This window comes from Calliopsis andreniformis, unplaced genomic scaffold (assembly GCF_051401765.1).
Source record: "Calliopsis andreniformis isolate RMS-2024a unplaced genomic scaffold, iyCalAndr_principal scaffold0014, whole genome shotgun sequence".
NCBI classification, from domain to species: Eukaryota; Metazoa; Arthropoda; class Insecta; order Hymenoptera; family Andrenidae; genus Calliopsis; species Calliopsis andreniformis.
This window is the reverse complement of record NW_027480427.1, coordinates 17,327,595-17,399,683: the sequence shown is the minus strand read 5'-3', so window position 1 is coordinate 17,399,683 and position 72,089 is coordinate 17,327,595.

Below are 72,089 nucleotides of genomic sequence, written 5' to 3'. Positions count from 1 at the left end.
GCCCTAGAGTGAAGCCTAGGTTGCCCGGAACGTGGATATGACCATAACCTTCACACAGGTTGCAATTACTCGTTTTATACGGTGTAAAGGCTGTTGTGTTTATTTTGTATTTTATTCTTCTGGTGTTGACTTCTTAGGCCCTAACTATTCGATCTCGTGGAACAACGCCCTAGAGTGAAGCCTAGGTTGCTCGGAATGTAGAAATGACCATAACGTTCACACTGGTTGCAATTATTCGTTTTATACGATGGAAAAACTGTTGCATCTTTATCGTATTTTATGCTTCTGGCGTTGACTTCTTAGGCCCTAACTATTCCATCTGGTGGAACAACGCCCTAGGGAGAAGCGTAGGTTGCCCGGAAAGTAGAAATGACCATTACTTTCACACTGTTTGCAATTATTCCTTTTATACGATGGAAAAGCTGTTGTATTCATGTTGTATTTTATCCTTCTGGCGTTGACTTCTTAGGCCCTAACATTTCGATCTGGTGGAGCAACGCCCTACTGTGAAGCCTAGGTTGCCCGGAACGTGGATATGACCATAACCTTCACACAGGTTGCAATTACTCGTTTTATACGATGGAAAAACTGTTATATTTATTATGTATTTTATGCTTCGGGCGTTGACTTCTAAGGCCCTAACTATTCGATCAGGTGGAGCAACGCCCTGGAGTGAAGCCTAGGTTGCCCGGTACGTAGAAATGACCATAACTTTCACACTGGCTGCTATTGTTCGTTTTATACGATGGAAAAACTGTTATATTTATATTGTATTTTATGCTTCTTGCGTTGACTTCTTAGGCCCTAACTATTCGATCTGGTGGAACAACGCCCTAGAGTGAAGCCTAGGTAGCCTGGAACGTAGAAATGACCATCACTTTCACACGGGTTGCCATTATTCCTGTTATAGGATGGAAAGACTGTTGTATTTGTATGGTATTTTATACTTCTGGCGTTGACTTCTTAGGCCGTAACTATTCGATCTGGTGGAACAACGCCGTAGAGTGAAGCCTAGGTTGCCCGGATCGTAGAAATGACCATTACTATCACACTGTTTGCAATTATTTCTTTTATACGATGGAAAAGCTGTTGTATTTATATCGTATTTTATGCTCCTGGCGTTGACTTCTACGGACCTAACTATTCGATCTGGTGGAACAACGCCCTAGAGTGAGGCCTAGGTAGCCCGGAACGTAGAAATGACCATCACTTCCATACTGGTTGCAATTATTCGTTTTATACGACGGAAAAGCAGTGGTATTTATATCGTATTTTATGTTTCTGGCGTAGACATCTTAGGCCCTAACTATTCGATCTGGTGGAGCAACGCACTAGAGTGAAACCTAGGTTGCCCGGTACGTAGAAATGACCATAACTTTCACACTGGCTGCTATTGTTCGTTTTATACGATGGAAAAACTGTTATATTTATATTGTATTTTATGCCTCTGGCGTTGACTTCTAAGGCCGTAGCTATTAGATGTGGTGGAGCAACGCCCTAGAGTGACGCCTACGGTGCTCGGAACGTAGAAATGACCATTACTTTCACACTGGTTGCAATTATTCGTTTTATACGATGGAAAAGCAGTTGTATTTATATCGTATTTTATGCTTCTGGAGTTGACTTCTTAGGCCGTAACAATTCGGTCTGGTGGAGCAACGCCCTGGAGTGAAACCTAGGGTGCCCGGAACGTAGAATTGGCCATCACTTTCAAACTGGATGCAATTATTCCTGTTATATGATGGAAACACTGTTGTATTTTTTTTGCATTTGATGGTTCGGGCGTTGACTTCTAAGGCCCTAACTATTAAACCTCTTGGAGCAACGCCCTAGGGTGAAGCCTAGGTTGCTCGGAAAGTAGAAATGACCATAAGTTTCAAACTGGTTGCAATTACTCGTTTTATACGATAGAAAAGCTGTTGTATTTATATTGTATTTTATGCTTCTGGCGTTGACTTCTAAGGCACTAACTATTCGATCTGGTGGAGCAACGCCCTGGAGTGAAACCTAGGTTGCCCGGAACGTAGAATTGGCCATCACTTTCAAACTAGTTGCAATTGTTCCTGTTATATGATGTAATCACTGTTGTATGTTTTTTGCATTTTATGGTTCGGGCGTTCACTTGTAAGGCCCTAACTATTCAATCTGTTGGAGCAACGCCCTAGGCTGAAGCCTAGGTTGCTCGGAAAGTAGAAATGACCATAAGTTTCATACTGGTTGCAATTATTCGTTTTATACGATGGAAAAACTGTTGTATTTATATTGTATTTTATGCTTCTGGCGTTGACTTCTAAGGCACTAAGTATTCGATCTAGTGGAGCAACGCCCTAGAGTGAAGCCTAGGTTGCCCGGAACGTAGAAATGACCATAACTTTTACACTGGTAGCAATTACTCGTTTTATACAATGGAAAAACTGTTCTATTTATTTTGTATTTAATGCTTCGGGCGTTGGCTTCTAAGGCCCTAACTGTTTGATCTGGTGGAGCAACGCCCTGGAGTGAAGCCTAGGTTGCCCGGAACGGAGAAATGACCATAACTTTCACACCGGTAGCAATTATTCGTTTTATACGATGGAAAAACTGTTCTATTTATTTTGTATTTTATGCTTCGGGCGTTGACTTCTAAGGCCCTAGCTATTCGATCTGGTCGAGCAACGCCCTAGAGTGAAGCCTAGGTAGCCCGGAACGTAGAAATGACCATAACTTTCATCCTGGTTGCAATTATTCGTTTTATATGATGGAAAAACTGTTGTCTTTATATAGTGTTTTATGCTTCTGGCGTTGACTTCTTAGGCCCTAACTGTTCGATCTGGTGGAAGAACGCCCTAGGGTGAGGCCTAGGGTGCCCGGAAAGTAGAAATGACGTTAACTTTCATACTGGTTGCAATTATTCGTTTTATACGATGGAAAAACTGTTTTATTTATTTTGTATTTTATGTTTCGGGCGTTGATTTCTAAGGCCCTAACTATTCGATCTGGTGCCGCAACGCCCTAGAGTGAAGCCGAGGCTGCCCGGAACGTAGAAATGACCATAACTTTCACACTGTTTGCAGTTATTCCTGTTATACGATGGAAAAACTTTTACATCTTTATAGTACTTTATGCTTCTGGCGTTGACTTCTAAGGCCCTAGCTATTCGATCTGGTGGCGCAACGCCCTAGAGTGAAGCCTAGGTTGTCCGGAACGTAGAAATGACCATAACTTACAGACTGGTTGCAATTTTGCGTTTTATACGATGGAAAAGCTGTGGCATCTTTATTGCATTTTATTCATCTGGGGTTGACTTCTAAGGCCGTAGATATTAGATGTGGTGGAGCAGCGCCCTGGGGTGACGCCTAAGTTGCCCGGAACGTAGAAATGACCATTACCTTCACACTGGTTGCAATTATTCGTTTTATACGATGGAAAAACTGTTCTATTTATTTTGTATTTTATGCTTCGGGCGTTGACTTCTAAGGCCCTAACTATTCAATCTGTTGGTGCAACGCCCAAGGGAGAAGCCTATGTTGACCGGAAAGTAGAAATGACGTTAACTTTCATACTGGTTGCAATTATTCGTTTTATTCGATGGAAAAACTGTTTTATTTATTTTGTGTTTTATGCTTCGGGCGTTGACTTCTAAGGCCCTAACTATTCGATCTGGTGGGGCAACGCCCTAGAGTGAAGCCTAGCTTGCCCGGAAAGTAGAAATGACCATAACTTTCATCCTGGTTGCAATTATTCGTTTTATATGATGGAAAAACTGTTGTCTTTATATAGTGTTTTATGCTTCTGGCGTTGACTTCTTAGGCCCTAACTATTCCATCTGGTGGAACAACGCCCTACAGTGGAGCCAAGGTTGCCCGGTACGTAGAAATGACCATTACTTTCACACTGTTTGCAAATATACATTATATACGATGGAAAATCTGTTGTATTTATGCTGTATTTTATGCTTGTGGCGTTGATTTCTAAGGCTCTAACTATTCGATCTGGTGGAGCAACGCCCTAGAGTGAAGGCTAGGTTGCTCGGAACGTAGAAATGACCATTACATTCACACTGCTTGCAATTATTCGTTTTATACGATGGAAAAACTGTTGTATTTTTATTGTATTCTATGCTTCTGGCGTTTAATTCTAAGTCGCTAGCTATTTGATCTGGTGGAGCAACGACCTAGAGTGAAGCCTAGGTTGGCCGGAACGCAGAAATGACCATTACTTTCACACTGATTGCTATTATTCATTTTGTACGATGGAAAAACTTTTGCATCTTTACTGTATTTTATGCTTCTGGCGTTGACTTCTAAGGCCCTAGCTATTCGATTTGGTGGAGCAACGCCCTAGAGTGGAGCCTAGGTTGCCCGGTACGTAGAAATGACCATTACATTCACACGGTTTGCAGTTATTCCTGTTATACGATGGAAAATCTTTTGCATCTTTATTGTATTTTATGCTTCTGGCGTTGACTTCTAAGGCCCTAGCTTTTCGATTTGGTGGAGCAACGCCCTACAGTGGAGCCAAGGTTGCCCGGTACGTAGAAATGACGATTACTTTCACACTGTTTGCAAATATACATTATATACGATGGAAAATCTGTTGTATTTATGTTGTATTTTATGCTTGTGGCGTTGATTTCTAAGGCTCTAACTATTCGATCTGGTGGAGCAACGCCCTAGAGTGAAGGCTAGGTTGCTCGGAACGTAGAAATGACCATTACATTCACACTGCTTGCAATTATTCGTTTTATACGATGGAAAAACTGTTGTATTTTTATTGTATTCTATGCTTCTGGCGTTTAATTCTAAGTCGCTAGCTATTTGATCTGGTGGAGCAACGACCTAGAGTGAAGCCTAGGTTGGCCGGAACGTAGAAATGACCATTACTTTCACACTGATTTCTATTATTCATTTTGTACGATGGAAAAACTTTTGCATCTTTACTGTATTTTATGCTTCTGGCGTTGACTTCTAAGGCCCTAACCATTCGATCTGGTGGAGCAACGCCCTAGGGTGAAGCCTAGGTTGGCCGGAATGTAGAAATGTCCATTACTTTCACACTGGTTGCAACTATTCCTGTTATACGATGGAAAGCTGTTGCACTTTAATCGTATTTTATGCTTTTAGCGATGAATTCTAAGTCCCTAGCTATTCGATGTGGTGGAGCAACGCCCTAGAGTGACGCCTAGGTTGCTCGGAACGTAGAAATGACCATTACTTTCACACTGGTTGCAATTATTTGTTTTATACGATGGAAAGGCTGTTGTATTTATATCGTATTTTATGCATCTGGCGTTGACTTCTTAGGAACTAACTATTCGATCTGGTGGAGGAGCGCCCTGGAGAGAAACCTAGGTTGCCGAAACGTAGAAATGACCATTACATTCACACTGGTTGCAATTATTCCTGTTACACGGTGGAAAAACTGTTGTATTTTTATTGTATTCTATGCTTCTGGCGTTTAATTCTAAGTCGCTAGCTATTGGATCTGGTGGAGCAACGACCTAAAGTGAAGCCTAGGTTGCGCGGAACGTAGAAATGACCATTACTTTCACACTGTTTGCTATTATTCATTTTGTACGATGGAAAAGCTGTTGTATTTATATTGTATTTTATCCTTCTGGCGATGAATTCTAAGTCCCTAGCTATTCGATCTGCTAGAGCAACGCCCTAGAGTGAAACCTAGGTTATCCGGAACGTAGAAATGACCAGTACATTCTCACTGGTTGCAGTTACTCCTCTAAACGATGGAAAAACTGTTGCATCTTTATTGTATTTTATGCTTCTGGCGTTGACTTCTAAGGTCCTAACTATTCGATCTGGTGGAGCAACGCCCTAGGGTGAAGCCTAGGTTGGCCGGAACGTAGAAATGACCATTACATTCACACCGGTTGCAATTATTCCTGTTATACGATGGAAAAACTGTTGTATTTTTATTGTATTCTATGCTTCTGGCGTTTAATTCTAAGACGCTAGCTATTTGATCTGGTAGAGCAACGACCTAGAGTGAAGCCTAGGTTGCCCGGACCGTAGAAATGACCATTACCTTCACACTGTTTGCAATTATTCATTTTGTACGATAGAAAAGCTGTTGTATTTATAATGTATTTTATGCCTCAGGCGTTGACTTCTTAGGCCCTAACTATTCGATCTGGTGGAACAACGCCCTAGAGTGAAGCCTAGGTTTCCCGGAACATGGAAATGACCAGTACATTCACACTGGTTGCAGTTATTCCTGTAAAACGATGGAAAAACTGTTGTATCTTTATTGTATTTTATGCTTCTGGCGTTGACTTCTAAGGCCCTAACTATTCGATCTGGTGGAGCAACGCCCTAGGGAGAAGCCTAGGTTGGCCGGAATGTAGAAATGTCCATAACTTTCACACTGGTTGCAATTATTCGTTTTATGCGATTGAAAAGCTGTTGTATTTATATTGTATTTTATGCTTCGGGCATTGACTTTTAAGGCCCTAACTATTCGATCTGTTGGAGCAACGCCCTAGGGTGATGCATAGGTTGCCCGGAACGTAGAAATGATACATAAATATCACACTGGCTGCAATTATTCGTCTTATACGGTGGAAAAGCTGCTGTATTTACATCGTATTTTATGATTCTGGCGTTGACTTCTTAGGCCCTAACTATTCCATCTGGTTGAAGAACGCCCTAGGGTGAAGCCTAGGTTGCCCGGAAAGTAGAAATGACCATAACTTTCACACTGGTAGCAATTATTCGTTTTATACGATGGAAAAACTGTTCTATTTATTTTGTATTTTATGCTTCGGGCGTTGACTTCTAAGGCCCTAACTATTCGATATGGTGGTGCAACACACTAGGGTGAAGACTAGGTTGCCCGGAACGTAGAAATGACCATAACTTCCACACTGCTTGCAATTATTCCTGTTCTACGATGGACAAACTGTTGTGTTTATATCGTATTTTATGCTTCTGGCGTTGACGACTAAGGACCTAACTATTCGATCTGGTGGAGCAACTCCCTAGAGTGAAGCCTAGGTTGCCCGGAACGTAGAAATGACCATAACTTTCATACTGGTTGATATTATTCGTTTTATACGATGGAAAAACTGTTACATATATATTGTATTTTATTCTTATGGCGTTGAATTCTAAGTCCCTAGCTACTCAATCTGGTGGAGCAACGCCCTAGAGTGAAACCTAGGTTACCCGGAACGTAGAAATGACCATAACTTTCACACTGGTAGCAATTTTTCGTTTTACACGATGGAAAAACTGTTCTATTTATTTTATATTTTATGCTTCTGGCGTTGACTTCTAAGGCCCTAACTATTCGATCTGGTGGAGCAACGCCCTAGGGTGAAGCCTAGGTTGGTAGGAATGTAGAAATGTCCATAACTGTCACACTGGTTGCAATTATTCGTTTTATACGATTGAAAAGCTGTTGTATTTATATTGTATTTTATGCTTCTGGCGTTGACTTCTTAGGCCCTAACTATTCCCTCTGGTGGATCGCCGCCCTAGAGTGAAACCTACGTTGCCCGGAACGTAGAAATGACCATTACTTTCACACTGGTTGCAATTATTCGTTTTATTCGATGGAAAAACTGTTGTATATATATTGTATTTTATGCTTCGGGCATTGACTTCTAAGGCCCTAACTGTTTGATCCGGTGGAGCAACGCCCTAGAGTGAAGCCTAGGTTATCCGGAACGTAGAAATGACCAGTACATTCACACTGGTTGCAGTTGTTCCTGTAAAACGATGGAAAAACTGTTGCATCTTTATTGTATTTTATGCTTCTGGCGTTGACTTCTAAGGCCCTAGCTATTCGATTTGGTGGAGCAACGCCCTAGAGTGGAGCCTAGGTTGCCCGGTACGTAGAAATGACCATTACTTTCACACTGTTTGCTATTATTCGTTTTATACGATGGAAAAACTGTTACATTTATATTGTATTTTATGCTTCTGGCGTTGACTTCTTAGGCCCTAACTATTCGATCTGGTGGAACAACGCCCCAGAGTGAAGCCTAGGTTGCCTGGACCGTAGAGATGACCATTACTTTCACACTGTTTGCAGTTATTCCTGTTACACGATGGAAAAACTTTTGCATCTTTACTGTATTTTATGCTTCTGGCGTTGACTTCTAAGGCCCTAACTATTCGATCTGGTGGAGCAACGCCCTAGGGTGAAGCCTAGGTTGGCCGGATTGTAGAAATGACCATTACATTCACACTGGTTGCAATTATTCCTGTTACACGATGGAAAAACTGTTGTATTTTTATTGTATTCTATGCTTCTGGCGTTTAATTCTAAGTCGCTAGCTATTGTATCTGGTGGAGCAACGACCTAAAGTGAAGCCTAGGTTGCCCGGAACGTAGAAATGACCATTACTTTCACACTGTTTGCTATTATTCATTTTGTACGATGGAAAAGCTGTTGTATTTATATTGTATTTTATGACTCTGGCGTTGACTTCTAAGGCCGTAGCTATTAGATGTGGCGGAGCAACGCCGTAGAGTGAGGCCTATGTTGCCCGGAACGTAGAAATGACCATTACTTTCACAATGTTTGCAACTACTCATTTTGTACGATGGAATAACTGTTGTACTTATATTGTATTTTATCCTTCTGGCGTTGAATTCTAAGTCCCTAGCTATTCGATCTGGTAGAGCAACGCCCTAGAGTGAAACCTAGCTTATCCGGAACGTAGAAATGACCAGTACATTCACACTGGTTGCAGTTACTCCTGTAGAACGATGGAAAAACTGTTGCATCTTTATTGTATATTATGCTTCTGGCGTAGACTTCTAAGGCCCTAAATATTCGATCTGGTGGAACAACGCCCTAGAGTGAAGCCTAGGTTGCCTGGACCGTAGAGATGACCATTACTTTCACACTGTTTGCAGTTATTCCTGTTACACGATGGAAAAACTTTTGCATCTTTACTGTATTTTATGCTTCTGGCGTTGACTTCTAAGGCCCTAACTATTCAATCTGTTGGAGCAACGCCCTAGGGTGAAGCCTAGGTTGCCCGGAAAGTAGAAATGACGTTAACTTTCAGACTGGTTGCAATTATTCGTTTTATTCGATGGAAAAACTGTTGTAATTATATTGTATTTTATGCTTCGGGCATTGACTTCTGAGGCCCTAACTGTTTGATCTGGTGGAGCAACGCCCTAGAGTGAAGCCTAGGTTGCCCGGAACGCAGAAATGACCATAACTTTCACACTGGTTGCAATTATTCCTGTTCTACGATGGACAGACTGTTTTATTTATATCGTATTTTATGCTTCTGGCGTTGACGTCTAAGGACCTAACTATTCGATCTTGTGGAGCAACGCTCTAGAGTGAAGCCTAGGTTGCTCGGAATGTAGAAATGACCATAAATTTCACCCTGGTTGCAATCATTCGTTTTATACGATGGAAAAACTATTGCATCTTTATCGTATTTTACGCTTCTGGCGTGGACTTCGAAGGCCCTAACTATTCGATCTGGTGGAGCAACGCCCTAGGGTGAAGCCTAGGTTGCCAGGAACGTAGAAATGACCATTACTTTCACAATATTTGCAACTACTCATTTTATACGATGGAATAACTGTTGTACTTATATTGTATTTTATCCTTCTGGCGTTGAATTCTTAGGCCCTAACTATTCCCTCTGGCGGATCAACGCCGTAGTGTGAAACCTACGTTGCCCGGAACGTAGAAATGACCATTACTTTCACATTGGTTGCAATATTCGTTTTATACGATGGAAAAGCTGTTGTATTTATATCGTATTTTATGCTTCTGGCGTTGACTTCTTAGGACCTAACTAATCGATCTGGTGGAGCAACGCCCTAGAGTGATGCCTAGGTTTCCCGGAACGTAGAAATGACCATTACATTCACACTGGTTGCAATCATTCGGTTGATACGATGGAAAAACTATTGCATCTTTATCGTATGTTACGCTTCTGGCGAGGACTTCGAAGGCCCTAACTATTCGATCTGGTGGAGCAACGCCCTAGGGTGAAGCCTAGGTTGCCAGGAACGTAGAAATGACCATTACTTTCACAATATTTGCAACTACTCATTTTATACGATGGAATAACTGTTGTACTTATATTGTATTTTATCCTTCTGGCGTTGAATTCTTGGGCCCTTACTATTCCCTCTGGTGGATCAACGCCGTAGTGTGAAACCTGCGTTGCCCGGAACGTAGAAATGACCATTACTTTCACACTGGTTGCAATTATTCGTTTTATACGGTGGAAAAGCTGCTTTATTTATATCGTATTTTATGATTCTGGCGTTGACTTATTAGGCCCTAACTATTCCATCTGGTTGAACAACGCCCTAGGGTGAAGCCTAGGTTGCCCGGAAAGTAGAAATGACCATAACTTTCACACTGGTAGGAATTATTCGTTTTATACGATGGAAAAACTGTTCTATTTATTTTGCATTTTATGCTTTGGGCGTCGACTTCTTAGGCCCTAACTATTCGATCTGGTGGTGCAACGCCCTAGAGTGAAGCCTAGATTGCCCGGAACGTTGAAATGACCACAACTTTCACACTGGTTGATATTATTCGTTTTATACGATGGAAAAACTGTTATATTTATATTGTATTTTATTCTTATGGCGTTGAATTCTAAGTCCCTAGCTACTCAATCTGGTGGAGCAGCGCCCTAGAGTGAAACCTAGGTTACCCGGAACGTAGAAATCACCAGTACTTTCACAATGTTTGCAGTTATTCCTGTTATACGATGGAAAAACTGTTGCATCTTTATTGCATTTTATGCTTCTGGCGTTGACTTCTAAGGCCCTAACTATTCGATCTGGTGGAGCAACGCCCTAGGGTGAAGCCTTGGTTGGCCGGAATGTAGAAATGTCCATAACTTTCACACTGGTTGCAATCACTCGTTTGATACGATGGAAAAACTATTGCATCTTTATCGTATTTTACGCTTCTGGCGAGGACTTCGAAGGCCCTAACCATTCGATCTGGTGGAGCAACGCCCTAGAGTGAAGCCTAGGTTGCCAGGAACGTAGAAATGACCATTACTTTCACAATATTTGCAACTACTCATTTTATACGATGGAATAACTGTTGTACTTATATTGTATTTTATCCTTCTGGCGTTGAATTCTTGGGCCCTTACTATTCCCTCTGGTGGATCAACGCCGTAGTGTGAAACCTACGTTGCCCGCAACGTAGAAATGACCATTACTTTCACACTGGTTGCAATTATTCGTTTTATACGGTGGAAAAGCTGCTGTATTTATATCGTATTTTATGATTCTGGCGTTGACTTCTTAGGACCTAACTATTCCATCTGGTTGAACAACGCCCTAGGGTGAAGCCTAGGTTTCCCGGAAAGTAGAAATGACCATAACTTTCACACTGGCAGCAATTATTCGTTTTATACGATGGAAAAACTGTTCTATTTATTTTGTATTTTATGCTTCGGGCGTTGACTTCTAAGGCCCTAACTATTCGATCTGGTGGTGCAACACACTAGGGTGAAGACTAGGTTGCCCGGTACGTAGAAATGACCATAACTTTCACACTGGTTGCAATTATTCCTGTTCTACGATGGACAAACTGTTTTATTTATATCGTATTTTATGCTTCTGGCGTTGACGTCTAAGGACCTACATATTCGATCTTGTGGAGCAACGCTCTAGAGTGAAGCCTAGGTTGCTCGGAATGTAGAAATGACCATAAATTTCACACTGGTTGCAATCATTCGTTTTACACGATGGAAAAACTGTTGTATTTATATTGTATTTTATGCCTCTGCCGTTGACTTCTAAGGCCGTAGCTATTAGATGTGGTGGAGCAACGCCGTAGAGTGAGGCCTAGGTTGCCCGGAACGTAGAAATGACCATTACTTTCACAATGTTTGCAACTACTCATTTTATACGATGGAATAACTGTTGTACTTATATTGTATTTTATCCTTCTGGCGTTGAATTCTAAGTCCCTAGCTATTCGATCTGGTAGAGCAACGCCCTAGAGTGAAACCTAGGTTATCCGGAACGTAGAAATGACCAGTACATTCACACTGGTTGCAGTTGTTCCTGTAAAACGATGGAAAAACTGTTGCATCTTTATTGTATTTTATGCTTCTGGCGTTGACTTCTAAGGCCCTAGCTATTCGATTTGGTGGAGCAACGCCCTAGAGTGGAGCCTAGGTTGCCCGGTACGTAGAAATGACCATTACTTTCACACTGTTTGCTATTATTCGTTTTATACGATGGAAAAACTGTTACATTTATATTGTATTTTATGCTTCTGGCGTTGACTTCTAAGGTCCTAACTATTGGATCTGGTGGAGCAACGCCCTAGGGTGAAGCCTAGGTTGGCCGGAATGTAGAAATGTCCATAACTTTCACACTGGTTGCAATTATTCGTTTTATACGATTGAAAAACTGTTGTATTTATATTGTATTTTATGCTTCGGGCATTGACTTTTAAGGCCCTAACTATTCGATCTGTTGGAGCAACGCCCTAGGGTGAAGCATTGGTTGCCCGGACCGTAGAAATGACCATTACCTTCACACTGTTTGCAATTATTCATTTTGTACGATGGAAAAGCTGTTGTATTTATAATGTATTTTATGCCTCAGGCGTTGACTTCTTAGGCCCTAACTATTCGATCTGGTGGAACAACGCCCTAGAGTGAAGCCTAGGTTTCCCGGAACATGGAAATGACCAGTACATTCACACTGGTTGCAGCTATTCCTGTAAAACGATGGAAAAACTGTTGTATCTTTATTGTATTTTATGCTTCTGGCGTTGACTTCTAAGGCCCTAACTATTCGATCTGGTGGAGCAACGCCCTAGGGAGAAGCCTAGGTTGGCCGGAATGTAGAAATGTCCATAACTTTCACACTGGTTGCAATTATTCGTTTTATACGATTGAAAAGCTGTTGTATTTATATTGTATTTTATGCTTCGGGCATTGACTTTTAAGGCCCTAACTATTCGATCTGTTGGAGCAACGCACTAGGGTGAAGCCTAGGTTGCCCGGAAAGTAGAAATGACCATAACTTTCACACTGGTAGCAATTATTCGTTTTATACGATGGAAAAACTGTTCTATTTATTTTGTATTTTATGCTTCGGGCGTTGACTTCTAAGGCCCTAACTATTCGATATGGTGGTGCAACACACTAGGGTGAAGACTAGGTTGCCCGGAACGTAGAAATGACCATAACTTCCACACTGGTTGCAATTATTCCTGTTCTACGATGGACAGACTGTTTTATTTATATCGTATTTTATGCTTCTGGCGTTGACGTCTAAGGACCTAACTATTCGATCTTGTGGAGCAACGCTCTAGAGTGAAGCCTAGGTTGCTCGGAATGTAGAAATGACCATAAATTTCACACTGGTTGCAATCATTCGTTTTATACGATGGAAAAACTATTGCATCTTTATCGTATTTTACGCTTCTGGCGTGGACTTCGAAGGCCCTAACTATTCGATCTGGTGGAGCAACGCCCTAGAGTGAAGCCTAGGTTGCCCGGAACGTAGAAATGACCATTACTTTCACAATATTTGCAACTACTCATTTTATACGATGGAATAACTGTTGTACTTATATTGTATTTTATCCTTCTGGCGTTGAATTCTTAGGCCCTAACTATTCCCTCTGGCGGATCAACGCCGTAGTGTGAAACCTACGTTGCCCGGAACGTAGAAATGGCCATTACTTTCACATTGGTTGCAATATTCGTTTTATACGATGGAAAAGCTGTTGTATTTATATCGTATTTTATGCTTCTGGCGTTGACTTCTTAGGACCTAACTAATCGATCTGGTGGAGCAACGCCCTAGAGTGATGCCTAGGTTTCCCGGAACGTAGAAATGACCATTACATTCACACTGGTTGCAATCATTCGGTTGATACGATGGAAAAACTATTGCATCTTTATCGTATGTTACGCTTCTGGCGAGGACTTCGAAGGCCCTAACTATTCGATCTGGTGGAGCAACGCCCTAGGGTGAAGCCTAGGTAGCCAGGAACGTAGAAATGACCATTACTTTCACAATATTTGCAACTACTCATTTTATACGATGGAATAACTGTTGTACTTATATTGTATTTTATCCTTCTGGCGTTGAATTCTTGGGCCCTTACTATTCCCTCTGGTGGATCAACGCCGTAGTGTGAAACCTACGTTGCCCGGAACGTAGAAATGACCATTACTTTCACACTGGTTGCAATTATTCGTTTTATACGGTGGAAAAGCTGCTTTATTTATATCGTATTTTATGATTCTGGCGTTGACTTATTAGGCCCTAACTATTCCATCTGGTTGAACAACGCCCTAGGGTGAAGCCTAGGTTGCCCGGAAAGTAGAAATGACCATAACTTTCACACTGGTAGGAATTATTCGTTTTATACGATGGAAAAACTGTTCTATTTATTTTGCATTTTATGCTTTGGGCGTCGACTTCTTAGGCCCTAACTATTCGATCTGGTGGTGCAACGCCCTAGAGTGAAGCCTAGATTGCCCGGAACGTTGAAATGACCACAACTTTCACACTGGTTGATATTATTCGTTTTATACGATGGAAAAACTGTTATATTTATATTGTATTTTATTCTTATGGCGTTGAATTCTAAGTCCCTAGCTACTCAATCTGGTGGAGCAGCGCCCTAGAGTGAAACCTAGGTTACCCGGAACGTAGAAATCACCAGTACTTTCACAATGTTTGCAGTTATTCCTGTTATACGATGGAAAAACTGTTGCATCTTTATTGCATTTTATGCTTCTGGCGTTGACTTCTAAGGCCCTAACTATTCGATCTGGTGGAGCAACGCCCTAGGGTGAAGCCTTGGTTGGCCGGAATGTAGAAATGTCCATAACTTTCACACTGGTTGCAATCACTCGTTTGATACGATGGAAAAACTATTGCATCTTTATCGTATTTTACGCTTCTGGCGAGGACTTCGAAGGCCCTAACCATTCGATCTGGTGGAGCAACGCCCTAGAGTGAAGCCTAGGTTGCCAGGAACGTAGAAATGACCATTACTTTCACAATATTTGCAACTACTCATTTTATACGATGGAATAACTGTTGTACTTATATTGTATTTTATCCTTCTGGCGTTGAATTCTTGGGCCCTTACTATTCCCTCTGGTGGATCAACGCCGTAGTGTGAAACCTACGTTGCCCGCAACGTAGAAATGACCATTACTTTCACACTGGTTGCAATTATTCGTTTTATACGGTGGAAAAGCTGCTGTATTTATATCGTATTTTATGATTCTGGCGTTGACTTCTTAGGCCCTAACTATTCCATCTGGTTGAACAACGCCCTAGGGTGAAGCCTAGGTTTCCCGGAAAGTAGAAATGACCATAACTTTCACACTGGTAGCAATTATTCGTTTTATACGATGGAAAAACTGTTCTATTTATTTTGTATTTTATGCTTCGGGCGTTGACTTCTAAGGCCCTAACTATTCGATCTGGTGGTGCAACACACTAGGGTGAAGACTAGGTTGCCCGGTACGTAGAAATGACCATAACTTTCACACTGGTTGCAATTATTCCTGTTCTACGATGGACAAACTGTTTTATTTATATCGTATTTTATGCTTCTGGCGTTGACGTCTAAGGACCTACATATTCGATCTTGTGGAGCAACGCTCTAGAGTGAAGCCTAGGTTGCTCGGAATGTAGAAATGACCATAAATTTCACACTGGTTGCAATCATTCGTTTTACACGATGGAAAAACTGTTGTATTTATATTGTATTTTATGCCTCTGCCGTTGACTTCTAAGGCCGTAGCTATTAGATGTGGTGGAGCAACGCCGTAGAGTGAAGCCTAGGTTGCCCGGAACGTAGAAATGACCATTACTTTCACAATGTTTGCAACTACTCATTTTATACGATGGAATAACTGTTGTACTTATATTGTATTTTATCCTTCTGGCGTTGAATTCTAAGTCCCTAGCTATTCGATCTGGTAGAGCAACGCCCTAGAGTGAAACCTAGGTTATCCGGAACGTAGAAATGACCAGTACATTCACACTGGTTGCAGTTGTTCCTGTAAAACGATGGAAAAACTGTTGCATCTTTATTGTATTTTATGCTTCTGGCGTTGACTTCTAAGGCCCTAGCTATTCGATTTGGTGGAGCAACGCCCTAGAGTGGAGCCTAGGTTGCCCGGTACGTAGAAATGACCATTACTTTCACACTGTTTGCTATTATTCGTTTTATACGATGGAAAAACTGTTACATTTATATTGTATTTTATGCTTCTGGCGTTGACTTCTAAGGTCCTAACTATTCGATCTGGTGGAGCAACGCCCTAGGGTGAAGCCTAGGTTGGCCGGAATGTAGAAATGTCCATAACTTTCACACTGGTTGCAATTATTCGTTTTATACGATTGAAAAACTGTTGTATTTATATTGTATTTTATGCTTCGGGCATTGACTTTTAAGGCCCTAACTATTCGATCTGTTGGAGCAACGCCCTAGGGTGAAGCATTGGTTGCCCGGACCGTAGAAATGACCATTACCTTCACACTGTTTGCAATTATTCATTTTGTACGATGGAAAAGCTGTTGTATTTATAATGTATTTTATGCCTCAGGCGTTGACTTCTTAGGCCCTAACTATTCGATCTGGTGGAACAACGCCCTAGAGTGAAGCCTAGGTTTCCCGGAACATGGAAATGACCAGTACATTCACACTGGTTGCAGCTATTCCTGTAAAACGATGGAAAAACTGTTGTATCTTTATTGTATTTTATGCTTCTGGCGTTGACTTCTAAGGCCCTAACTATTCGATCTGGTGGAGCAACGCCCTAGGGAGAAGCCTAGGTTGGCCGGAATGTAGAAATGTCCATAACTTTCACACTGGTTGCAATTATTCGTTTTATACGATTGAAAAGCTGTTGTATTTATATTGTATTTTATGCTTCGGGCATTGACTTTTAAGGCCCTAACTATTCGATCTGTTGGAGCAACGCACTAGGGTGAAGCATTGGTTGCCCGGAACGTAGAAATGATACATAACTATCACACTGGCTGGAATTATTCGTTTTATACGGTGGAAAAGCTGCTGTATTTACATCGTATTTTATGATTCTGGCGTTGACTTCTTAGGCCCTAACTATTCCATCTGGTTGAAGAACGCCCTAGGGTGAAGCCTAGGTTGCCCGGAAAGTAGAAATGACCATAACTTTCACACTGGTAGCAATTATTCGTTTTATACGATGGAAAAACTGTTCTATTTATTTTGTATTTTGTGCTTCGGGCGTTGACTTCTAAGGCCCTAACTATTCGATATGGTGGTGCAACACACTAGGGTGAAGACTAGGTTGCCCGGAACGTAGAAATGACCATAACTTCCACACTGGTTGCAATTACTCCTGTTCTACGATGGACAAACTGTTGTATTTATATCGTATTTTATGCTTCTGGCGTTGACGACTAAGGACCTAACTATTCGATCTTGTGGGGCAACGCTCTAGAGTGAAGCCTAGGTTGCTCGGAATGTAGGAATGACCATAAATTTCACACTCGTTGCAATCATTCGTTTTATACGATGGAAAAACTGTTGCATCTTTATCGTACTTTATGCTTCGGGCGTGGACTTCTTAGGCCCTATCTATTCTATCTGGTGGAGCAACTCCCTAGAGTGAAGCCTAGGTTGCCCGGAACGTAGAAATGACCATAACTTTTACACTGGTAGCAATTATTCGTTTTATACAATGGAAAAACTGTTCTATTTATTTTGCATTTTATGCTTTGGGCGTTGACTTCTAAGGCCCTAACTGATTGATCTGGTGGAGCAACGCCCTAGAGTGAAGCCTAGATTGCCCGGAACGTTGAAATGACCATAACTTTCATACTGGTTGATATTATTCGTTTTATACGATGGAAAAACTGTTACATATATATTGTATTTTATTCTTATGGCGTTGAATTCTAAGTCCCTAGCTACTCAATCTGGTGGAGCAACGCCCTAGAGTGAAACCTAGGTTACCCGTAACGTAGAAATGACCATAACTTTCACACTGGTAGCAATTTTTCGTTTTACACGATGGAAAAACTGTTCTATTTATTTTATATTTTATGCTTCTGGCGTTGACTTCTAAGGCCCTAACTATTCGATCTGGTGGAGCATCGCCCTAGGGTGAAGCCTAGGTTGGTAGGAATGTAGAAATGTCCATAACTGTCACACTGGTTGCAATTATTCGTTTTATACGATTGAAAAGCTGTTGTATTTATATTGTATTTTATGCTTCTGGCGTTGACTTCTTAGGCCCTAACTATACCCTCTGGTGGATCGACGCCCTAGAGTGAAACCTACGTTGCCCGGAACGTAGAAATGACCATTACTTTCACACTGGTTGCAATTATTCGTTTTATTCGATGGAAAAACTGTTGTATTTATATTGTATTTTATGCTTCGGGCATTGACTTCTAAGGCCCTAACTGTTTGATCCGGTGGAGCAACGCCCTAGAGTGAAGCCTAGGTTATCCGGAACGTAGAAATGACCAGGACGTTCACACTGGTTGCAGTTGTTCCTGTAAAACGACGGAAAAACTGTTGCATCTTTATTGTATTTTATGCTTCTGGCGTTGACTTCTAAGGCCCTAGCTATTCGATTTGGTGGAGCAACGCCCTAGAGTGGAGCCTAGGTTGCCCGGTACGTAGAAATGACCATTACTTTCACACTGTTTGCAATTATTCCTGTTACACGATGGAAAATCTGTTGTATTTTTATTGTATTCTATGCTTCTGGCGTTTAATTCTAAGTCGCTAGCTATTGTATCTGGTGGAGCAACGACCTAAGGTGAAGCCTAGGTTGCCCGGAACGTAGAAATGACCATTACTTTCACACTGTTTGCTATTATTCATTTTGTACGATGGAAAAGCTGTTGTATTTATATTGTATTTTATGACTCTGGCGTTGACTTCTAAGGCCGTAGCTATTAGATGTGGCGGAGCAACGCCGTAGAGTGAGGCCTATGTTGCCCGGAACGTAGAAATGACCATTACTTTCACAATGTTTGCAACTACTCATTTTGTACGATGGAATAACTGTTGTACTTATATTGTATTTTATCCTTCTGGCGTTGAATTCTAAGTCCCTAGCTATTCGATCTGGTAGAGCAACGCCCTAGGGTGAAACCTAGGTTATCCGGAACGTAGAAATGACCAGTACATTCACACTGGTTGCAGTTACTCCTGTAAAACGATGGAAAAATTGTTGCATCTTTATTGTATATTATGCTTCTGGCGTTGACTTCTAAGGCCCTAACTATTCGATCTGGTGGAACAACGCCCTAGAGTGAAGCCTAGGTTGCCTGGACCGTAGAGATGACCATTACTTTCACACTGTTTGCAGTTATTCCTGTTACACGATGGAAAAACTTTTGCATCTTTACTGTATTTTATGCTTCTGGCGTTGACTTCTAAGGCCCTAACTATTCAATCTGTTGAAGCAACGCCCTAGGGTGAAGCCTAGGTTGCCCGGAAAGTAGAAATGACGTTAACTTTCAGACTGGTTGCAATTATTCGTTTTATTCGATGGAAAAACTGTTGTAATTATATTGTATTTTATGCTTCGGGCATTGACTTCTGAGGCCCTAACTGTTTGATCTGGTGGAGCAACGCCCTAGAGTGAAGCCTAGGTTGCCCGGAACGCAGAAATGACCATAACTTTCACACTGGTTGCAATTATTCCTGTTCTACGATGGACAGACTGTTTTATTTATATCGTATTTTATGCTTCTGGCGTTGACGTCTAAGGAGCTAACTATTCGATCTTGTGGAGCAACGCTCTAGAGTGATGCCTAGGTTGCTCGGAATGTAGAAATGACCATAAATTTCACACTGGTTGCAATCATTCGTTTTATACGATGGAAAAACTATTGCATCTTTATCGTATTTTACGCTTCTGGCGTGGACTTCGAAGGCCCTAACTATTCGATCTGATGGAGCAACGCCCTAGAGTGAAGCCTAGGTTGCCCGGAACGTAGAAATGACCATTACTTTCACAATATTTGCAACTACTCATTTTATACGATGGAATAACTGTTGTACTTATATTGTATTTTATCCTTCTGGCGTTGAATTCTTAGGCCCTAACTATTCCCTCTGGCGGATCAACGCCGTAGTGTGAAACCTACGTTGCCCGGAACGTAGAAATGACCATTACTTTCACATTGGTTGCAATTATTCGTTTTATACGATGGAAAAGCTGTTGTATTTATATCGTATTTTATGCTTCTGCCGTTGACTTCTTAGGACCTAACTAATCGATCTGGTGGAGCAACGCCCTAGAGTGATGCCTAGGTTTCCCGGAACGTAGAAATGACCATTACATTCACACTGGTTGCAATCATTCGGTTGATACGATGGAAAAACTATTGCATCTTTATCGTATGTTACGCTTCTGGCGAGGACTTCGAAGGCCCTAACTATTCGATCTGGTGGAGCAACGCCCTAGGGTGAAGCCTAGGTTGCCAGGAACGTAGAAATGACCATTACTTTCACAATATTTGCAACTACTCATTTTATACGATGGAATAACTGTTGTACTTATATTGTATTTTATCCTTCTGGCGTTGAATTCTTGGGCCCTTACTATTCCCTCTGGTGGATCAACGCCGTAGTGTGAAACCTACGTTGCCCGGAACGTAGAAATGACCATTACTTTCACACTGGTTGCAATTATTCGTTTTATACGGTGGAAAAGCTGCTTTATTTATATCGTATTTTATGATTCTGGCGTTGACTTCTTAGGCCCTAACTATTCCATCTGGTTGAACAACGCCCTAGGGTGAAGCCTAGGTTGCCCGGAAAGTAGAAATGACCATAACTTTCACACTGGTAGCAATTATTCGTTTTATACGATGGAAAAACTGTTGTCTTTATTTTGTATTTTATGCTTCGGGCGTTGACTTCTAAGGCCCTAACTATTCGATCTGGTGGTGCAACACACTAGGGTGAAGACTAGGTTGCCCGGAACGTAGAAATGACCATAACTTTCACACTGGTTGCAATTATTCCTGTTCTACGATGGACAAACTGTTGTATTTATATCGTATTTTATGCTTCTGGCGTTGACGACTAAGGACCTAACTATTCGATCTTGTGGGGCAACGCTCTAGAGTGAAGCCTAGGTTGCTCGGAATGTAGGAATGACCATAAATTTCACACTGGTTGCAATCATTCGTTTTATACGATGGAAAAACTGTTGCATCTTTATCGTACTTTATGCTTCGGGCGTGGACTTCTTAGGCCCTAACTATTCGATATGGTGGAGCAACTCCCTAGAGTGAAGCCTAGGTTGCCCTGAACGTAGAAATGAGCATAACTTTTACACTGGTAGCAATTATCCGTTTTATACGATGGAAAAACAGTTCTATTTATTTTGCATTTTATGCTTTGGGCGTTGACTTCTTGGGCCCTAACTATTCGATCTGGTGGTGCAACGCCCTAGAGTGAAGCCTAGATTGCCCGGAACGTTGAAATGACCACAACTTTCACACTGGTTGATATTATTCGTTTTATACGATGGAAAAACTGTTATATTTATATTGTATTTTATTCTTATGGCGTTGAATTCTAAGTCCCTAGCTACTCAATCTGGTGGAGCAACGCCCTAGAGTGAAACCTAGGTTACCCGGAACGTAGAAATCACCAGTACTTTCACAATGTTTGCAGTTATTCCTGTTATACGATGGAAAAACTGTTGCATCTTTATTGCATTTTATGCTTCTGGCGTTGACTTCTAAGGCCCTAACTATTCGATCTGGTGGAGCAACGCCCTAGGGTGAAGCCTTGGTTGGCCGGAATGTAGAAATGTCCATAACTTTCACACTGGTTGCAATCACTCGTTTGATACGATGGAAAAACTATTGCATCTTTATCGTATTTTACGCTTCTGGCGAGGACTTCGAAGGCCCTAACCATTCGATCTGGTGGAGCAACGCCCTAGAGTGAAGCCTAGGTTGCCAGGAACGTGGAAATGACCATTACTTTCACAATATTTGCAACTACTCATTTTATACGATGGAATAACTGTTGTACTTATATTGTATTTTATCCTTCTGGCGTTGAATTCTTGGGCCCTTACTATTCCCTCTGGTGGATCAACGCCGTAGTGTGAAACCTACGTTGCCCGGAACGTAGAAATGACCATTACTTTCACACTGGTTGCAATTATTCGTTTTATACGGTGGAAAAGCTGTTGTATTTATATCGTATTTTATGCTTCTGCCGTTGACTTCTTAGGACCTAACTAATCGATCTGGTGGAGCAACGCCCTAGAGTGATGCCTAGGTTTCCCGGAACGTAGAAATGACCATTACATTCACACTGGTTGCAATCATTCGGTTGATACGATGGAAAAACTATTGCATCTTTATCGTATGTTACGCTTCTGGCGAGGACTTCGAAGGCCCTAACTATTCGATCTGGTGGAGCAACGCCCTAGGGTGAAGCCTAGGTTGCCAGGAACGTAGAAATGACCATTACTTTCACAATATTTGCAACTACTCATTTTATACGATGGAATAACTGTTGTACTTATATTGTATTTTATCCTTCTGGCGTTGAATTCTTGGGCCCTTACTATTCCCTCTGGTGGATCAACGCCGTAGTGTGAAACCTACGTTGCCCGGAACGTAGAAAGGACCATTACTTTCACACTGGTTGCAATTATTCGTTTTATACGGTGGAAAAGCTGCTTTATTTATATCGTATTTTATGATTCTGGCGTTGACTTCTTAGGCCCTAACTATTCCATCTGGTTGAACAACGCCCTAGGGTGAAGCCTAGGTTGCCCGGAAAGTAGAAATGACCATAACTTTCACACTGGTAGCAATTATTCGTTTTATACGATGGAAAAACTGTTGTATTTATTTTGTATTTTATGCTTCGGGCGTTGACTTCTAAGGCCCTAACTATTCGATCTGGTGGTGCAACACACTAGGGTGAAGACTAGGTTGCCCGGAACGTAGAAATGACCATAACTTTCACACTGGTTGCAATTATTCCTGTTCTACGATGGACAAACTGTTGTATTTATATCGTATTTTATGCTTCTGGCGTTGACGACTAAGGACCTAACTATTCGATCTTGTGGGGCAACGCTCTAGAGTGAAGCCTAGGTTGCTCGGAATGCAGGAATGACCATAAATTTCACACTGGTTGCAATCATTCGTTTTATACGATGGAAAAACTGTTGCATCTTTATCGTACTTTATGCTTCGGGCGTGGACTTCTTAGGCCCTAACTATTCGATATGGTGGAGCAACTCCCTAGAGTGAAGCCTAGGTTGCCCTGAACGTAGAAATGAGCATAACTTTTACACTGGTAGCAATTATCCGTTTTATACGATGGAAAAACAGTTCTATTTATTTTGCATTTTATGCTTTGGGCGTTGACTTCTTGGGCCCTAACTATTCGATCTGGTGGTGCAACGCCCTAGAGTGAAGCCTAGATTGCCCGGAACGTTGAAATGACCACAACTTTCACACTGGTTGATATTATTCGTTTTATACGATGGAAAAACTGTTATATTTATATTGTATTTTATTCTTATGGCGTTGAATTCTAAGTCCCTAGCTACTCAATCTGGTGGAGCAACGCCCTAGAGTGAAACCTAGGTTACCCGGAACGTAGAAATCACCAGTACTTTCACAATGTTTGCAGTTATTCCTGTTATACGATGGAAAAACTGTTGCATCTTTATTGCATTTTATGCTTCTGGCGTTGACTTCTAAGGCCCTAACTATTCGATCTGGTGGAGCAACGCCCTAGGGTGAAGCCTTGGTTGGCCGGAATGTAGAAATGTCCATAACTTTCACACTGGTTGCAATCACTCGTTTGATACGATGGAAAAACTATTGCATCTTTATCGTATTTTACGCTTCTGGCGAGGACTTCGAAGGCCCTAACCATTCGATCTGGTGGAGCAACGCCCTAGAGTGAAGCCTAGGTTGCCAGGAACGTGGAAATGACCATTACTTTCACAATATTTGCAACTACTCATTTTATACGATGGAATAACTGTTGTACTTATATTGTATTTTATCCTTCTGGCGTTGAATTCTTGGGCCCTTACTATTCCCTCTGGTGGATCAACGCCGTAGTGTGAAACCTACGTTGCCCGCAACGTAGAAATGACCATTACTTTCACACTGGTTGCAATTATTCGTTTTATACGGTGGAAAAGCTGCTGTATTTATATCGTATTTTATGATTCTGGCGTTGACTTCTTAGGCCCTAACTATTCCATCTGGTTGAACAACGCCCTAGGGTGAAGCCTAGGTTTCCCGGAAAGTAGAAATGACCATAACTTTCACACTGGTAGCAATTATCCGTTTTATACGATGGAAAAACTGTTCTATTTATTTTGTATTTTATGCTTCGGGCGTTGACTTCTAAGGCCCTAACTATTCGATCTGGTGGTGCAACACACTAGGGTGAAGACTAGGTTGCCCGGTACGTAGAAATGACCATAACTTTCACACTGGTTGCAATTATTCCTGTTCTACGATGGACAAACTGTTTTATTTATATCGTATTTTATGCTTCTGGCGTTGACGTCTAAGGACCTACATATTCGATCTTGTGGAGCAACGCTCTAGAGTGAAGCCTAGGTTGCTCGGAATGTAGAAATGACCATAAATTTCAAACTGGTTGCAATCATTCGTTTTATACGATGGAAAAACTGTTGTATTTATATTGTATTTTATGCCTCTGCCGTTGACTTCTAAGGCCGTAGCTATTAGATGTGGTGGAGCAACGCCGTAGAGTGAGGCCTAGGTTGCCCGGAACGTAGAAATGACCATTACTTTCACAATGTTTGCAACTACTCATTTTATACGATGGAATAACTGTTGTACTTATATTGTATTTTATCCTTCTGGCGTTGAATTCTAAGTCCCTAGCTATTCGATCTGGTAGAGCAACGCCCTAGAGTGAAACCTAGGTTATCCGGAACGTCGAAATGACCAGTGCATTCACACTGGTTGCAGTTGTTCCTGTAAAACGATGGAAAAACTGTTGCATCTTTATTGTATTTTATGCTTCTGGCGTTGACTTCTAAGGCCCTAGCTATTCGATTTGGTGGAGCAACGCCCTAGAGTGGAGCCTAGGTTGCCCGGTACGTAGAAATGACCATTACTTTCACACTGTTTACTATTATACGTTTTATACGATGGAAAAACTGTTACATTTATATTGTATTTTATGCTTCTGGCGTTGACTTCTTAGGCCCTAACTATTCGATCTGGTGAAACAACGCCCTAGAGTGAAGCCTAGGTTGCCTGGACCGTAGAAATGACCATTACTTTCACACTGGTTGCAACTATTCCTGTTATACGATGGAAAGCTGTTGGACTTTAATCGTATTTTATGCTTTTAGCGATGAAGTCTAAGTCCCTAGCTATTCGATCTGGTGGAACAACGCCCTAGAGTGACGCCTAGGTTGCTCGGAACGTAGAAATGACCATTACTTTCACACTGGTTGCAATTATTCGTTTTATACGATGGAAAGGTTGTTGTATTTATATCGTATTTTATGCATTTGGCGTTGACTTCTTAGGAACTAACTATTCGATCTGGTGGAGCAACGCCCTGGAGAGAAACCTAGGTTGCCGCAACGTAGAAATGACCATTACATTCACACTGGTTGCAATTATTCCTGTTACACGATGGAAAAACTGTTGTATTTTTATTGTATTCTATGCTTCTGGCGTTTAATTCTAAGTCGCTAGCTATTGGATCTGGTGGAGCAACGACCTAAAGTGAAGCCTAGGTTGCCCGGAACGTAGAAATGACCATTACTTTCACACTGTTTGCTATTATTCATTTTGTACGATGGAAAAGCTGTTGTATTTATATTGTATTTTATGACTCTGGCGTTGACTTCTAAGGCCGTAGCTATTAGATGTGGTGGAGCAACGCCGTAGAGTGAGGCCTATGTTGCCCGGAACGTAGAAATGACCATTACTTTCACAATGTTTGCAACTTCTCATTTTATACGATGGAATAACTGTTGTACTTATATTGTATTTTATCCTTCTGGCGTTGAATTCTAAGTCCCTAGCTATTCGATCTGGTAGAGCAACGCCCTAGAGTGAAACCTAGGTTATCCGGAACGTAGAAATGACCAGTACATTCACACTGGTTGCAGTTACTCCTGTAAAACGATGGAAAAACTGTTGCATCTTTATTGTATTTTATGCTTCTGGCGTTGACTTCTAAGGCCCTAACTATTCGATCTGGTGGAGCAACGCCCTAGGGTGAAGCCTAGGTTGGCCGGAATGTAGAAATGTCCATAGCTTTCACACTGGTTGCAATTATTCGTTTTATACGATTGAAAAGCTGTTGTATTTATATTGTATTTTATGCTTCTGGCGTGGACTTCGTAGGACCTAACTATTGGATCTGGTGGAGCAACGCCCTGGAGTGAAACCTATGTTGCCCGGAACGTAGAAATGACCATTACTTTCACACTGGTTGCAATTATTCCTGTTATACGATGGAAAAGTTGTTGTATTTTTATTGCATTTTATGCTTCGGGCATTGACTTCTAAGGCCCTAACTATTCAATCTGTTGGAGCAACGCCCTAGGGTGAGGCCTAGGTTGCCCGGAAAGTAGAAATGACGTTAACTTTCAGACTGGTTGCAATTATTCGTTTTATACGATGGAAAAACTGTTCTATTTATTTTGTATTTTATGCTTCGGGCGTTGACTTCTAAGGCCCTAACTATTCGATCTGGTGGTGCAACACACTAGGGTGAAGACTAGGTTGCCCGGTACGTAGAAATGACCATAACTTTCACACTGGTTGCAATTATTCCTGTTCTACGATGGACAAACTGTTTTATTTATATCGTATTTTATGCTTCTGGCGTTGACGTCTAAGGACCTACATATTCGATCTTGTGGAGCAACGCTCTAGAGTGAAGCCTAGGTTGCTCGGAATGTAGAAATGACCATAAATTTCAAACTGGTTGCAATCATTCGTTTTATACGATGGAAAAACTGTTGTATTTATATTGTATTTTATGCCTCTGCCGTTGACTTCTAAGGCCGTAGCTATTAGATGTGGTGGAGCAACGCCGTAGAGTGAGGCCTAGGTTGCCCGGAACGTAGAAATGACCATTACTTTCACAATGTTTGCAACTACTCATTTTATACGATGGAATAACTGTTGTACTTATATTGTATTTTATCCTTCTGGCGTTGAATTCTAAGTCCCTAGCTATTCGATCTGGTAGAGCAACGCCCTAGAGTGAAACCTAGGTTATCCGGAACGTCGAAATGACCAGTACATTCACACTGGTTGCAGTTGTTCCTGTAAAACGATGGAAAAACTGTTGCATCTTTATTGTATTTTATGCTTCTGGCGTTGACTTCTAAGGCCCTAGCTATTCGATTTGGTGGAGCAACGCCCTAGAGTGGAGCCTAGGTTGCCCGGTACGTAGAAATGACCATTACTTTCACACTGTTTACTATTATACGTTTTATACGATGGAAAAACTGTTACATTTATATTGTATTTTATGCTTCTGGCGTTGACTTCTTAGGCCCTAACTATTCGATCTGGTGGAACAACGCCCTAGAGTGAAGCCTAGGTTGCCTGGACCGTAGAAATGACCATAACTTTCACACTGGTTGCAATTATTCCTGTTCTACGATGGACAGACTGTTTTATTTATATCGTATTTTACGCTTCTGGCGTGGACTTCGAAGGCCCTAACTATTCGATCTGGTGGAGCAACGCCCTAGAGTGAAGCCTAGGTTGCCCGGAACGTAGAAATGACCATTACTTTCACAATATTTGCAACTACTCATTTTATACGATGGAATAACTGTTGTACTTATATTGTATTTTATCCTTCTGGCGTTGAATTCTTAGGCCCTAACTATTCCCTCTGGTGGATCAACGCCGTAATGTGAAACCTACGTTGCCCGGAACGTAGAAATGACCATTACTTTCACATTGGTTGCAATTATTCGTTTTATACGATGGAAAAGCTGTTGTATTTATATCGTATTTTATGCTTCTGGCGTTGACTTCTTAGGACCTAACTAATCGATCTGGTGGAGCAACGCCCTAGAGTGAAGCCTAGGTAGCCAGGAACGTAGAAATGACCATTACTTTCACAATATTTGCAACTACTCATTTTATACGATGGAATAACAGTTGTACTTATATTGTATTTTATCCTTCTGGCGTTGAATTCTTGGGCCCTTACTATTCCCTCTGGTGGATCAACGCCGTAGTGTGAAACCTACGTTGCCCGCAACGTAGAAATGACCATTACTTTCACACTGGTTGCAATTATTCGTTTTATACGGTGGAAAAGCTGCTGTATTTATATCGTATTTTATGATTCTGGCGTTGACTTCTTAGGCCCTAACTATTCCATCTGGTTGAACAACGCCCTAGGGTGAAGCCTAGCTTGCCCGGAAAGTAGAAATGACCATAACTTTCACACTGGTAGCAATTATTCGTTTTATACGATGGAAAAACTGTTCTATTTATTTTGTATTTTGTGCTTCGGGCGTTGACTTCTATGGCCCTAACTATTCGATCTGGTGGTGCAACACACTAGGGTGAAGACTAGGTTGCCCGGAACGTAGAAATGACCATAACTTTCACACTGGTTGCAATTATTCCTGTTCTACGATGGACAAACTGTTGTATTTATATCGTATTTTATGCTTCTGGCGTTGACGACTAAGGACCTAACTATTCGATCTGGTGGAGCAACGCCCTAGAGTGAAGCCTAGATTGCCCGGAACGTTGAAATGACCATAACTTTCACACTGGTTGATATTATTCGTTTTATACGATGGAAAAACTGTTATATTTATATTGTATTTTATTCTTATGGCGTTGAATTCTAAGTCCCTAGCTACTCAATCTGGTGGAGCAACGCCCTAGAGTGAAACCTAGGTTACCCGGAACGTAGAAATGACCAGTACTTTCACAATGTTTGCAGTTATTCCTGTTATACGATGGAAAAACTGTTGCATCTTTATTGCATTTTATGCTTCTGGCGTTGACTTCTAAGGCCCTAACTATTCGATCTGGTGGAGCAACGCCCTAGGGTGAAGCCTTGGTTGGCCGGAATGTAGAAATGTCCATAACTTTCACACTGGTTGCAATTATTCGTTTTATACGATTGAAAAGCTGTTGTATTTATATTGTATTTTATGCTTCTGGCGAGGACTTCGAAGGCCCTAACTATTCGATCTGGTGGAGCAACGCCCTCGAGTGAAGCCTAGGTTTCCCGGAACGTAGAAATGACCATTACATTCACAATATTTGCAACTACTCATTTTATTCGATGGAATAACTGTTGTACATATATTGTATTTTATCCTTCTGGCGTTGAATTCTTAGGCCCTAACTATTCCCTCTGGTGGATCAACGCCGTAGTGTGAAACCTACGTTGCCCGGAACGTAGAAATGACCATTACTTTCACACTGGTTGCAATTATTCGTTTTATACGATGGAAAGGTTGTTGTATTTATATCGTATTTTATGCATCTGGCGTTGACTTCTTAGGACCTAACTAATCGATGTGGAGGAGCAACGCCCTAGAGTGAAGCCTACGTTGCCGGGAACGTAGAAATGACCATTACTTTCACACTGGTAGCAATTATTCGTTTTATACGATGGAAAAACTGTTCTATTTATTTTGTTTTTTGTGCATCGGGCGTTGACTTCTAAGGCCCTAACTATTCGATCTGGTGGTGCAACACACTAGGGTGAAGACTAGGTTGCCCGGAACGTAGAAATGACCATAACTTTCACACTGGTTGCAATTATTCCTGTTCTACGATGGACAAACTGTTGTATTTATATCGTATTTTATGCTTCTGGCGTTGACGACTAAGGACCTAACTATTCGATCTTGCGGGGCAACGCTCTAGAGTGAAGCCTAGTTTGCTCGGAATGTAGGAATGACCATAAATTTCACACTGGTTGCAATCATTCGTTTTATACGATGGAAAAACTGTTGCATCTTTATCGTACTTTATGCTTCGGGCGTGGACTTCTTAGGCCCTAACTATTCGATATGGTGGAGCAGCTCCCTAGAGTGAAGCCTAGGTTGCCCTGAACGTAGAAATGATCATAACTTTTACACTGGTAGCAATTATTCGTTTTATACGATGGAAAAACTGTTCTATTTATTTTGCATTTTATGCTTTGGGCGTTGACTTCTTAGGCCCTAACTATTCGATATGGTGGAGCAGCTCCCTAGAGTGAAGCCTAGGTTGCCCTGAACGTAGAAATGACCATAACTTTTACACTGGTAGCAATTATTCGTTTTATACGATGGAAAAACTGTTATATTTATATTGTATTTTATTCTTATGGCGTTGAATTCTAAGTCCCTAGCTACTCAATCTGGTGGAGCAACGCCCTAGAGTGAAACCTAGGTTACCCGGAACGTAGAAATGACCAGTACTTTCATAATGTTTGCAGTTATTCCTGTTATACGATGGAAAAACTGTTGCATCTTTATTGCATTTTATGCTTCTGGCGTTGACTTCTAAGGCCCTAACTATTCGATCTGGTGGAGCAACGCCCTAGGGTGAAGCCTTGGTTGGCCGGAATGTAGAAATGTCCATAACTTTCACACTGGTTGCAATTATTCGTTTTATACGATTGAAAAGCTGTTGTATTTATATTGTATTTTATGCTTCTGGCGAGGACTTCGAAGGCCCTAACTATTCGATCTGGTGGAGCAACGCCCTAGAGTGAAGCCTAGGTTGCCCGGAACGTAGAAATGACCATTACATTCACAATATTTGCAACTACTCATTTTATTCGATGGAATAACTGTTGTACTTATATTGTATTTTATCCTTCTGGCGTTGAATTCTTAGGCACTAACTATTCCCTCTGGTGGATCAACGCCGTAGTGTGAAACCTACGTTGCCCGGAACGTAGAAATGACCGTTACTTTCACACTGGTTGCAATTATTCGTTTTATACGATGGAAAAGCTGTTGTATTTATATCGTATTTTATGCTTCTGGCGTTGACTTCTTAGGACCTAACTAACCGATGTGGTGGAGCAACGCCCTAGAGTGAAGCCTAGGTTGCCCGGAACGTAGAAATGACCATTACATTCACACTGGTTGCAATTATTCCTTTTATACGATGGAAAAACTGTTGTATTTTTATTGTATTCTATGCTTCTGGCGTTTAATTCTAAGACGCTAGCTATTCGATCTGGTGGAGCAACGCCTTAGAGTGAAGCCTAGGTTGCGCGGAACGTAGCAATGACCATAATTTTCACACTGGTAGCAATTATTCGTTTTATACGATGGAAAAACTGTTCTATTTATTTTGTATTTTATGCTTCGGCCGTTGACTTCTAAGGCCCTAGCTATTCGATCTGGTCGAGCAACGCCTTAGAGTGAAGCCTAGGTTGCCCGGAACGTAGAAATGACCATAGCTTTTACACTGGTAGCAATTATTCGTTTTATACGATGGAAAAACTGTTGCATCTTTATCGTATTTTGTGCTTCTGGCGTTGACTTCTTAGGCCGTAACTATTCGACCTGGTGGAGCAACGGCCAGGAGTGAAACCTAGGTTGCCCGGAACGTAGAAATAACCACTACTATCACACTGGTTGCAAATTATTCCTGCTATACGATAGAAAAACTGTTGTATTTTTATTGCATTTTATGCTTCGGGCGTTGACTTCTAAGGCCCTAACTATTCGATCTGGTAGAGCCAACGCCCTAGAGTGAAGCCTAGGTTGCCCGGTACGTAGAAATGACCATAAGTTTCATTCTGGTTGCAATTATTCGTTTTATACGATGGAAGAACTGTTGTATTTATATTGTAGTTTATGCTTCTGGCGTTCAGTTCTTAGTCCCTAACTATTCGATCTGGTGGTACAACGCCCTAGGGTGAAGCCTAGGTTGCCCGGAACGTAGAAATGACCATAACTTTTACACTGGCAGCAATTATTCGTTTTATACAATGGAAAAACCGTTCTATTTATTTTGTATTTTATGCTTCGGGCGTTGACTTCTAAGGCCCTAACTCTTTGATCTGGTGGAGCATCGCCGTAGAGTAAAGCCTAGGTTGCCCGGAACGTAGAAATGACCATAACTTTCACACTGGTTGCTATTATTCGTTTTATACGATGGAAAAACTGTTATATTTATATTGTATTTAAGCTTCTGGCGTTGACTTCTGAGGCCGTTGCTATTCGATGTGGTGGAAGAACGCCATAGAGTGAAGCCTAGGTTGCCCGGAACGTAGAAATGACCATAACTTTCACACTGGTAGCAATTATTCGTTTTATACGGTGGAAAAACTGTTCTATTTATTTTGTATTTAATGCTTCGGGCGTTGACTTCTAAGGCCCTAACTATTCGATCAGGTGGAGCAACGCCCTAGAGTGAAGCCTAGGTTGCTCGGAATGTAGAAATGACCATCACTTTCACACTCGTTGCAGTTATTCGTTTTATACGATGGAAAAACTGTTGCATCTTTATCGTATTTTGTGCTTCTGGCGTTGACTTCTTAGGCCGTAACTATTCGACCTGGTGGAGCAACGGCCAGGAGTGAAACCTAGGTTGCCCGGAACGTAGAAATGACCACTACTATCACACTGGTTGCAAATTATTCCTGCTATACGATGGAAAAACTGTTGTATTTTTATTGCATTTTATGCTTCTGGCGTTCACTTCTTAGGCCCTAGCTATTCGATCTGGTGGAACAACGGCCTAGGGTGAAGCCTAGGTTGCCTGGAACGTAGAAATGACCATCACTTTCACACGGGTTGCAATGATTTCTGTTACAGGATGGAAAGACTGTTGTATTTTTATTGTATTTTATGCTTCTGGCGTGGACTTCTGAGGCCCTAGCTATTCGATGTGGTGGAAGAACGCCATACAGTGAAGCCTAGGTTGCCCGGAACGTAGAAATGACCATAAGTTTCGTACTGGTGTCAATTATTCCTTTTATACGATGGAAAAGCTGTTGTATTTATATCGTATTTTATGCTCCTGGCGTTGACTTCTAAGGACCTGACTATTTCATCTGGTGGAGCAACGCCCTAGAGTGAAGCCTAGGTTGCTCGGAACGTAGAAATGACCATTACTTTCACACTGTTTGCAATTATACCTTTTATACGATGGAAAAGCTGTTGTATTTATATCGCATTTTATGCTCCTGGCGTTGACTTCTAAGGACCTGACTATTCGATCTGGTGGAGCAACGCCCTAGAGTGAAGCCTAGGTTGCTCGGAATGTAGAAATGACCATAACTTTCACACTGGTAGCAATTATTCGTTTTATACGATGGAAAAACTGTTCTATTTATTTTGTATTTTATGCTTCGGGCATTGACTTCTAAGGCCCTAGCTATTCGATTTGGTGGAGCACCACCCTAGAGTGAAGCCTAGGTTACCCGGAACGTAGAAATGACCATAACTTTTACACTGGTAGCAATTATTCGTTTTATACGATGGAAAAACTGTTATATTTATATTGTATTTTATGCTTCTGGCGTTGACTTCTGAGGCCCTTGCTATTCGATGTGGAGGAAGAACGCCATAGAGTGAAGCCTAGGTAGCCCTGAACGTAGAAATGTCCATATCTTTCACACTGTTTGCAATTATTCATTTTATACGATGGCAAAGCTGTTGTATTTATATTGTATTTTATGCTTCTGGCGAGGACTACGAAGGCCCTAACTATTCGATCTGGTGGAGCAACGCCCTAGAGTGAAGCCTAGGTTGCCCGGAACGTAGAAATGACCATTACATTCACAATATTTGCAACTACTCATTTTATTCGATGGAATAACTGTTGTACTTATATTGTATTTTATCCTTCTGGCGTTGAATTCTTAGGCCCTAACTATTCCCTCTGGTGGATCAACGCCGTAGTGTGAAACCTACGTTGCCCGGAACGTAGAAATGACCATTACTTTCACACTGGATGCAATTATTCGTTTTATACGATGGAAAAGCTGTTGTATTTATATCGTATTTTATGCTTCTGGCGTTGACTTCTTAGGACCTAACTAATCGATGTGGTGGAGCAACGCCCTAGAGTGAAGCCTAGGTTGCCCGGAACGTAGAAATGACCATTACATTCACACTGGTTGCAATTATTCCTTTTATACGATGGAAAAACTGTTGTATTTTTATTGTATTCTATGCTTCTGGCGTTTAATTCTAAGACGCTAGCTATTTGATCTGGTGGAGCAACGACCTAGAGTGAAGCCTAGGTTGCCAGGACCGTAGTAATGACCATTACCTTCACACTGTTTGCAATTATTCATTTTGTACGATGGAAAAGCTGTTGTATTTATATTGTATTTTATGCCTCTGGCGTTGACTTCTTAGGCCCTAACTATTCGATCTGGTGGAACAACGCCCTATAGTGAAGCCTAGGTTGCCCGGAACATGGAAATGACCAGTACATTCACACTGTTTGCAGCTATTCCTGTTACACGATGGAAAAACTTTTGCATCTTTACTGTATTTTATGCTTCTGGCGTTGACTTCTAAGGCCCTAACTATTCGATCTGGTGGAGCAACGCCCTAGGGTGAAGCCTAGGTTGGCCGGAATGTAGAAATGTCCATAACTTTCACACTGGTTGCAATTATTCGTTTTATACGATTGAAAAGCTGTTGTATTTATATTGTATTTTATGCTTCTGGCGTTGACTTCTTAGGCCCTAACTATTGCCTCTGGTGGATCGACGCCCTAGAGTGAAACCCACGTTGCCCGGAACGTAGAAATGACCATTACTTTCACACTGGTTGCAACTATTCCTGTTATACGATGGAAAGCTGTTGTACTTTAATCGTATTTTATGCTTTTAGCGATGAATTCTAAGTCCCTAGCTATTCGATCTGGCGGAGCAACGCCCTAGAGTGACGCCTAGGTTGCTCGGAACGTAGAAATGACCATTACTTTCACACTGGTTGCAATTATTCGTTTTATACGATGGAAAGGTTGTTGTATTTATATCGTATTTTATGCATCTGGCGTTGACTTCTTAGGAACTAACTATTCGATCTGGTGGAGCAACGCCCTGGAGAGAAACCTAGGTTGCCGGAACGTAGAAATGACCATTACATTCACACTGGTTGCAATTATTCCTGTTACACGATGGAAAAACTGTTGTATTTTTATTGTATTCTGTGCTTCTGGCGTTTAATTCTAAGTCCCTAGCTATTCGATCTGGTAGAGCAACGCCCTAGAGTGAAACCTAGGTTATCCGGAACGTAGAAATGACCAGTACATTCACACTGGTTGCAGTTATTCCTGTAAAACGATGGAAAAACTGTTGCATCTTTATTGTATTTCATGCTTCTGGCGTTGACTTCTAAGGCCCTAACTATTCGATCTGGTGGAGCAACGCCCTAGAGTGAAACCTACGGTGCCCGGAACGTAGAAGTGACCATTACTTTCACACTGGTTGCAATTATTCGTTTTATACGATGGAAAAGGTGTTGTATTTATATCGTATTTTATGCTTCTGGCGTTGACTTCGTAGGACCTAACTATTCGATGTGGTGGTGCAACGCCCTGGAGTGAAACCTATGTTGCCCGGAACGTAGGAATGACCATTACTGTCACACTGGTTGCAATTATTCCTGTTATACGATGGAAAAATTGTTGTATTTTTATTGCATTTTATGCTTCGGGCATTGACTTCTAAGGCCCTAACTATTCAATCTGTTGGAGCAACGCCCTAGGGTGAAGCCTAGGTTGCCCGGAAAGTAGAAATGACGTTAACTTTCACACTGGTTGCAATTATTCGTTTTATTCGATGGAAAAACTGTTGTATTTATATCGTATTTTATGCTTCGGGCATTGACTTCTAAGGCCCTAACTGTTTGATCTGGTGGAGCAACGCCCTAGAGTGAAGCCTAGGTTGCCCGGAACACAGAAATGACCATAACTTTCACACTGGTTGCAATTATTCCTGTTCTACGATGGACAGACTGTTTTATTTATATCGTATTTTATGCTTCTGGCGTTGACGTCTAAGGACCTAACTATTCGATCTTGTGGAGCAACGCTCTCGAGTGAAGCCTAGGTTGCTCGGAATGTAGAAATGACCATAAATTTCACACTGGTTCCTATTATTCGTTTTATACGATGGAAAAACTGTTATATTTATATTGTATTTTATGATTCTGGCGTTGCCTTCTTAGGCCCTAACTATTCCATCTGGTGAAACAACGCCCTTGGGTGAAGCCTAGGTTGCCCGGAACGTAGAGATGACCATAACTTTCACACTTGTAGCAATTATTCGTTTTATTCGATGGAAAAACTGTTCTATTTATTTTGTATTTTATGCTTCGGGCGTTGACTTCTAAGGCCCTAGCTATTCGATCTGGTCGAGCAACGCCTTAGAGTGAAGCCTAGGTTGCCCTGAACGTAGAAATGACCGTTACTTTCACAATGTTTGCAATTATTCGTTTTATACGATGGAAAGGGTGTTGTATTTATATCGTATTTTATGCTTCTGGCGTTGACTTCGTAGGACCTAACTATTCGATGTGGTGGTGCAACGCCCTGGAGTGAAACCTATGTTGCCCGGAACGTAGGAATGACCATTACTTTCACACTGGTTGCAATTATTCCTGTTATACGATGGAAAAATTGTTGTATTTTTATTGCATTTTATGCTTCGGGCATTGACTTCTAAGGCCCTAACTATTCAATCTGTTGGAGCAACGCCCTGGAGTGAAGCCTAGGTTGCCTGGAACGTAGAAATGACCATCACTTTCACACGGGTTGCAATCATTCCTGTTATAGGATGGAAAGACTGTTGTATTTTTATTGTATTTTATGCTTCAGGCGTGGACTTCTGAGGCCCTAGCTATTCGATGTGGTGGAAGAACGCCATACAGTGAAGCCTACGTTGCCCGGAACGTAGAAATGACCTTAAGTTTCGTACTGGTGTCAATTATTCCTTTTATACGATGGAAAAGCTGTTGTATTTATCTCGTATTTTATGCTTCTGGCGTTCACTTCTTAGGCCCCAACTATACGATCAGGTGGAGCAACGCCCTAGAGTGAAGCCTAGGTTGCCCGGAACGTAGAAATGATCATAACTTTCACACTGGATGCTATTATTCGTTTTATACGATGGAGAAACTGTTATATTTACATTGTATTTTATGCTTCTGGCGTTGACTTCTTAGGTCCTAACTATTCGATCTTGTGGAACAACGCCCTGGAGTGAAGCCTAGGTTGCCTGGAACGTGGAAATGACCATCACTTTCATACTGGTTGCAACCATTCCTGTTATAGGATGGAAAGACTGTTGTATTTTTATTGTATTTTATGCTTCAGGCGTGGACTTCTGAGGCCCTAGCTATCCGATGTGGTGGAAGAACGCCATACAGTGAAGCCTAGGTTGCCCGGAACGTAGAAATGACCATAAGTTTCGTACTGGTGTCAATTATTCCTTTTATACGATGGAAAAGCTGTTGTATTTATATCATATTTTATGCTTCTGGCGTTCACTTCTTAGGCCCTAACTATCCGATCTGGTGGAACAACGCCCTAGAGTGTAACCTAGGTTATCCGGAACGTTGAAATGACCAGTACATTCACACTGGTTGCAGTTATTCCTGTATAACGATGGAAAAACTGTTGCATCTTTATCGTATTTTATGCTTCTGGCGTTGACTTCTAAGGCCCAAACTATTCGATCTGGTGGAGCAACGCCATAGGGTGAAGCCTAGGTTGGCCGGAATGTAGAAACGACCATTACCTTCACACTGTTTGCAATTATTCATTTTATACGATGGCAAAGCTGTTGTATTTATATTGTATTTTAAGCTTGCGGCGTTAACTTCTAAGGCCGTAGCTATCAGATGTGGAGCAGCAACGCCCTAGAGTGACGCGTAGGTTGCCCGGAACGTAGAAATGACCATTACTTTCACAATGTTCGGAATCATTCATTTTATACGATGGAAAAACTGTTATACTTATATTGTATTTTATGCTTCGGGCGTTGACTTCTAAGGCCCTAACTATTCGACTTGGTGGAGCAACGCCCTACAGTGAAGCCTAGGTTGCCCGGAACTTAGATATGTCCATAACCATCACACAGGTTGCAATTATTCGTTTTATACGATGGAAAGACTGTTGTATTTATTCTGTAGTTTATGCTTCTGGCGTTGACTTCTAAGGCCCTAACTCTTCGATCTGGTGGAGCAACGCCTCAGAGTTAAGTCTAGGATGCCCGAAATGTCGATATGATCATTACTTTCGCACTGGTTGCAATTAGTCATGCTATACGATGGAAAAACTGCTGCATTTTTATTGTATTTTGTGCTTCTCGCGTTGACTTCTAAGGCCGGAGCTACTAGATATGGTGGAGCAACGCCCTAGAGTGACGCCTAGGTTACCCGGAACGTAGGAATGACCAGTACTTTCACACTGGTTGCAGTTATTCATTTTATACAATGGAAAAACTGATCTATTTATTTTGCATTTTATGCTTCTGGCATTGAATTCTATGTCCCTAGCAATTCCATCTGGTGGAGCAACACCCTAGAGTGAAGCCTAGGTTGCCCGGAACGTAGAAGTGACCATTACTTCCACACTGTTTGCAAATATACATTATATACGATGGAAAATCTGTTTTACTTATATTGTAATTTATGCTACTGGCGTTTACTTCTTAGGCCCTAACTATTTGATCTGGTGGAGCACCGCCCTAGAGTGAAGCCTAGGTTGCCCGGAACGTACAATTGGCCATCACTTACAAACTGGTTGCAATTATTCCTGTTATATGATGGAAAAACTGTTGTATTTATATTGCATTTTATGCTTCTGGCGTTCACTTCTTAGGCCCTAACTATTCGATCTGGTGGAACAACGGCCTAGGGTTAAGCCTAGGTTGCCCGGAACGTAGATATGACCATAACTTTTACACTGGTAGCAATTATTCGTTTTATACAATGGAAAAGCTGTTGTATTTATATTGCATTTTATTCTTCTGGCGTTGACTTTTAAGGCCGTAGCTATTAGATGCGGTGGAGCAACGCCCTAGAGTGTCGCATAGGTTGCCCGGAACGTAGAAATGACCATTACTATCACAATGTTTGCAAATATTCATTTTATACGATGGAAAAACTGTTGTACTTATATTGTATTTTATTCTTCTGGCGTTGAATTCTAAGTCCCTAGCTTTTCGATCTCGTGGAGCAACGACCTAGAGTGAAACCTAGGTTACCCGGAACGTAGAAATGACCAGTACTTTCACACTGGTTGCAATTATTCCCGTTATAGGATGGAAAGACTGTTGTATTTTTATTGTATTTTATGCTTCACGCGTTGACTTCTAACGCCCTAACTATTCGATCAGGTGGAACAACGCCCTAGAGTGAAGCCTAGGTTGCCCGGTACGTAGAAATGACCATTACTTACACACTGTTTGCAAATATACATTATATACGATGGAAAGTCTGTTGTATTTATGTTGTATTTTATGCTCCTGGCGTTGACTTCTTAGGGCCTAACTATTTGATCTGGTGGAGCACCGCCCTAGAGTGAAGCCTAGGTTGCCCGGAACGTAGAAATGACCATTCATTTCACACTGGTGGCAATTATTCGTTTTATACGATGGAAAAACTTTTTTATTTATTTTGTATTTTATGCTTCGGGCGTTGGCTTCTAAGGCCCTAACTATTCGATATGGAGGAACAACACCCTAGGGTGAAGCCTAGATCGCCCGGAACGTAGAAATGACCATAACTTTTACACTGGTAGCAATTATTCGTTTTATACAATGGAAAAACTGTTCTATTTATTTTGCATTTTATGCTGCGGGCGTTGACTTGTAAGGCCCTAACTGATTGATCTGGAGGAGCAACGCACTAGTGTGAAGCCTAGGTTGCCCGGAACGTAGAAAAGACAATAACTTTTACACTGGTAACAATTATTCTATTCATACAATGGAAAAACCGTTCTATTTATTTTGTATTTTATGCTTCGGGCGTTGACTTCTAAGGCCCTAACTGTTTGATCTGCTGGGGCAACGCCCTAGATTGAAGCCTAGGTTGCCCGGAAAGTAGAAATGACCATAACTTTCACACTGGATGCTATTATTCGTTTTATACGATGGAAATGCTGTTGTATTTATATCGTATTTTATTCTTATGGCGTTGAATTCTAAGTCCCTAGCTATTTGATCTGGTGGAGCAATGCCCTAGAGTGAAACCTAGGTTACCCGGAACGTAGAAATGACCAGTACCTTCACACTGTTTGCAGTTATTCCTGTTATGCGATGGAAAAACTGTTGCATCTTTATTGTATTTTATGCTTCTGGCGTTGACTTCTAAGGCCCTAACTATTCGATCAGGTGGGGCAACGCCCTGGAGTGAAGCCTAGGTTGCTCGAAATGTAGAAATGACCATAGCTTTCACACTGGTTGCAATTATTCATTCTATTCAATGGAAAAACTGTTGTATTTATGTTGTATTTTATGCTTCTGGCGTTCACTTCTTAGGCCCTAACTATTCGATCTGGTGGAACAACGGCCTAGGGAGAAGCGTAGGTTGCCCGGAAAGTAGAAATGACCATAACTTTCACACTGGTAGCAATTATTCGTTTTATACAATGGAAAAACTGTTCTATTTATTTTGTATTTAATGCTTGGGGCGTTGGCTTCTAAGGCCCTAACTGTTTGATCTGGTGGAGCAACGCCCTAGTGTGAAGCCTAGGTTGCACGGAACGTAGAATTCGCCATCACTTTCAAACTGGTTGCAATTGTTCCTGTTATATGACGGAAACACTGTTGTATTTTTATTGCATTTTATGCTTCGGGCGTTGACTTCTAAGGCCCTAACTATTCAATCTGTTGGAGCAACACCCTAGGGTGAAGCCTAGGTTGCTCGGAAAGTAGAAATGACCATAAGTTTCATACTGGTTGCAATTATTCGTTTTATACGATGGAAAAACTGTTGTATTTATATTGTATTTTATGCTTGTGGCGTTGGCTTCTAAGGCCCTAGCTATTCGATCTAGTGGAGCAACGCCCTCGAGTGAAGCCTAGGTTGCCCGGAACGTAGAAATGACCATCACTTTCAAACTGGTTGCAATTAATCCTGTTATTCGATGGAAAAACTGTTATACTTATATTGTATTTTATGCCTCTGGCGTTGACTTCTTAGGCCCTAACTATTCGATCTGGAGGAACTACGCCCTAGAGTGAAGCCTAGGTTGCCCGGAACGTAGGACATACCATTACATTCACACTGGCTGCAATTACTCCTGTTATACGGTGGAAAAACTGTTGTACTTTTATTGTATTTTATGCTTCTGGCGTTTAATTCTAAGTCCCTAGCTATTCGATCTGGTGGAGCAGCACCCTACAGTGAAGCCTAGGTTGCCCGGAACGTATATATGACCATAACCTACACACAGGTTGCAATTATTCGTTTTATACGATGGAAAGGCAGTTCCATTTATTTTGTATTTTATGTTTCTGGCCCTGACTTCTACGGCCCTAACTCTTAGATCTGGTTTAGCAACGGCCTGGAGTGAAGCCTAGGTTGCCCGGAACGTAGGACATACCTTTACCTTCACACTGGTTGCAATTATTCCTGTTATACGATGGAAAAACTGTTGTATTTATATCGTACTTTATGCTTCAAGCGTAGACTTCTGAGGCCCTAGGTACCCGAGCTGGTGGAGCAACGCCCTAGAGTGAAACCTAGGTTGCCCGGACCGTAGAAATAACCATTACTTTCACACTGGTTGCAATTATTCCTGTTATACAATGGAAAAACTGTTGTATTTTTATCGTATTTTATGCTTCTGGCGTTTAATTCTAAGTCCCTAACTATTCGATATTGTGGAGCAATATCCTAGAGTGAAGCCTAGGTTGCCCGGATCGTAGAAATGACCATTACTTTCACACTGGTTGCAATTATTCATTTTATACGATGGAAAAGCTGTTGTATTTATATTGTACTTTATGCTTCTGGCGTTGACTTCTAAGGCCGTAGCTATTAGATGTGGTGGAGCAACGTCCTAGAGTGACGGCTAGGTTGCCGGGAACGTAGAAATGACCATTACTTTCACAATGTTCGCAATTATTCATTTTATACGATGGAAAAACTGTTGTACTTATATTGTATTTTATCCATCTGGCGTTGAATTATAAGTCCCTAGCTGTTAGATCTGGTGGGGCAACGCCCTAGAGTGAAACCTCGGTTACCTGGAACGTAGAAATGACCATAACTTTCACATCGGTAGCAATTATTCGTTTTATACGATGGAAGAACTGTTCCATTTATTTTGTATTTTATGCTTCGGGCGTTGACTTCTAAGGCCCTAACTATTCAATCGGTTGCAGCAACGCCCTAGGGTGGATCCTAGGTTGCCGGGAACGTAGAAATGACCATTACTTTCACAATGTTTGCAATTATTCATTTTATACGATGGAAAAACTGTTGTACTTATATTGTATTTTATCCATCTGCTGTTGAATTCTAAGTCCCTAGCTATTCGATCTGGTGGAGCAACACCCTACAGTGAAGCCTAGGTTGCCCGGAACGTATATATGACCATAGCCTACACACAGGTTGCAATTATTCGTTTTATACGATGGAAAGGCTGTTCCATTTATTTTGTAGTTTATGTTTCTGGCGCTGACTTCTACGGCCCTAACTCTTCGATCTGGTTTAGCAACGGCCTGGAGTGAAGCCTAGGTTGCCCGGAACGTAGGACATACCTTTACCTTCACACTGGTTGCAATTATTCCTTTTATACGATGGAAAAACTGTTGTAATTATATCGTATTTTATGCTTCGAGCGTAGACTACTGAGGCCCTAGCTACCCGAGCTGGTGGAGCAACGCCCTAGAGTAAAACCTAGGTTGCCCGGAACGTAGAAATAACCATTACTTTCACACTGGTTGCAATTATTCCTGTTATACAATGGAAAAACTGATGTATTTTTATCGTATTTTATGCTTCAGGCGTTTAATTCTAAGTCCCTAAATATTCGATATTGTGGAGCAATATCCTAGAGTGAAGCCTAGGTTGCCCGGATCGTAGAAATGACCATTACTTTCACACTGGTTGCAATTATTCGTTTTATACGATGGAAAGGCTGTTGTATTAATATCGTATTTTATGCTTCTGGAATTGACTTCTTAGGAACTAACTATTCGATCTGGTGGAGCAACGCCCTGGAGAGAAACCTAGGTTGCCGGAACGTAGAAATGACTATTACATTCATACTGGTTGCAATTATTCCTGTTACACGATGGAAAAGCTGTTGTATTTTTATTGTATTCTATGCTTCTGGCGTTTAATTCTAAGTCGCTAGCTATTGGATCTGGTAGAGCAATGACCTAAAGTGAAGCCTAGGTTGCCCGGAACGTAGAAATGACCATTACTTTCACACTGTTTGCTATTATTCATTTTGTACGATGGAAAAGCTGTTGTATTTATATTGTATTTTATGCCTCTGGCGTTGACTTCTAAGGCCGTAGCTATTAGATGTGGTGGAGCAACGCCGTAGAGTGAGGCCTAGGTTGCCCGGAACGTAGAAATGACCGTTACTTTCACAATGTTTGCAACTACTCATTTTATACGATGGAATAACTGTTGTACTTATATTGTATTTTATCCTTCTGGCGTTGAATTCTAAGTCCCTAGCTATTCGATCTGGTAGAGCAACGCCCTAGAGTGAAACCTAGGTTATCCGGAACGTAGAAATGACCAGTACATTCACACTGGTTGCAGTTATTCCTGTAAAACGATGGAAAAACTGTTGCATCTTTATCGTATTTTATGCTTCTGGCGTTGACTTCTAAGGCCCTAACTATTCGATCTGGTGGAGCAACGCCATAATGTGAAGCCTAGGTTGGCCGGAATGTAGAAATGTCCATAGCTTTCACACTGGTTGCAATTATTCGTTTTATACGATTGAAAAGCTGTTGTATTTATATTGTATTTTATGCTTCTGGCGTTGACTTCTTAGGTCCTAACTATTCCCTCTGTTGTATCAACGCCCTAGAGTGAAACCTACGTTGCCCGGAACGTAGAAATGACCATTACTTTCACACTGGTTGCAGTTATTCCTGTTATGCGATGGAAAAACTGTTGCATCTTTATTGCATTTTATGCTTCTGGCGTTGACTTCTAAGGCCCGAACTATTCGATCTGGAGGAGCAACGCCATAGGGTGAAGCCTAGGTTGGCCGGAATGTAGAAATGTCCATAGCTTTCACACTGGTTGCAATTATTCGTTTTACACGATTGAATAGCTGTAGTATTTATATTGTATTTTATGCTTCTGGCGTTGACTTCTTAGGCCCTAACTATTCCCTCTGGTGGATGAACGCCCTAGAGTGAAACCTACGTTGCCCGGAACGTAGAAATGACCATTACTTTCACACTGGTTGCAGTTATTCCTGTTATACGATGGAAAAACTGTTGTATTTTAATTGTATTTTATGCTTTTAGCGATGAATTCTAAGTCCCTAGCTATTCGATCTGGTGGAGCAACGCACCAGGGTGACGCCTAGGTTGCTCGGAACGTAGAAATGTCCATTACTTTCACACTGGTTGCAATTATTCGTTTTATGCGATGGAAAAGCTGTTGTATTTATATCGTATTTTATGCTTCTGGCGTTGACTTCGTAGGACCTAACTATTCAATCTGGTGGAGCAACGCCCTGGAGTGAAACCTATGTTGCTCGGAACGTAGAAATGACCATTACTTTCACACTGGTTGCAATTATTCGTTTTATTCGATGGAAAAACTGTTGTATTTATATTGTATTTTATGCTTCGGGCATTGACTTCTAAGGCCCTAACTGTTTGATCTTGTGAAGCAACGCCCTAGAGTGAAGCCTAGGTTGCCCGGTACGCAGAAATGACCAGTACATTCACACTGGTTGCAGTTATTCCTGTAAAACGATGGAAAAACTGTTGTATCTTTATTGTATTTTATGCTTCTGGCGTTGACTTCTAAGGCCCTAACTATTCGATCTGGTGGAGCAACGCCCTGGAGTGAAACCTAGATTGCCCGGAACGTAGAAATGACCACTACTATCACACTAGTTGCAAATTATTCCTGCTATACGATGGAAAAACTGTTCTATTTTTATTGCATTTTATGCTTCTGGCGTTTACTTCTTAGGCCCTAACTATTTGATCTGGTGGAACAACGGCCTAGGGTGAAGCCTAGGTTGTCCGGAACGTAGAAATGACCATACCTTTTACACCGGTAGCAATTATTCATTTTATTCAATGGAAAAACTGTTCTATTTATTTTGTATTTAATGCTTCGGGCGTTGACTTCTAAGGCCCTAACTGTTTGATCTGGTGGAACAACGCCCTAGAGAGTAGCCTAGGTTGCCCGGAACGTAGAAATGACCATAACTTTCACACTGGTTGCAATTATTTGTTTTATACGATGGAAAAGCTGTTGCATTTATATCGTGTTTTATGCTTCTGGCGTTGACTTGTTAGGCCCTAACTATCCCATCTTGTGGAACAAGGCCCTAGGGTAAAGCCCAGGTTGCACGGAACGTAGAAATGACCATAACTTTCACACTGGTAGCAATTATTCGTTTTATACGATGGAAGAACTGTTATATTTGTATCGTATTTTATGTTTCTGGCGTTGACTTATAAGTCCCTAACTGATTGATCTGGAGGAGCAACGCCCTAGAGTGAAGCCTAGATTGCCCGGAACGTTGAAATGACCATAACTTTCGCACTGGTTGCTAATATTCGTTTTATACGATGGTAAAACTGTTATATTTATATTGTATTTTATTCTTATGGCGTTGAATTCTAAGTCCCTAGCTATTTGATCTGGTGGAGCAATGCCCTAGAGTGAAACCTAGGTTACCCGGAACGTAGAAATGACCAGTACCTTCACACTGTTTGCAGTTATTCCTGTTATGCGATGGAAAAACTGTTGCATCTTTATTGTATTTTATGCTTCTGGCGTTGACTTCTAAGGCCCTAACTATTCGATCAGGTGGGGCAACGCCCTGGAGTGAAGCCTAGGTTGCTCGAAATGTAGAAATGACCATAGCTTTCACACTGGTTGCAATTATTCATTCTATTGAATGGAAAAACTGTTGTATTTATGTTGTATTTTATGCTTCTGGCGTTCACTTCTTAGGCCCTAACTATTCGATCTGGTGGAACAACGGCCTAGGGAGAAGCGTAGGTTGCCCGGAAAGTAGAAATGACCATAACTTTCACACTGGTAGCAATTATTCGTTTTATACAATGGAAAAACTGTTCTATTTATTTTGTATTTAATGCTTGGGGCGTTGGCTTCTAAGGCCCTAACTGTTTGATCTGGTGGAGCAACGCCCTAGTGTGAAGCCTAGGTTGCCCGGAACGTAGAATTCGCCATCACTTTCAAACTGGTTGCAATTGTTCCTGTTATATGACGGAAACACTGTTGTATTTTTATTGCATTTTATGCTTCGGGCGTTGACTTCTAAGGCCCTAACTATTCAATCTGTTGGAGCAACACCCTAGGGTGAAGCCTAGGTTGCTCGGAAAGTAGAAATGACCATAAGTTTCATACTGGTTGCAATTATTCGTTTTATACGATGGAAAAACTGTTGTATTTATATTGTATTTTATGCTTCTGGCGTTGGCTTCTAAGGCCCTAACTATTCGATCTGGTGGTGCAACACTATGGGTGAAGACTAGGTTGCCCGGAACGTAGAAATGACCATTACTTTCACACTGGTTGCAATTATTCCTCTTATACGATGGAAAGCTGTTGTACTTTAATTGTATTTTATGCTTTTAGCGATGAATTCTAAGTCCCTAGCTATTCGATCTGGTGGAGCAACGCCCTAGAGTGACACCTAGGTTGCTCGGAACGTAGAAATGACCATAACTTTCACACTGGTAGCAATTATTCGTTTTATACGATGGAAAAACTGTTCTATTTATTTTGTATTTTATGCTTCGGGCGTTGACTTCTAAGGCCCTAACTATTCGATCTGGTGGTGCAACACTATGGGTGAAGACTAGGTTGCCCGGAACGTAGAAATGACCATAACTTTCACACTGGTTGCAATTATTCCTGTTCTACGATGGACAAACTGTTGTATTTATATCGTATTTTATGCTTCTGGCGTTGACGACTAAGGACCTAACTGTTCGATCTTGTGGGGCAACGCTCTAGAGTGAAGCCTAGGTTGCTCGGAATGTAGGAATGACCATAAATTTCACACTGGTTGCAATCATTCGTTTTATACGATGGGAAGACTGTTGCATCTTTATCGTACTTTATGCTTCGGGCGTGGACTTCTTAGGCCCTAGCTATTCGATCTGGTGGAGCAACTCCCTAGAGTGAAGCCTAGGTTGCCCGGAACGTAGAAATGACCATAACTTGTACACTGGTAGCAATTATTCGTTTTATACGATGGAAAAACTGTTCTATTTATTTTGTATTTTATGCTTCGGGCGTTGACTTCTAAGGCCCTAGCTATTCGATCTGGTCGAGCAACGACCTAGAGTGAAGCCTAGGTTGCCCGGAACGTAGAAATGACCTTAACTTTCACACTGGTTCCTATTATTCGTTTTATACGATGGAAAAACTGTTATATTTATATTGTATTTTATGCTTCTGACGTTGACTTCTTAGGCCCTAACTATACGATCTGGTGGAACATCGCCCTAGAGTGAAGCCTAGGTTGCCTGGAACGTAGAAATGACCATTACTTTCACACTGTTTGCAGTTATTCCTGTTATACGCTGGAAAATCTGTTGCATCTTTATTGTATTTTATGATACTGGCGTTGATTTCTAAGGCCCTAACTATTCGATCTGGTGGAGCAACGCCCTAGAGTGACGCCAAGGTTTCTCGGAACGTATAAATGACCATTACTTTCACACTGGTTGCAATTATTCGTTTTATACGATGGAAAAACTGTTATATTTATATTGTATTTTATTCATATGGCGTTGAATTCTAAGTCCCTAGCTACTCAATCTGGTGGAGCAACGCCCTAGAGTGAAACCTAGGTTACCCGGAACGTAGAAATGACCAGTACTTTCACACTGTTTGCAGTTATTCCTGTTATACGATGGAAAAACTGTTGCATCTTTATTGGATTTTATGCTCCTGGAGTTGACTTCTAAGGCCCTAACTATTCGATCTGGTGGAGCAACGCCCTAGGGTGAAGCCTAGGTTGGCCGGAATGTAGAAATGTCCATAACTTTCACACTGGTTGCAATTATTCGTTTTATACGATTGAAAAGCTGTTGTATTTATATTGTATTTTATGCTTCTGGCGTTGACTTCTTAGGCCCTAACTATTCCCTCTGGTGGATCGACGCCCTAGAGTGAAACCTACGCTGCCCGGAACGTAGAAATGACCATTACTTTCACACTGGTAGCAATTATTCCTGTTATACGATGGAAAGCTGTTGTACTTTAATTGTATTTTATGCTTTTAGCGATGAATTCTAAGTCCCTAGCTATTCGATCTGGTGGAGCAACGCCCTAGAGTGACACCTAGGTTGCTTGGAACATAGAAATGACCATAACTTTCACACTGGTAGCAATTATTCGTTTTATACGATGGACAAACTGTTGTATTTATATCGTATTTTATGCTTCTGGCGTTGACGACTAAGGACCTAACTGTTCGATCTTGTGGGGCAACGCTCTAGAGTGAAGCCTAGGTTGCTCGGAATGTAGGAATGACCATAAATTTCACGCTGGTTGCAATCATTCGTTTTATACGATGGAAAGACTGTTGCATCTTTATCGTACTTTATGCTTCGGGCGTGGACTTCTTAGGCCCTAGCTATTCGATCTGGTGGAGCAACTCCCTAGAGTGACGCCAAGGTTTCTCGGAACGTATAAATGGTCATTACTTTCACACTGGTTGCAATTATTCGTTTTATACGATGGAAACGCTGTTGTATTTATATTGTACTTTATGCCTCTGGCGTTGACTTCTAAGGCCGTAGCTATTAGATGTGGTGGAGCAACGACCTAGAGTGACGCCTAGGGTGCTCGGAACGTAGGAATGACCATAACTTTCACACTGGTAGCAATTATTCGTTTTATACGATGGAAAAACTGTTTCATTTATTTTGTATTTTATGCTTCTGGCGTTGACTTCTAAGGTACTAACTATTCAATCTGTAGGAGCAACGCCCTAGGGTGAAGCCTAGGTTGCCCGGAAAGTAGAAATGACCATTACCTTCACACTGGTTGCAATTATTCCTGTTATACGATGGAGAAACTGTTGTATGTTAATTGTATTTTATGCTTTTAGCGATGAGTTCTAAGTCCCTATCTATTCGATCTGGTGGAGCAACGCCCTAGAGTGTCGCCAAGGTTTCTCGGAACGTAGAAATGACCATTACTTTCTCACTGGTTGCAATTATTCGTTTTATACGATGGATAAGCTGTTGTATTTATTTCGTATTTTATGCTTCTGGCGTTGACTTCTTAGGACCTAACTATTCGATCTGGTGGAGCAACGCCTTAGAGTGAAGCCTAGGTTGCGCGGAACGTAGCAATGACCATAATTTTGACACTGGTAGCAATTATTCGTTTTATACGATGGAAAAACTGTTGCATCATTATCGTATTTTGTGCTTCTGGCGTTGACTTCTAAGGCCGTAACTATTGGACCTGGTGGAGCAACGCCCTGGAGTGAAACCTAGGTTGCCCGGAACGTAGAAATGACCACTACTATGACACTAGTTGCAAATTATTCCTGCTATACGATGGAAAAACTGTTCTATTTTTATTGCATTTTATGCTTCTGGCGTTCACTTCTTAGGCCCTAACTATTTGATCTGGTGGAACAACGGCCTAGGGTGAAGCCTAGGTTGTCCGGGACGTAGAAATGACCATACCTTTTACACTGGTAGCAATTATTCATTTTATTCGGTGGAAAAACTGTTCTATTTATTTTGTATTTAATGCTTCGGGCGTTGACTTCTAAGGCCCTAACTGTTTGATCTGGTGGAACAACGCCCTAGAGGGTAGCCTAGGTTGCCCGGAACGTAGAAATGACCATAACTTTCACACTGGTTGCAATTATTTGTTTTATACGATGGAAAAGCTGTTGTATTTATATCGTATTTTATGCTTCTGGCGTTGACTTCTTAGGCCTTAACTATCCCATCTTGTGGAACAAGGCCCTAGGGTAAAGCCCAGGTTGCACGGAACGTAGAAATGACCATAACTTTCACACTGGTAGCAATTATTCGTTTTATACGATGGAAGAACTGTTATATTTATATTGCATTTTATGCTTCGGGCATTGACTTCTAAGGCCCTAACTATTCAATCTGTTGGAGCAACGCCCTAGGGTGAAGCCTATGTTGCCCGGAAAGTAGACATGACCATAACTTTCATACTGGTTGCAATTATTCGTTTTATATGATGGAAAAGCTGTTGCATCATTATTGTATTTTATTCATCTGGGGTTGACTTCTAAGGCCCTAACTATTCGATCAGGTGGAGCACCGCCCTAGAGTGAAGCCTAGGTTGCCCGGAACGTAGAAATGACCATAACTTTTACACTGGTTCCTATTATTCGTTTTATACGATGGAAAAAATGTTATATTTATATTGCATTTTATGCTTCGGGCATTGACTTCTAAGGCCCTAACTATTCAATCTGTTGGTGCAACGCCCTAGGGTGAAGCCTATGTTGCCCGGAAACTAGACATGACCATAACTTTCATACTGGTTGCAATTATTCGTTTTATATGATGGAAAAGCTGTTGCATCATTATTGTATTTTATTCATCTGGGGTTGACTTCTAAGGCCCTAACTATTCGATCAGGTGGAGCACCGCCCTAGAGTGAAGTCTAGGTTGCCCGGAACGTAGACATGACCATAACTTTTACACTGGTAGCAATTATTCGTTTTATACGATGGAAAAGCTGTTGTATTTATATCGTATTTTATGCTTCTGGCGTTGACTTCTTACGCCCTAACTATTCGATCTGGTGGAACAACGCCCTCGGGTAAGGCCCAGGTTGCGCGGAACGTAGAAATGAACATAACTTTCACACTGGGAGCAATTATTCGTTTTATACGATGGAAAAACTGTTTTATTTATTTTGTATTTTATGCTTCGGACGTTGACTTCTAAGGCCCTAACTATTCGATATGGTGGAGCAACGCCGTCGAGTGCAGCCTGGGTTGCCCGGAACGTAGAAATGACCATAACTTTTACACTGGTAGCAATTATTCGTTTTATACAATGGAAATACTGTTCTATTTATTTTGTATTTAATGCTTCGGGCGTTGACTTCAAAGGCCCTAACTGTTTCATCTGGTGGAGCAACGCCCTAGGGTAAAGCCCAGGTTGCGCGGAACGTAGAAAAGAACATAACTTTCACACTGGTAGCAATTATTCGTTTTATACGATGGAAAGACTGTTGTATTTTTATTGTATTTTATACTTCAGGCGTTGACATCTGAGGCCGTAGCTATTCGATGTGGTGGAAGAACGCCATACAGTGAAGCCTAGGTTGCACTGAACGTAGAAATGACCATAAGTTTCATACTGGTTGCAATTATTCGGTTTATACGATGGAAAAACTGTTGTATTATATTGTATTTTATGCTTCTGGCGTTCACTTCTTAGGCCCTAACTATTCGATCTGGTGGAACAGCGCCCTAGGGTGAAGCCTAGGTTGCCCGGGACGTAGAAATGACCAAAGCTTTTACACTCGTAGCAATTATTCGTTTTATACAATGGAAAAACCGTTCTATTTATTTTGTATTTTATGCTTCGGGCGTTGACTTCTAAGGCCCTAACTATTCAATCTGTTGGAGCAACGCCCTAGGGTGAAGCCTAGGTTGCGCGGAAAGTAGAAATGACCATAAGTTTCATACTGGTTGCAATTATTCGTTTTATACGATGGAAAAACTGTTGTATTTATATTGTATTTTATGCTTCTGGCGTTGACTTCTAAGGCCCTAATTATTCGATCTGGTGGAGCAATGCCTCAGAGTTAAGTCTAGGATGCCCGAAACACCGAAATGATCATTACTTTCACGCTTGCTGCAATTATACCTGTTAAACGATGAAAAGACTGTTGTATTTTTATTGTATTTTATGCTTCAGGCGTGGACTTCTGAGGCCGTAGCTATTCGATGCGGTGGAAGAACGCCACACAGTGAAGCCTAGGTTGCCCGGAACGTAGAAATGACCATAACTTTTACACTGGCAGCAATTATTCGTTTTATACAATGGAAAAACCGTTCTATTTATTTTGTATTTTATGCTTCGGGCGTTGTCTTCTAAGGCCCTAACTGTTTGATCTGGTGGAGCATCGCCGTAGAGTAAAGCCTAGGTTGCCCGGAACGTAGAAATGACATTAACTTTCACACTGGTTGCTATTATTCGTTTTATACGATAGAAAAACTGTTATATTTATATTGTATTTAAGCTTCTGGCGTTGACTTCTGAGGCCGTTGCTATTCGATGTGGTGGAAGAACGCCATAGAGTGAAGCCTAGGTTGCCCGGAACGTAGAAATGACCATAACTTTCACACTGGTTGCAATTATTTGTTTTATGCGATGGAAACCTGTTGTATTTATATCGTATTTTATGCTTCTGGCGTTGACTTCTTAGGCCCTAACTATTCCATCTGGTGGAACAACGCCCTAGAGTAAAGCCCAGGTTGCGCGGAACGTAGAAATGACCATAACTTTCACACTCGTAGCAATTATTCGTTTTATACAATGGAAAAACTGTTCTATTTATTTTGTATTTAATGCTTCGGGCGTTGACTTCTAAGGCCCTAACTATTCGATCAGGTGGAGCAACGCCCTAGAGTGAAGCCTAGCTCGCCCGGAACGTAGAAATGACCATAACTCTCACACTGGTTACTATCATTCGTTTTATGCGATGGAAGAACTGTTATATTTATATTGTACTTTATGCTTCTGGCGTTTACTTCTTAGGCCCTAACTGTTCCATCTGGTAGAGCAACGCCCTAGAGTGTAGCCTAGGTTGCACGGTACGTAGAAATGACCATAACTTTCACACTGGTAGCAATTATTCGTTTTATACGGTGAAAAACTGTTCTATTTATTTTGTATTTAATGCTTCGGGCGTTGACTTCTAAGGCCCTAACTATTCGATCAGGTGGAGCAACGCCCTAGAGTGAAGCCTAGGTTGCTCGGAATGTAGAAATGACCATCACTTTCACACTGGTTGCAGTTATTCGTTTTATACGATGGAAGAACTGTTGCATCTTTATCGTATTTTGTGCTTCTGGCGTTGACTTCTTAGGCCGTAACTATTCGACCTAGTGGAGCAACGGCCTGGAGTGAAACCTAGGTTGCCCGGAACGTAGAAATGACCACTACTATCACACTGGTTGCAAATTATTCCTGCTATACGATGGAAAAACTGTTGTATTTTTATTGCATTTTATGCTTCTGGCGTTCACTTCTTAGGCCCTAGCTATTCGATCTGGTGGAACAACGGCCTAGGGTGAAGCCTAGGTTGCGCGGAAAGTAGAAATGACCATAAATTTCGTACTGGTGTCAATTATTCCTTTTATACGATGGAAAAGCTGTTGTATTTATATCGTATTTTATGCTCCTGGTGTTGACTTCTAAGGACCTAGCTATTCGATTTGGTGGAGCACCACCCTAGAGTGAAGCCTGGGTTACCCGGAACGTAGAAATGACCATAACTTTTACACTGGTAGCAATTATTCGTTTTATACGATGGAAAAACTGTTATATTTATATTGTATTTTGTGCTTCTGGCGTTGACTTCTGAGGCCGTTGCTATTAGATGTGGTGGAGCAACGCCCTAGAGTGACACCTAGGTTGCCCGGAACGTAGAAGTGACCATTACTTTCACAATGTTTGCAATTATTCATTTTATACGATCGAAAAACTGTTGTACTTATATTGATTTTATTCTTCTGGCGTTGTCTTCTTAGGCCCTAACTATTCCCTCTGGTGGATCAACGCCCTAGAGTGAAACCTACGTTGCCCGGAACGTAGAAATGACCATTACCTTCACACTGGTTGCAATTATTCCTGTTATACGATGGAGAAACTGTTGTATGTTAATTGTATTTTATGCTTTTAGCGATGAGTTCTAAGTCCCTATCTATTCGATCTGGTGGAGCAACGCCCTAGAGTGTCGCCAAGGTTTCTCGGAACGTAGAAATGACCATTACTTTCTCACTGGTTGCAATTATTCGTTTTATACGATGGATAAGCTGTTGTGTTTATTTCGTATTTTATGCTTCTGGCGTTGACTTCTTAGGACCTAACTATTCGATCTGGAGGAGCAACGCCTTAGAGTGAACCCTAGGTTGCGCGGAACGTAGCAATGACCATAATTTTGACACTGGTAGCAATTATTCGTTTTATACGATGGAAAAACTGTTGCATCTTTATCGTATTTTGTGCTTCTGGCGTTGACTTCTAAGGCCGTAACTATTCGACCTGGTGGAGCAACGCCCTGGAGTGAAACCTAGGTTGCCCGGAACGTAGAAATGACCACTACTATGACACTAGTTGCAAATTATTCCTGCTATACGATGGAAAAACTGTTCTATTTTTATTGCATTTTATGCTTCTGGCGTTCACTTCTTAGGCCCTAACTATTTGATCTGGTGGAACAACGGCCTAGGGTGAAGCCTAGGTTGTCCGGGACGTAGAAATGACCATACCTTTTACACTGGTAGCAATTATTCATTTTATTCAGTGGAAAAACTGTTCTATTTATTTTGTATTTAATGCTTCGGGCGTTGACTTCTAAGGCCCTAACTGTTTGATCTGGTGGAACAACGCCCTAGAGGGTAGCCTAGGTTGCCCGGAACGTAGAAATGACCATAACTTTCACACTGGTTGCAATTATTTGTTTTATACGATGGAAAAGCTGTTGTATTTATATCGTATTTTATGCTTCTGGCGTTGACTTCTTAGGCCTTAACTATCCCATCTTGTGGAACAAGGCCCTAGGGTAAAGCCCAGGTTGCACGGAACGTAGAAATGACCATAACTTTCACACTGGTAGCAATTATTCGTTTTATACGATGGAAGAACTGTTATATTTATATTGCATTTTATGCTTCGGGCATTGACTTCTAAGGCCCTAACTATTCAATCTGTTGGAGCAACGCCCTAGGGTGAAGCCTATGTTGCCCGGAACGTAGAAATGACCATAACTTTCACACTGGTTGCAATTATTTGTTTTATACGATGGAAAAGCTGTTGTATTTATATCGTATTTTATGCTTCTGGCGTTGACTTCTTAGGCCCTAACTATTCCATCTGGTTGAACAACGCCCTAGAGTAAAGCCCAGGTTGCGCGGAACGTAGAAATGACCATATCTTTCACACTGGTAGCAATTATTCGTTTTATACAATGGAAAAACTGTTCTATTTATATTGTATTTTATGCTTCTGGCGCTGACTTCTTAGGCCCTAACTATTCGATCTTGTGGAACAACGCCCTAGAGTGAAGCCTAGGTTGCTCGGAATGTAGAAATGACCATAACTTTCACACTGGTAGCAATTATTCGTTTTATACGATGGAAACACTGTTCTATTTATTTTGTATTTTATGCTTCGGGCATTGACTTCTAAGGCCCTAACTGTTTGATCTGGTGGAGCAACGCCCTAGAGTGAAGCCTAGGTTGCCGGAAAGTAGAAATGACCATAACTTTCATACTGGTTGCAATTATTCGTTTTATACGATGGAAAAACTGTTGTATTTATATTGTATTTTATGCTTCTGGCGTTCACTTCTTAGGCCCTGACTATTCGATCTGGTGGAACAACGCCCTATGGTGAAGCCTAGGTTGACCGGAACGTAGAAATGACCATAACTTTCACACCGGTAGCAATTATTCGTTTTACACGATGGAAAAACTGTTCTATTTATTTTGTATTTTATGCTTCTGGCGTTGACTTCTTAGGCCCTAACTATTCGCTCTGGTGGAACAACGCCCTGGGCTGAAGCCTAGGTTGCCCGGAACGTAGAAATGACCATCACTTTCACACTGGTTGCAATTACTCCTGATATAGGATGGAAAAACTCTTATATATTTATTGTATTTTATGCTTCGGGCGTAGACTTCTATGGCCCTACCTATTCGATCTGGTGGAGCAACACCCTACAGTGAAGCCAAGGTTGCCCGGGACGTAGATAGGACCATAACCTTCACACAGGTAGCAATTATTCGTTTTCTACGATGGAAAGGCTGTTGCATTTATATTGTATTTTATGCTTCCGGTGTTGACTTCTTAGACCCTAACTCTTCGATCTGGTGGAGCAACGCCTCAGAGTTAAGTCTAGGATGCCCGGAACGTAGAAATGACCATCACTTTCACACTGGTTGCAATTATTCCTGATATAGGATGGAAAAACAGTTGCATTTTTATTGCATTTTATGCTTCGGGCGTTGACTTCTAAGGCCCTAACTATTCAATCTGTTGGAGCAACGCCCTAGGGTGAAGCCTAGGTTGCTCGGAAAGTAGAAATGACGTTAACTTTCACACTGGTTGCTATTATTCGTTCTATACGATGGAAAAACTGTTATATTTATATTGTACCTTATGCTGCTGGCGTTGACTTCTTAGGCCCTAACAATTCGATCTAGTGGAACAACGACCTATAGTGAGGCCTAGGTTGCCCGGAACGTAGAACTGACCATAACTATTACACTGGTAGCAATTATTCGTTTTATACAATGGAAAAACTGATCTACTTATTTTGTATTTTATGCTTCGGGCGTTGACTTCTAAGGCCCTAACTACTCAATCTGTTGAAGCAACGCCCTAGGGTGAAGCCTATGTTGCCCGGAAACTAGACATGACCATAACTTTCATACTGGTTGCAATTATTCGTTTTATATGATGGAAAAGCTGTTGCATCATTATTGTATTTTATTCATCTGGGGTTGACTTCTAAGGCCCTAACTATTCGATCAGGTGGAGCACCGCCCTAGAGTGAAGTCTAGGTTGCCCGGAACGTAGACATGACCATAACTTTTACACTGGTAGCAATTATTCGTTTTATACGATGGAAAAGCTGTTGTATTTATATCGTATTTTATGCTTCTGGCGTTGACTTCTTACGCCCTAACTATTCGATCTGGTGGAACAACGCCCTCGGGTAAGGCCCAGGTTGCGCGGAACGTAGAAATGAACATAACTTTCACACTGGGAGCAATTATTCGTTTTATACGATGGAAAAACTGTTTTATTTATTTTGTATTTTATGCTTCGGACGTTGACTTCTAAGGCCCTAACTATTCGATATGGTGGAGCAACGCCGTCGAGTGCAGCCTGGGTTGCCCGGAACGTAGAAATGACCATAACTTTTACACTGGTAGCAATTATTCGTTTTATACAATGGAAATACTGTTCTATTTATTTTGTATTTAATGCTTCGGGCGTTGACTTCAAAGGCCCTAACTGTTTCATCTGGTGGAGCAACGCCCTAGGGTAAAGCCCAGGTTGCGCGGAACGTAGAAATGAACATAACTTTCACACTGGTAGCAATTATTCGTTTTATACGATGGAAAGACTGTTGTATTTTTATTGTATTTTATACTTCAGGCGTTGACATCTGAGGCCGTAGCTATTCGATGTGGTGGAAGAACGCCATACAGTGAAGCCTAGGTTGCACTGAACGTAGAAATGACCATAAGTTTCATACTGGTTGCAATTATTCGGTTTATACGATGGAAAAACTGTTGTATTATATTGTATTTTATGCTTCTGGCGTTCACTTCTTAGGCCCTAACTATTCGATCTGGTGGAACAGCGCCCTAGGGTGAAGCCTAGGTTGCCCGGGACGTAGAAATGACCAAAGCTTTTACACTCGTAGCAATTATTCGTTTTATACAATGGAAAAACCGTTCTATTTATTTTGTATTTTATGCTTCGGGCGTTGACTTCTAAGGCCCTAACTATTCAATCTGTTGGAGCAACGCCCTAGGGTGAAGCCTAGGTTGCGCGGAAAGTAGAAATGACCATAAGTTTCATACTGGTTGCAATTATTCGTTTTATACGATGGAAAAACTGTTGTATTTATATTGTATTTTATGCTTCTGGCGTTGACTTCTAAGGCCCTAATTATTCGATCTGGTGGAGCAATGCCTCAGAGTTAAGTCTAGGATGCCCGAAACACCGAAATGATCATTACTTTCACGCTTGCTGCAATTATACCTGTTAAACGATGAAAAGACTGTTGTATTTTTATTGTATTTTATGCTTCAGGCGTGGACTTCTGAGGCCGTAGCTATTCGATGCGGTGGAAGAACGCCACACAGTGAAGCCTAGGTTGCCCGGAACGTAGAAATGACCATAACTTTTACACTGGCAGCAATTATTCGTTTTATACAATGGAAAAACCGTTCTATTTATTTTGTATTTTATGCTTCGGGCGTTGTCTTCTAAGGCCCTAACTGTTTGATCTGGTGGAGCATCGCCGTAGAGTAAAGCCTAGGTTGCCCGGAACGTAGAAATGACATTAACTTTCACACTGGTTGCTATTATTCGTTTTATACGATAGAAAAACTGTTATATTTATATTGTATTTAAGCTTCTGGCGTTGACTTCTGAGGCCGTTGCTATTCGATGTGGTGGAAGAACGCCATAGAGTGAAGCCTAGGTTGCCCGGAACGTAGAAATGACCATAACTTTCACACTGGTTGCAATTATTTGTTTTATGCGATGGAAACCTGTTGTATTTATATCGTATTTTATGCTTCTGGCGTTGACTTCTTAGGCCCTAACTATTCCATCTGGTGGAACAACGCCCTAGAGTAAAGCCCAGGTTGCGCGGAACGTAGAAATGACCATAACTTTCACACTCGTAGCAATTATTCGTTTTATACAATGGAAAAACTGTTCTATTTATTTTGTATTTAATGCTTCGGGCGTTGACTTCTAAGGCCCTAACTATTCGATCAGGTGGAGCAACGCCCTAGAGTGAAGCCTAGCTCGCCCGGAACGTAGAAATGACCATAACTCTCACACTGGTTACTATCATTCGTTTTATGCGATGGAAGAACTGTTATATTTATATTGTACTTTATGCTTCTGGCGTTTACTTCTTAGGCCCTAACTGTTCCATCTGGTAGAGCAACGCCCTAGAGTGTAGCCTAGGTTGCACGGTACGTAGAAATGACCATAACTTTCACACTGGTAGCAATTATTCGTTTTATACGGTGAAAAACTGTTCTATTTATTTTGTATTTAATGCTTCGGGCGTTGACTTCTAAGGCCCTAACTATTCGATCAGGTGGAGCAACGCCCTAGAGTGAAGCCTAGGTTGCTCGGAATGTAGAAATGACCATCACTTTCACACTGGTTGCAGTTATTCGTTTTATACGATGGAAGAACTGTTGCATCTTTATCGTATTTTGTGCTTCTGGCGTTGACTTCTTAGGCCGTAACTATTCGACCTAGTGGAGCAACGGCCTGGAGTGAAACCTAGGTTGCCCGGAACGTAGAAATGACCACTACTATCACACTGGTTGCAAATTATTCCTGCTATACGATGGAAAAACTGTTGTATTTTTATTGCATTTTATGCTTCTGGCGTTCACTTCTTAGGCCCTAGCTATTCGATCTGGTGGAACAACGGCCTAGGGTGAAGCCTAGGTTGCGCGGAAAGTAGAAATGACCATAAATTTCGTACTGGTGTCAATTATTCCTTTTATACGATGGAAAAGCTGTTGTATTTATATCGTATTTTATGCTCCTGGTGTTGACTTCTAAGGACCTAGCTATTCGATTTGGTGGAGCACCACCCTAGAGTGAAGCCTGGGTTACCCGGAACGTAGAAATGACCATAACTTTTACACTGGTAGCAATTATTCGTTTTATACGATGGAAAAACTGTTATATTTATATTGTATTTTGTGCTTCTGGCGTTGACTTCTGAGGCCGTTGCTATTAGATGTGGTGGAGCAACGCCCTAGAGTGACACCTAGGTTGCCCGGAACGTAGAAGTGACCATTACTTTCACAATGTTTGCAATTATTCATTTTATACGATCGAAAAACTGTTGTACTTATATTGATTTTATTCTTCTGGCGTTGTCTTCTTAGGCCCTAACTATTCCCTCTGGTGGATCAACGCCCTAGAGTGAAACCTACGTTGCCCGGAACGTAGAAATGACCATTACCTTCACACTGGTTGCAATTATTCCTGTTATACGATGGAGAAACTGTTGTATGTTAATTGTATTTTATGCTTTTAGCGATGAGTTCTAAGTCCCTATCTATTCGATCTGGTGGAGCAACGCCCTAGAGTGTCGCCAAGGTTTCTCGGAACGTAGAAATGACCATTACTTTCTCACTGGTTGCAATTATTCGTTTTATACGATGGATAAGCTGTTGTGTTTATTTCGTATTTTATGCTTCTGGCGTTGACTTCTTAGGACCTAACTATTCGATCTGGAGGAGCAACGCCTTAGAGTGAACCCTAGGTTGCGCGGAACGTAGCAATGACCATAATTTTGACACTGGTAGCAATTATTCGTTTTATACGATGGAAAAACTGTTGCATCTTTATCGTATTTTGTGCTTCTGGCGTTGACTTCTAAGGCCGTAACTATTCGACCTGGTGGAGCAACGCCCTGGAGTGAAACCTAGGTTGCCCGGAACGTAGAAATGACCACTACTATGACACTAGTTGCAAATTATTCCTGCTATACGATGGAAAAACTGTTCTATTTTTATTGCATTTTATGCTTCTGGCGTTCACTTCTTAGGCCCTAACTATTTGATCTGGTGGAACAACGGCCTAGGGTGAAGCCTAGGTTGTCCGGGACGTAGAAATGACCATACCTTTTACACTGGTAGCAATTATTCATTTTATTCAGTGGAAAAACTGTTCTATTTATTTTGTATTTAATGCTTCGGGCGTTGACTTCTAAGGCCCTAACTGTTTGATCTGGTGGAACAACGCCCTAGAGGGTAGCCTAGGTTGCCCGGAACGTAGAAATGACCATAACTTTCACACTGGTTGCAATTATTTGTTTTATACGATGGAAAAGCTGTTGTATTTATATCGTATTTTATGCTTCTGGCGTTGACTTCTTAGGCCTTAACTATCCCATCTTGTGGAACAAGGCCCTAGGGTAAAGCCCAGGTTGCACGGAACGTAGAAATGACCAAAACTTTCACACTGGTAGCAATTATTCGTTTTATACGATGGAAGAACTGTTATATTTATATTGCATTTTATGCTTCGGGCATTGACTTCTAAGGCCCTAACTATTCAATCTGTTGGAGCAACGCCCTAGGGTGAAGCCTATGTTGCCCGGAACGTAGAAATGACCATAACTTTCACACTGGTTGCAATTATTTGTTTTATACGATGGAAAAGCTGTTGTATTTATATCGTATTTTATGCTTCTGGCGTTGACTTCTTAGGCCCTAACTATTCCATCTGGTTGAACAACGCCCTAGAGTAAAGCCCAGGTTGCGCGGAACGTAGAAATGACCATATCTTTCACACTGGTAGCAATTATTCGTTTTATACAATGGAAAAACTGTTCTATTTATATTGTATTTTATGCTTCTGGCGCTGACTTCTTAGGCCCTAACTATTCGATCTTGTGGAACAACGCCCTAGAGTGAAGCCTAGGTTGCTCGGAATGTAGAAATGACCATAACTTTCACACTGGTAGCAATTATTCGTTTTATACGATGGAAACACTGTTCTATTTATTTTGTATTTTATGCTTCGGGCATTGACTTCTAAGGCCCTAACTGTTTGATCTGGTGGAGCAACGCCCTAGAGTGAAGCCTAGGTTGCCGGAAAGTAGAAATGACCATAACTTTCATACTGGTTGCAATTATTCGTTTTATACGATGGAAAAACTGTTGTATTTATATTGTATTTTATGCTTCTGGCGTTCACTTCTTAGGCCCTGACTATTCGATCTGGTGGAACAACGCCCTATGGTGAAGCCTAGGTTGACCGGAACGTAGAAATGACCATAACTTTCACACCGGTAGCAATTATTCGTTTTACACGATGGAAAAACTGTTCTATTTATTTTGTATTTTATGCTTCTGGCGTTGACTTCTTAGGCCCTAACTATTCGCTCTGGTGGAACAACGCCCTGGGCTGAAGCCTAGGTTGCCCGGAACGTAGAAATGACCATCACTTTCACACTGGTTGCAATTACTCCTGATATAGGATGGAAAAACTCTTATATATTTATTGTATTTTATGCTTCGGGCGTAGACTTCTATGGCCCTACCTATTCGATCTGGTGGAGCAACACCCTACAGTGAAGCCAAGGTTGCCCGGGACGTAGATAGGACCATAACCTTCACACAGGTAGCAATTATTCGTTTTCTACGATGGAAAGGCTGTTGCATTTATATTGTATTTTATGCTTCCGGTGTTGACTTCTTAGACCCTAACTCTTCGATCTGGTGGAGCAACGCCTCAGAGTTAAGTCTAGGATGCCCGGAACGTAGAAATGACCATCACTTTCACACTGGTTGCAATTATTCCTGATATAGGATGGAAAAACAGTTGCATTTTTATTGCATTTTATGCTTCGGGCGTTGACTTCTAAGGCCCTAACTATTCAATCTGTTGGAGCAACGCCCTAGGGTGAAGCCTAGGTTGCTCGGAAAGTAGAAATGACGTTAACTTTCACACTGGTTGCTATTATTCGTTCTATACGATGGAAAAACTGTTATATTTATATTGTACCTTATGCTGCTGGCGTTGACTTCTTAGGCCCTAACAATTCGATCTAGTGGAACAACGACCTATAGTGAGGCCTAGGTTGCCCGGAACGTAGAACTGACCATAACTATTACACTGGTAGCAATTATTCGTTTTATACAATGGAAAAACTGATCTACTTATTTTGTATTTTATGCTTCGGGCGTTGACTTCTAAGGCCCTAACTACTCAATCTGTTGAAGCAACGCCCTAGGGCGAAGCCTAGGTTGCTCGGAATGTAGAAATGACCATAACATTCACACTGGTTGAAATTATTCGTTTTATACGATGGAAAAGCTGTTGCATCTTTATTCTATTTTACGCTTCTGGCGTTGACTTCTAAGGCCCTAACTATTCGATCTGGTGGAGCAACGCCCTAGAGTGAAGCCTAGGTTGCCTGGAACGTACAAATGACCATCACTTTCACACGGGTTGCAATTATTCCTGTTATAGGATGGGAAGACTGTTGTATTTTTATTGTATTTTATGCTTCAGGCGTTGACTCCTGAGGCCGTAGCTATGCGATGTGGTGGAAGAACGCCATAGAGTGAAGCCTAGGTTGCCCCGAACGTAGAAATGACCATAACTTTCATACTGGTGGCAATTATTCGTTTTATATGATGGAAAAACTGTTGTATTTATATTGTATTTTATGCTGCTGGCGTTCAGTTCTTAGGCCCTAACTATTCGATCTGGTGGCACAACGCCCTGGGGTGATGGCTAGGTTGCCCGGAACGTAGAAATGGAAGTAACTTTCACAACGGTAGCAATTATTCGTTTTATACGATGGAAAAACAGTTCTATTTATTTTGTATTTTATGCTTCGGCCGTTGACTTCTAAGGCCCTAACTATTCGATCTGTTGGAGCAACGCCCTAGGGTGAAGCCATGTTGCCGGAAAGTAGAAATGACCATAACTTTCATACTGGTTGCAATTATTCGTTTTATACGAAGGAAAAACTGTTGTATTTATATTGTATTTTATGCTTCGGGCGTTGACTTCTAAGGCCCTAACTATTCAATCTGTTGGGTCAACGCCCTAGAGTGAAGCCTAGGTTGCTCGGAATGTAGAAATGACCATAACATTCACACTGGTTGAAATTATTCGTTTTATACGATGGAAAAGCTGTTGCATCTTTATTCTATTTTACGCTTCTGGCGTTGACTTCTAAGGCCCTAACTATTCGAGCTGGTGGAGCAACGCCCTAGAGTGTAGCCTAGGTTGCCCGGAAAGTAGAAATGACCATCACGTTCAAACTGGTTGCAATTATTCCGGTTATATGATGGAAAAACTGTTGTATTTTTATTGCATTTTATGCTTCCGGCGTTGACTTCTAAGGCCCTAACTATTCAATCTGTTGGAGCAACGCCCTAGGGTGAAGCCTAGGTTGCCCGGAAAGTAGAAATGACGTTAACCTTCATATTGGTCGCAATTATTCGTTTTATACGATGGAAAAACTGTTGTATTTATATTGTTTTTTATGCTTCTGGCGTTGACTCCTAAGGCACTAACTATTCAATCTGGTGGAGCAACGCCCTAGAGTGTAGCCTAGGTTGCTCGGAACGTAGAAATGACCATCACTTTCAAACTGGTTGCAATTAATCCTTTTATACGATGGAAAAACTGTCGTATTATTATTGCATTTTATGCTTCCGGCGTTGACTTCTAAGGCCCTAACTATTCAATCTGTAGGACCAACGCCCTAGGGTGAAGCCTAGGTTGCCCGGAAAGTAGAAATGACCATCACGTTCAAACTGGTTGCAATTATTCCGGTTATATGATGGAAAAACTGTTGTATTTTTATTGCATTTTATGCTTCGGGCATTGACTTCTAAGGCCCTAACTATTCAATCTGTTGGAGCAACACCCTAGGGCGAAGCCTAGGTTGCCCGGAAAGTAGAAATGACGTCAACTTACATACTGGTTGCAATTATTCGATTTATACGAAGGAAAAACTGTTGTATTTATATTGTATTTTATGCTTCGGGCGTTGACTTCTAAGGCCCTAGTTATTCGATCTGGTGGAGCAACGCCCTAGAGTGAAGCCTAGGTTGCCCGGAACGTGGAAATGACCATCACTTTCAAACTGGTTGCAATTAATCCTTTTATACGATGGAAAAACTGTTGTATCTTTATTGCATTTTATGCTTCCGGCGTTGACTTCTAAGGCCCTAACTATTCAATCTGTTGGAGCAACGCCCTAGGGCGAAGCCTAGGTTGCCCGGAAAGTAGAAATGACGTTAACTTTCATACTGGTTGCAATTACTCGTTTTATACGATTGAAAAGCTGTTGTATTTATATTGTATTTTATGCTTCTGGCGTTGACTTCTTATGCCCTAACTATTCCATCTGGTGGAACAACGCCCTATGGTGAAGCCTAGGTTGCCCGGAACGTAGAAATGACCATAACTTTCACACCGGTAGCAATTATTCGTTTTATACGATGGAAAAACTGTTCTATTTATTTTGTATTTTATGCTTCGGCCGTTGACTTCTAAGGCCCTAAATATTCGATCTGTTGGAGCAACGCCCTAGGGTGAAGCCTAGGTTGCCGGAAAGTAGAAATGACCATAACTTTCATACTGGTTGCAATTATTCGTTTTATACGAAGGAAAAACTGTTGCATCTTTATTCTATTTTACGCTTCTGGCGTTGACTTCTAAGGCCCTAACTATTCGATCTGGTGGAGCAACGCCCTAGAGTGAAGCCTAGGTTGCCTGGAACGTACAAATGACCATCACTTTCACACGGGTTGCAATTATTCCTGTTATAGGATGGGAAGACTGTTGTATTTTTATTGTATTTTATGCTTCAGGCGTTGACTCCTGAGGCCGTAGCTATGCGATGTGGTGGAAGAACGCCATAGAGTGAAGCCTAGGTTGCCCCGAACGTAGAAATGACCATAACTTTCATACTGGTGGCAATTATTCGTTTTATATGATGGAAAAACTGTTGTATTTATATTGTATTTTATGCTGCTGGCGTTCAGTTCTTAGGCCCTAACTATTCGATCTGGTGGCACAACGCCCTGGGGTGATGGCTAGGTTGCCCGGAACGTAGAAATGGAAGTAACTTTCACAACGGTAGCAATTATTCGTTTTATACGATGGAAAAACAGTTCTATTTATTTTGTATTTTATGCTTCGGCCGTTGACTTCTAAGGCCCTAACTATTCGATCTGTTGGAGCAACGCCCTAGGGTGAAGCCTAGGTTGCCGGAAAGTAGAAATGACCATAACTTTCATACTGGTTGCAATTATTCGTTTTATACGAAGGAAAAACTGTTGTATTTATATTGTATTTTATGCTTCGGGCGTTGACTTCTAAGGCCCTAACTATTCAATCTGTTGGGTCAACGCCCTAGAGTGAAGCCTAGGTTGCTCGGAATGTAGAAATGACCATAACATTCACACTGGTTGAAATTATTCGTTTTATACGATGGAAAAGCTGTTGCATCTTTATTCTATTTTACGCTTCTGGCGTTGACTTCTAAGGCCCTAACTATTCGAGCTGGTGGAGCAACGCCCTAGAGTGTAGCCTAGGTTGCCCGGAACGTAGAAATGACTATCACTTTCAAACTGGTTGCAATTAATCCTTTTATACGATGGAAAAACTGTTGTATTTTTATTGCATTTTATGCTTCCGGCGTTGGCTTCTAAGGCCCTAACTATTCAATCTGTTGGAGCAACGCCCTAGGGTGAAGCCTAGGTTGCCCGGAAAGTAGAAATGACGTTAACCTTCATATTGGTCGCAATTATTCGTTTTATACGATGGAAAAACTGTTGTATTTATATTGTTTTTTATGCTTCTGGCGTTGACTCCTAAGGCACTAACTATTCAATCTGGTGGAGCAACGCCCTAGAGTGTAGCCTAGGTTGCTCGGAACGTAGAAATGACCATCACTTTCAAACTGGTTGCAATTAATCCTTTTATACGATGGAAAAACTGTCGTATCATTATTGCATTTTATGCTTCCGGCGTTGACTTCTAAGGCCCTAACTATTCAATCTGTAGGACCAACGCCCTAGGGTGAAGCCTAGGTTGCCCGGAAAGTAGAAATGACCATCACGTTCAAACTGGTTGCAATTATTCCGGTTATATGATGGAAAAACTGTTGTATTTTTATTGCATTTTATGCTTCGGGCATTGACTTCTAAGGCCCTAACTATTCAATCTGTTGGAGCAACACCCTAGGGCGAAGCCTAGGTTGCCCGGAAAGTAGAAATGACGTCAACTTACATACTGGTTGCAATTATTCGATTTATACGAAGGAAAAACTGTTGTATTTATATTGTATTTTATGCTTCGGGCGTTGACTTCTAAGGCCCTAGTTATTCGATCTGGTGGAGCAACGCCCTAGAGTGAAGCCTAGGTTGCCCGGAACGTAGAAATGACCATAACTTTCACACCGGTAGCAATTATTCGTTTTATACGATGGAAAAACTGTTCTATTTATTTTGTATTTTATGCTTCGGCCGTTGACTTCTAAGGCCCTAAATATTCGATCTGTTGGAGCAACGCCCTAGGGTGAAGCCTAGGTTGCCGGAAAGTAGACATGACCATAACTTTCATACTGGTTGCAATTATTCGTTTTATACGAAGGAAAAACTGTTGTATTTATATTGTATTTTATGCTTCGGGCGTTGACTTCTAAGGCCCTAACAATTCGATCTGGTGGAACAACGCCCTAGAGTGAAGCCTAGGTTGCCTGGAACGTACAAATGACCATCACTTTCACACGGGTTGCAATTATTCCTGTTATAGGATGGGAAGACTGTTGTATTTTTATTGTATTTGATGCTTCAGGCGTTGACTCCTGAGGCCGTAGCTATGCGATGTGGTGGAAGAACGCCATAGAGTGAAGCCTAGGTTGCCCCGAACGTAGAAATGACCATAACTTTCATACTGGTGGCAATTATTCGTTTTATATGATGGAAAAACTGTTGTATTTATATTGTATTTTATGCTGCTGGCGTTCAGTTCTTAGGCCCTAACTATTCGATCTGGTGGCACAACGCCCTGGGGTGAAGCCTAGGTTGCCCGGAACGTAGAAATGGAAGTAACTTTCACACCGGTAGCAATTATTCGTTTTATACGATGGAAAAACAGTTCTATTTATTTTGTATTTTATGCTTCGGCCGTTGACTTCTGGCCCTAACTATTCGATCTGTTGGAGCAACGCCCTAGGGTGAAGCCTAGGTTGCCGGAAAGTAGAAATGACCATAACTTTCATACTGGTTGCAATTATTCGTTTTATACGAAGGAAAAACTGTTGTATTTATATTGTATTTTATGCTTCGGGCGTTGACTTCTAAGGCCCTAACGATTCAATCTGTTGGGTCAACGCCCTAGAGTGAAGCCTAGGTTGCTCGGAATGTAGAAATGACCATAACATTCACACTGGTTGAAATTATTCGTTTTATACGATGGAAAAGCTGTTGCATCTTTATTCTATTTTACGCTTCTGGCGTTGACTTCTAAGGCCCTAACTATTCGAGCTGGTGGAGCAACACCCTACAGTGAAGCCAAGGTTGCCCGGGACGTAGATATGACCATAACCTTCACACAGGTTGCAATTATTCGTTTTCTACGATGGAAAGGCTGTTGCATTTATATTGTATTTTATGCTTCCGGTGTTGACTTCTTAGACCCTAACTCTTCGATCTGGTGGAGCAACGCCTCGGAGTTAAGTCTAGGATGCCCGGAACGTATAAATGACCATCACTTTCACACTGGTTGCAATTATTCCTGATATAGGATGGAAAAACAGTTGCATTTTTATTGCATTTTATGCTTCGGGCGTTGACTTCTAAGGCCCTAACTATTCAATCTGTTGGAGCAACACCCTAGGGCGAAGCCTAGGTTGCCCGGAAAGTAGAAATGACGTCAACTTACATACTGGTTGCAATTATTCGATTTATACGAAGGAAAAACTGTTGTATTTATATTGTATTTTATGCTTCGGGCGTTGACTTCTAAGGCCCTAGTTATTCGATCTGGTGGAGCAACGCCCTAGAGTGAAGCCTAGGTTGCCCGGAACGTAGAAATGACCATAACTTTCACACCGGTAGCAATTATTCGTTTTATACGATGGAAAAACTGTTCTATTTATTTTGTATTTTATGCTTCGGCCGTTGACTTCTAAGGCCCTAAATATTCGATCTGTTGGAGCAACGCCCTAGGGTGAAGCCTAGGTTGCCGGAAAGTAGACATGACCATAACTTTCATACTGGTTGCAATTATTCGTTTTATACGAAGGAAAAACTGTTGTATTTATATTGTATTTTATGCTTCGGGCGTTGACTTCTAAGGCCCTAACAATTCGATCTGGTGGAACAACGCCCTAGAGTGAAGCCTAGGTTGCCTGGAACGTACAAATGACCATCACTTTCACACGGGTTGCAATTATTCCTGTTATAGGATGGGAAGACTGTTGTATTTTTATTGTATTTGATGCTTCAGGCGTTGACTCCTGAGGCCGTAGCTATGCGATGTGGTGGAAGAACGCCATAGAGTGAAGCCTAGGTTGCCCCGAACGTAGAAATGACCATAACTTTCATACTGGTGGCAATTATTCGTTTTATATGATGGAAAAACTGTTGTATTTATATTGTATTTTATGCTGCTGGCGTTCAGTTCTTAGGCCCTAACTATTCGATCTGGTGGCACAACGCCCTGGGGTGAAGCCTAGGTTGCCCGGAACGTAGAAATGGAAGTAACTTTCACACCGGTAGCAATTATTCGTTTTATACGATGGAAAAACAGTTCTATTTATTTTGTATTTTATGCTTCGGCCGTTGACTTCTGGCCCTAACTATTCGATCTGTTGGAGCAACGCCCTAGGGTGAAGCCTAGGTTGCCGGAAAGTAGAAATGACCATAACTTTCATACTGGTTGCAATTATTCGTTTTATACGAAGGAAAAACTGTTGTATTTATATTGTATTTTATGCTTCGGGCGTTGACTTCTAAGGCCCTAACGATTCAATCTGTTGGGTCAACGCCCTAGAGTGAAGCCTAGGTTGCTCGGAATGTAGAAATGACCATAACATTCACACTGGTTGAAATTAATCGTTTTATACGATGGAAAAGCTGTTGCATCTTTATTCTATTTTACGCTTCTGGCGTTGACTTCTAAGGCCCTAACTATTCGAGCTGGTGGAGCAACACCCTACAGTGAAGCCAAGGTTGCCCGGGACGTAGATATGACCATAACCTTCACACAGGTTGCAATTATTCGTTTTCTACGATGGAAAGGCTGTTGCATTTATATTGTATTTTATGCTTCCGGTGTTGACTTCTTAGACCCTAACTCTTCGATCTGGTGGAGCAACGCCTCGGAGTTAAGTCTAGGATGCCCGGAACGTATAAATGACCATCACTTTCACACTGGTTGCAATTATTCCTGATATAGGATGGAAAAACAGTTGCATTTTTATTGCATTTTATGCTTCGGGCGTTGACTTCTAAGGCCCTAACTATTCAATCTGTTGGAGCAACGCCCTAGGGTGAAGCCTAGGTTGCTCGGAAAGTAGAAATGACGTTAACTTTCACACTGGTTGCTATTATTCGTTCTATACGATGGAAAAACTGTTATATTTATATTGTACCTTATGCTGCTGGCGTTGACTTCTTAGGCCCTAACAATTCGATCTAGTGGAACAACGACCTATAGTGAGGCCTAGGTTGCCCGGAACGTAGAACTGACCATAACTTTTACACTGGTAGCAATTATTTGTTTTATACAATGGAAAAACTGATCTATTTATTTTGTATTTTATGCTTCGGGCGTTGACTTCTAAGGCCCTAACTACTCAATCTGTTGAAGCAACGCCCTAGGGCGAAGCCTAGGTTGCCCGGAACGTAGAAATGACGTTAACCTTCATACTGGTTGCAATTATTCGTTTTATACGATGGAAAAACTGTTGTACTTATATTGTTTTTTATGCTTTTGGCGTTGACTCCTAAGGCACGAACTATTCGATCTGGTGGAGCAACGCCCTAGAGTGAAGCCGAGGTTGCCCGGAACGTAGAAATGACCATCACGTTCAAACTGGTTGCAATTATTCCGGGTATATGATGGAAAAACTGTTGTATTTTTATTGCATTATATGCTTCGGGCATTGACTTCTAAGGCCCTAACTATTCAATCTGTTGGAGCAACGCCCTAGGGTGTAGCATAGGTTGCCCGGAAAGTAGAAATGACGTTAACTCTCATACTGGTTGCAATTATTCGTTTTATACGATGGAAAAACTGTTGTATTTATATTGTATTTTATGCTTCTGGCGTTCACTTCTTAGGCCCTGACTATTCGATCTGGTGGAACAACGCCCTATGGTGAAGCCTAGGTTGACCGGAACGTAGAAATGACCATAACTTTCACACCGGTAGCAATTATTCGTTTTACACGATGGAAAAGCTGTTGTATTTATTTTGTATCTTATGCTTCTGGCGTTGACTTCTAAGGCACTAACTATTCGATCTGGTGGAGCAACGCCCTAGAGTGAAGCCTAAGTTACCCAGAACGTAGAAGGTACCATCACTTTCAAACTGGTTGCAAATATTCCTGTTATATGATGGAAAAACTATTGTATTTTTATTGCATTTTATGCTTCGGGCAATGACTTCTAAGGCCCTAACTATTCAATCTGTAGGAGCAACGCCCTAGGGTTTAGCCTAGGTTGCCCGTAAAGTAGAAATGACCATAGCTTTCATACTGGTTGCAATTATTCGTTTTATATGATGGAAAAACTGTTGTATTTATATTGTATTTTATGCTTCTGGCGTTCACTTCTTAGGCCCTAGATATTCGATCTGGTGGAACAACGCCCTGGGGTGAAGCCTAGGTTGCCGCGAACGTAGAAATGACCATAACTTTCACACTGGTCGCTATTATTCGTTTTATACGATGGAGAAACTGTTATATTTATATTGTATTTTATGCTTCTGGCCTTGCCTTCTTAGGCCCTAGCTGTTCGATCTGGTGGAACAACGCCCTAGAGTGAAGCCTAGGTTGCACGGAACGTAGAAATGACCATAACTTTCACTCTGGTTGCTATTATTCGTTCTATACGATGAAAAACTGTAATATTTATATTGTATCTTATGCTTCTGGCGTTGACTGCTTAGGCCCTAACAATTCGATCTGGTGGAACAACGCCCTAGAGTGAAGCCTAGGTTGCCTGGAACGTACAAATGACCATCACTTTCACACGGGTTGCAATTATTCCTGTTATAGGATGGGAAGACCGTTGTATTTTTATTGTATTTTATGCTTCAGGCGTTGACACCTGAGGCCGTAGCTATGCGATGTGGTGGAAGAACGCCATAGAGTGAAGCCTAGGTTGCCCCGAACGTAGAAATGACCATAACTTTCATACTGGTGGCAATTATTCGTT